Genomic DNA, 72,089 nt, shown 5'->3' on the forward strand with positions numbered 1-72,089 from the left:
ATGTGGGATCTTCCCGGACTGGGGCACGAACCCGTGTCCCCTGCATCGGTAGGCGGACTCTCAACCACTGCACCACCAGGGAAGCCCGAGGTATTCTATTTTTATATAGCCAAATTTACCAGTGATTTTCTCTTTGGCTTCTGGGTGTCTTGTCAAAGGCCTTTCCCACATTAAGATTATTTTAAAAAATTCCCTCCTTGTTTCTTCTAGGCTACTTATTACTTCATTCAAAAATATTTCAATCTTTGATCTTTCTGGAGTTTATTTTGGTATAGGTGTGAGGTATGGAACTAATTTAATATTTTCTCAGTGGCTTCCCAGTTGTCCCAATAACATTACTGAATAGCTCATCTTCTCCTCATTGACTTAAATGCTACCTTTCTCATAGACTAAGTGCTCCCATGTTTTTGAAATTGTTTTTGTGCTTTATATTCTGTTGATGTGTTTGTCTACTAATAAGTCCCACCATACTATTCAAATTACTGCAGTTCTAGGCTATATTCAAATAATGGACAGGGCTGGCCTCCCCTCATTACTCTTCTTTTCAGAATTTTTCTGGCTATTTTGCATGCTTATTTTTCCATATGAACCTCAAAGTCATCTCATTTCATGAAAAATTCCCAGCGGTACTTTCACTGAAACATGTAAATGTTATAGATTAACTAAGGGAAAACCAATATGGTTTTATGATGTCAGTTCTTCCTATCTAAGAACATGGTATGCCTTTTTATTTGTTCAAGTCATCTTTTGGGTCCCTCAGTAGCATTTTAGGGTTTTCTTTATAAATGTTTTCTTCATACTCCTAGGCACTTTATCTTTTTCATTGTAATTGTAAATATCATATATTCTCCCATTATATGCCCCAACTGGCTGACATTTTAAATTATGAACCCATTGATATTTGCACATTAATTTTGTAGCTAGCCACATTATTGAATTTCTTTACTATTGGTAATAGCTTTTCAGTTGATTCTCTTTGTTGTACCAGGTATACATGCCTATCTTCTGCAAATAATGATAATTTTACCTACGCTGTTCAATTTTCATATAGTTAAGTGATTTTTCTTTTTTTTCTTTTTTTTTTTTTTTTTTTGTGGTACGCGGGCCTCTCACTGTTGTGGCCTCTCCCGTTGCGGAGCACAGGCTCCGGACGCGCAGGCTCAGCCGCCATGGCTCACGGACCCAGCTGCTCCGTGGCATGTGGGGTCTTCCCGGACCGGGACACGAACCTGTGTCCCCTGCATCGGCAGGCGGACTCTCAACCACTGCGCCACCAGGGAAGCCCGATTTTTCTTAGTTAATTGCATTAGGTGGTATTTACAGAACAAAGTCAGTCATAGTGAAAATATGATGTCCTGGATGTCCTAGTCTCGTTCCTGAATTTAATGAGAATGCTTTTAGAATTTCCTCATCTGGGGTTAAGATGGATAAGAAGAAGCTGTTTGACTTGTGGTTGCCAAGGGGGTGGGGAGGTGGGGAAGGGATGGACTGGGATTAGCAGATGCCAACTATTATGTCTAGAATGGATAAACAACAAGTTCTTACTGCATAGTACAGGGGACTGCATTCAATATTCTGTAATAAACCATAATGAAAGAGAATATGAAAAAGAATATATATATGTATAACTGAATCACTTTGCTCAACAGCAGAAATTAACACAACATTGTACATCAACTATACTTCAACAAGATAAATTTTAAAAAATAAAAGAAAAAAAAGAAGCTGTTCTTATTTCATTAAGAATTTTTAAAATTAAGAATGGCTGCTGATTTATGCAGATAATTTATGCTTAGATTCTCTAATGTGGTAAATTATATTAATAGATGTCCTGACACTAATGACCTAGCATTTATTAAACCCTGCTTGATCATGATATATCGTTCTTTTACCGTGTTGCTGGATTCTGTATGCTACTCTTCTATTTAGATTTGTTTCAGGGAAATTAATGTGAGATTGACCTGTCATTTTTGTGTTCTTCCAGTTGGGTGTTGGTATTATTATTGGTGCTATACTCACTTCATAAAAATCATCTAGAAACTTTCCTTCTTTTTCTATGTCCTGGCACAGTTTAAATAGCACTGGAGAGAACCGTCCCTTAAAGGATTGGTAGAATTCGAGGGGCCAACCTCAACCTGCTGCTGGTGCCTGGGAGGAGGGTCTCAGTGACTCAGATGATTCTGTCACCTCTGCGGTGACAGCAGGACAATTTCGGTGGTGCTGACGGTAAGCCTCAGAGACGCAGACTCCCAGGTCCTTGGGGTGGGACTCTCCTTCCCACCATCCTGGATCGTCTCGCTGGGCGAGCCTGTAAGAATTCCACATGGAAAGGTCACAGCAGAGCTGGTGGACAGACACGACCCAGCGTGAAAACAGCTGGATTTGGAGGGGAGAATTTCTTCAGGCTGGGCTCAGTGATATGGTGGCTGTGAGGTCAGACTACCCATTCCCTCTCCTCCATCTCTCTCAGAGCCCGCCAGAGAGGAGGTTCACACATCTGGGTGTGTGTCTCTGTGTGTCTGGGTAGCTGGGCCTCCCCAACCACCCCCCCGCCCCGCCCCGTCCTCCATTGCAGTTCTCTGCTGTTCTGTCTGTGGGTGTCCAGGTGGTGCTTCTGCCGATCTCTGGTCGCCCTCTGCTGTAGCACCTTGTGTCCAGCGACCAGCAGCAGATGGGCAGGCTCCAGTTGTTTCTGTGTGTCTGCCAAGGACGCATCTTCCCAACACTTCATAAACACTGCTTTATAAGCTGCGGGGACTTCTCCCACCTCCGCCCCCTCCTCCTGCCTGCTTCCACCTCTTCAGGCCTGTTGGCACAGTTTAATTTCCATCCCTGGTATTTCTCCCCAGCCCGTGACCTCAGGTGGAAGCAATTTCACCGTCTTGTAACTCACTGGGTCATTATAATTAGTATTCCCGACACCTGGGGCGAGGGCGGAAGGAAGGAAAGAAAGACTTGATACAGCCGGGCGAAGAGCAGCCTCTGGGGGCTGGGGCGGCCCTTCCTTCTGCTTTAGCTCGAAACTCAGATTTTCTCAGGGCTCTAATTCCATCACACCCCCTCCCCTCTGTGTGTGCAGGGTGGGAGGCAGGTGAGGAATCAGGCACTGCTGGGATGGGCCCTGGCTTTGCACAGCGGGGGTCTCTGGCCTGAGTGAGGGTCCCAACGTCTGAGGCTGGGGGTAGTGTGGCCCCTGGAGGGAGAGGAGGTCAGTACCTTCCACATCCCCCTGTCTTAAGGACCTGGTATCCCAGCAAGTCATCCCTCCCTGCCTTTGGGTCCCTGCAGCCCCAGAGCCAGAGCCCATCAAGAGCTGGTGATGGTGGCCACGGGCAGAGCTGGGTCCAGTCCCAGGCACAGCCAGGAGTGCGTATGACTCTGAGAGAAGCAGCCAGGTCGGGGGACAGGACACGTCAGAGAGCAAAATTTCCCATCAGGTTGGTCAAGGCTTTTTGGTTGCAAGCAGCAGAAATACACTCACGCAAGAGAGGGAATTTATGGTTAGGGTGTTGGGCTACCTCAAAGTTAACAGGTAACAAGAGGAGAACCAGCAGCTTTGGGAAGTCAGGACCAAGGCCGCCCCAAGGATCCTGGAAGTCGGAAGAGGTGAGTCTTCTCTCCAGGGAGCAGTTTATGTGCTCAGTAGCTCATGCAGCCAATGCGACTCAGTTCCATAGCCCCCAGTCTCTGTTTCCCAGTTAAAAATTCCAAATTCCTCATGGAGGCTCATTCATTCATTCATTTGTTGGTTGGCTCATTCGTTCCATAAATATTTATCGAGCCTCTCCTGTGAGGTAGGCAGAATTCAGGCAGGCACTGAAGAGACAGCAGTGATCAAATAAAACAAAAGTACTTGTCTAGCCTCTTACATTGTGGGGGGCAGAATCTGATGGCTCAGTTTGGGTTGGGTGTCCACCCGAAGCCAATCAGCTGTGGCCAGTGGATTTCGTGAGCCCGGAGGCCACCCCAAATGGGTTCTACTGCAATGGTCAAATTGCTCTTCAAGGCATACCTCAGCTCTCGACTGACATTGTAGAAAGCAGGTGGTGGGCTTAAAAAAAGCAAGACTTTGTGGAGCTTATTCTTACATCTAGGCAGCAAGATTTTGCTCTGGGCAGACTGGGGGTTCTCAAGGAGGATACTGGCTATGGTGCATGCCCAGGCTCTTTGCATCATCCACTCCCAGGTGGGAGGGGGCAGGGGGCTGGAGAAGGGCCATCCATACCTGCAGCTTTCTCTGTGCACCACACCTGATGCAGCAGCGGCTGTGGGTGAGGATTGGACACCTGCCTTCCTCACCCCACCTTCTCCTCTCCTCTGTCCCTGTCCTGGCTGGAGCTTCCATGGACAGAGAGCAAGCTTGCGGGGCTCAGGGCAGTCTTGGGGTGCCCCATCTTTGAGCACTCCACATCCCCTGAGGACCGAGTCTGTCCTGTTGATTGCCGCTCCCTCCATTCCACACTCAGTTCAGAAGAAAAGCTCATCAGGCCCCCCACTTCCCCACCTTTTCACCCACACCCCCGCCGACTTTTCGGCCTTAGCCCTGGGAGACGTGGCTTAGCTGTGCCGGCTCTCAGCAGACAGTGCCCTGGGCGGACTCCCCAGGAAATTCCCAAATCAATCCCTCAGGGCTTCCCACTTTTGACCCAATTCGTAAGGTCCTGGGTGACCACCCCTCCCGGGCTGGAGCCTTGTAAGGGGACTGCTTATAATAATACCATTATTCTCCTTAGCCGGGGGCAGTCTGAGCCCTCAGTGAAGCGGGCCTGCCATTAGAACCCTGCAGAAACAGAGTAATAGCCTACGCAGGAAGCCATTTGTAATGTTGCTGTAATTCCCATGATTCATTAAACAGGAATGGAAAGTGATAACATTTCCCCTAGAAAAAAAGACTCTTCCTGGAGTCACACGCTGAGTTCACTTGGCTCAACTATTTTATTGACTAAGCATCTTGTGCTGATGTGAAGAGCACGCAGGCCCAGTGCCACTTAGTTTTACATCAGCTGAAATGAAAGTGGGGGAGGGGGTCCTGCTGGGCTTGGGCCTTGAGCGTGGAAATGGAGCCTCTGTCCCCACTTGGTTGCCCAGTCTGGTGTCTCCTGAAGGCCTGGGGTCCTCTGGGGCTGAGGGTCCGTTTGACTGAGGCCTGTCCTGCATCCACCCTTGGTGGAGGGCTGGGGGACAGAGTGGAAAGGCCTGTCTGCGTGTGCCTGAGCCTGCAGCTGGCATTACTCAGCCCCATGCGATGCCCACCTTAGGGTCCTTCCCTGACCCTCATCACACATATGGTCTGTGGCCCCCCGATGGCTGCCCATCCCCCACCCCTTTCCTTTATATGGTCTCAGATCACTCACCACTTAGTGCCCCAATTAGGAACCTGGATGTTGTCCCTGATGCCCTACTTCCGTTACTCGCCAGCTGACTACTCGCAGAGAGGCCTCCTCTCCCTCCACTGCCACTGCTCAAGTTCAGGCCTCACCATCTCCTGCCCACCCAGCCATGCCATTGCCAGCTGCCCATTGGAATCCCTGTCTCCAGCCTCTCCCTCCGCAATGAAGCCTTTACAGTGTGGCCGGGGTGATTGTTCTAAGCGGTGACTCTGACCGTCTTTCCTCTCTTTCTTAGAACCTCTGCAGGTTCCTGAGGGATCAGTCCGGAATGCCAAGCTGGCCTCAGTCTACCTTTCCAGCTCCACCTCCAGCTACCCTCACCCTCACCCCACCATACATTTCAGGTTTTAGCAACCCTCAGGATCACTCGGTGTCTTCAGACCATACTGTGTGTATTCAAGTTTTTTCTGTGCTGTTTCCTCAGCCTGAAAAGCCCTTGCCATTCTTCCTTCCTTGGAAATCCCTACTTCCTCCTACAAGCTGCTCCTGCGGCCCTCCCCAGCACAGGAAATGGTGCCCCGCCCTTCAGGCTGTGCAACACCAAACTTTGAAGTCATCTTTTTCTTTCTCTCTCTCATACCCTGTATCCCTGAATCCATCTGTCACCAAATCCTATTGCCTCTAATTTCAAAGTATAGCAACAATCTGACCATTCCCACCACCCCCGTCCCTGGGGGCCTCATCACGGGGCTCCCAGCCTTTGTCCTTCCTCTCCCCATTCCCATTCTGTCATCCACATGTCTGAGTACCCTGTTCCTTTGATGAAAGCCCCTTCACTGGCTTCCCATTTCACTCAGAGAAGGCTGCTGCCCTCACCACGGCCTTGAAGATCTTATATACTCTGCCCCCCACGGCCCCCCTGACCTCACCTCCTACTGTTTACCCCATGCTTACTCTGTTTTAGCTGCACTGGCTTCCTCGCCTTTTCTTTTCTGTTTTTTTTTTTTTAAGATTTATTTATTATTTATTTATTTAATTTATTTATTTTTGGCTGTGTCGGGTCTTAGTTGCAGCACGCAGGATCTTCGTTGAGGCGTACGGGATCTTTCACTGTGGCGCGTGGGCTCTTCGTTGTGGCGTGCGGGCTTCTCTCTAGTTGTGGCGTGCAGGTTTTCTCTTTTCTAGTTGTGGCGTGCAGGCTTCAGGGTGTGTGGGCTCTGTAGTTGTGGCACGTGGACTTAGCTGTCCCGCGGCATGTGGGATCTTAGTTCCCTGATGAGGGATTGAACCTGTGTCCCCTGCATTGTAAGGCACCTTTTCTACCACTGGACCACCAGGAAAGTCCCTTCCTTGCTTTTTCTTGACCACACCAAGCAGACCCCTGCCTCAGGACCTTTGCACTTGCTCTTGCCTCTGTCCTGCACCACCCCCAGTTCTCTGCAATGCCACATTCTCAGGGACAACTTTCATGACCTTCTTTTTATTATATATATATATTTTTTTCTGTACGTGGGCCTCCGTTGCGGAGCACAGGCTCCGGAAGCGCAGGCTCAGCGGCCATGGCTCACGGGCCCAGCCGCTCTGCGGCATGTGGGATCTTCCCAGACCGGGGCACGAACCCGCATCCCCTGCATCGGCAGGCGGACTCTCAACCACTGTGCCACCAGGGAAGCCCTCATGACCTTCTTCTTTAAACTGGGCAACTTCTTCTTCCTCTGGCACTTCCTACTTTCTTCTTTCCATTTTATCTTTCTCCATAGCATGTGTCACAAACACACTGTATATTTTATTTTATTATTTTAGTTTTAATTTTTTAGCTTGTTTCCCTCCACCAGACTATAAACTCCATGAGGGCAGGGACTTTGGAGAGGTTCTTTTTTGTTTATTTCTGTATGCCTAAAGTAGTGTTTGGGGCTTCCCTGGTGGCGCAGTGGTTAAGAGTCCTCCTGCCAATGGAGGGGACACGGGTTTGAGCCCCGGTCCAGGAAGATCTCACATGCCACGGAGCAACTAATTCTGTGTGCCACAGCTACTGAGCCTGCGCTCTAGAACCTGCGAGCCACAACTACTGAAGCCTGTGCACCTAGAGCCCGTGCTCTGCAACAAGAGAAGTCACGACAATGAGAAGCCCATGCACTGCAATGAAGAGTAGCCCTTGCTGGCTGCAACTAGAGAAAGCCCGCATGCAGCAACGAAGACCCAACGCAGCCAAAAATAAAATAAAATAAATTAATTAAAATAAAATAAAATTAAACAGTGTTTATATGCAGGAGACAAGAAAAAAACATCTGTTGAATGCACGAGTCATGCCAACTTCCTACTCACTTAACTTTCCCTGACCCCTCCTGGCCTGTCCAGACTGAAGAGATCACCTACTTCTCTGTGTTCCCCTAACACCTCATTCAGGCCTCTGTTAGAGCAAAGGGCTGTTTGTTGCGTTTATTTTGGGCTTGATTCCTGCCAGTGGGGGAGACCCCATGATGACCAGGCTTTGTCTTATTTATGTCTGGGTTCGAGTCTCCAGCACAGGTTTGGCCTATGGCGGGGGGGGGGGGGTTCTCAATATACACTAGGGAATTTATTTTCCTTGCGTTGTCCCTTTTCACCAGTCCTCCTAGCCTAGCAGAGCCAAGCCTGTCCCCACGAAGAACCTGAAGCCTGGAGCAGAGGAAGCTTGCTCAGTGTCAGTGGCAGAGCCAGAAGGGAGCCCTTGGTCTCTCAGGTGATGGGAACAGGACCCGTGGGGACAGGGCCTGGCCCCTCTCTGCCGAGTGTGGTACAGAGCACCATGGGCCTCCAGCAGAGCCTGGAGGAGGCCGGGAGCATCTGAGCTGGTTATGTTCATTGATCAGACCAGTGTGGCCCCAGCCCCCTAGGCCATGATGTTCCCAACAATCTCCTGACTCAGAAACTGCTCTGAAACTTTCACAACCCACTCTGATGAGTGATCTTCCCAGAAATGGGACTGAACAGAAGCTCTTGAGGGATAAGTCTGACTCAGAGTCGCCTCTTCATGCCACCTCTAATGAGGGCCGAGGTCTGCTTGCCTGGTGTGGGGAGCAGTGGGGACCCCAGGCCTTGCGGGCCACAGGGAGCAGAGACTGTGGACAGACCCCTCCTCTACTGTCGCCACCCAACATTTCTTGTGCTGGACTCTGTCTTAGCGTGACCCAGAGAATGACCGTGAGCCAGCATCCTGACCCCTGTCCCAGCTATGAGCCACGGACATGGGTGCAGGGACCATGTTCTCCTCAGCAGAGCCAAGCACCCCCTGACTAGGTGCTTGGACAATGTCTGATGAATTTGCAAGAATAAAAGCTGGTTTCCACCCAATACTGAAGTGAGCCTTACTTGTGATCTTCCAAGGAAAGTTGTTAGGCTGCTCCTTGCATACTTCCTGTGAGGGGGAGGTCACTACCTAATCAAATTTCAGATCTTAGTTTGGGTTTTCTAGAAGCAGACCCTGAGACAAGGATTCAAGCACAGCTAGCTTACTGGGGAGGTGACCCGGGGAAACAGTGGTAGGGGAGAGGGAAGTGAGACAGAAGGGAAGGAAGCCGGTGCAGAATGTGATGTGAACAAGTTGCCATTATGGACAGCTGGAGTGTAGTTCTGCTGCAGATAGCATAGAACGTCTTGAAGTTATCCCAAACAAGGATGAAGAAACAGGGGTGTTTATTCACCAACTCCCATTGGTCGTTGGCTGCCACCAACTTCGGGCACTTCCAGCCTGCCCTGTGTGGTCTGAGCATGCTCGCTCAACCAGGAAGAGAGTCGCCGGTGTTAGCAGTAAGCTGGGGGAATATGGGTGGGACTCTATTGCACCATAGGTGCCTTCTGACTTTTGCATTTCTTCTTAGCACACTGGTACCCTGAGCTGTGCATCACCCATTCTCTCCCTCACCCCGCATATCCTTGGTTCTACCCCCATAGCTCTTTTCCCTCTGGCCTTCTGCCCCACCCTGGTCCAGGTTGCCGTCATCTCTCACCTAGATCCAGCTCCCCAGCAGTTTTCTTCTTTCCTGTCTCAGCTCACCCCAGTCTGTCTCTTTCCCTTCACAGCTGCCAGTGTGAACTTTCTAAACTCCCCTGTCACTGCTCTTTTCAAATGGCACAGTATTTGACATTGCCTACTTCTGCCTTCGTGAAATCTAGCTTCTCCTTCAGAGTCCAGATATCACCTCCTCCATGAAGTCTTCAGGGATTTTCCCAGCTGGAAGGACTCTTTGTCTACTCTGTGCTGTCATAAACTTTGGAGCTTCTAGTAACATTTGTGTTCCTATGAAAAAAATTGAGCACTTACCAGGCGCTATGCCAGGGGCCAGCTACATACTTTATCTCATTTAATGTATATTTTAAAAATTTAATATTTTGTTATTGTTGCTGAGCAATATAACATACACACAGAAAAGTACGTAAAGTATAAATGTACAATATAACAAGTAATTATAAAGCATCCAGCCATGTAAACACCACTCAGGTCAAGAAATAGAATTTATTTCATTGATGAGGCAACATGGGCCCAGAGAGGTTAAATGATTATTCCTTGGTGGGAGAATTGGAATTTGAGCTTGAGATCATCTGACCCCACACAACTGCCTTACCTATGACTAGGGTTGTCCGATTTAGCAAATAAAAGTAAAGGATGCCTAATTTATTGTGAATTTTGGATAAATAATGAATAACTTGAGTATGGATGTGTCCCAAATATTGTGTGGGACATACTTACACTAAAAAGTTATTTGTTATTTGTCTGAAATTTGAATTTAACTGGGCCTCCTGTATTTTACCTGGCAATGTTGTGGCCCTCATCTCTTGTTTTTTCTCATGTGATGGTCATTTGAGTCTGTGTCTCGCCTCTCTCTGGGGGATGCTCTCACATACAGGGCAGACCTTTGCCTTCTTGCTTACATACATCCCACACCAGGCTCAGAAGTTGCTCGGTAAATGCTGCTTGTATGGGGTGGACACAAATTGTTATCCCCAGGAAAGACTCTGGGCAGTTTCTGCTGAACTTGGTCCTGGCTCCTTCCTGACTGGAACCTGGATGCTTTGGAGAAAGGATATGAAGAGCAGTTGGGCTCCCCTCTCTTCCACCCTGATCCCCACTCCCGCTCTGGCTGCCTACTCCTGAGACTCAGGCCCACCCTGGGAGGACCAGCTGGGGCAGCAGAACCCAGACTCCCTGAGCTGAATGTGGCTCTTCCACCTCAACCTCAGGGTCTGTGAAGGAAAGTGTACTGTTCCCATTTTACAGATGAGGAAACTGAGGTTCAGTGGGCTAAGTGACTTGCCAGAGGCCACACAGTTGGTTTGCTTGTGTTTATTTATATTCTAAAGTGATTTTCACAGCTTGGTGGAAGTGGGGTTTAGATCATGTCTTTCTGACTCCAGTTCTATCCAGTTCCCTCCTCCGGCCTCAGGACTGTGGATTCCAGCTTACAGAGCCCTTCTGGTGAGAGGGCTGAGTCTTGGGCAGGTGGAGGGTGGGGGAGGGGGGAAAGATGGAGGCCCATCTCACAGACATAGGTGGGGAGGGTCTGGGTATCCTAGGCTGACATCTCGGTCACAGACACTCTAGGGACCGTCCTGTCCCTCCCCCTGCTTCAGGGAAGACCACATCTGCCAGGATAGGCAAGGGGCTGTTTGGAAGGTTGGCACTCTTTTTTTTGTTTTTTTTTTTTTGGACTTTAAATTTTAAAAATTTTATTATGGTAAGAACACTTAACATGAGACCTAGTCTTTTAAATTTTGAAGCAATTTTTAAGTCGGCCATACTGTTTGTTTGTTTTTTTAATATCTTTATTGGAGTATAATTGCTTTACAATGGTGTGTTAGTTTCTGCTGTATAACAAAGTGAATCAGCTATACATAAACATATATCCCCGTATCTCCTCCTCTTGTGTCTCCCTTCCACCCTCCCTATCCCACCCCTTTAGGTATGGTTGGCACTCTTGCTGTCAATGTTTCAGGGCAGACCCCAGGCTCAGGCTGTCATAGCTTCACTCCTATTTCACTCATCAGCCAAAAAAGCAAGTCATCCATCAGCCACTGCTTAATGTAGAACTGGACCAACTGCAACCAAGTCCTTGTCTCATGACTTTCCAGCTCTGCTGAAGACCCTCAGGAGCTTATGTCTGCTCCCCGGGACAGGATCAGGGATCCAGCCACCCACCAGCCCCAGCACCATTGTCAACCTCAGTCCCAGCTCCAGTGTCAACAGGTCAGCTCCCTCCCCAGCGCCAACGTCAGCTCCTTCCTGGCTCCATCCTGTCCTAGCCCAGCCCTAGCCCCATCCCTCTCCAGGCTCTAGGGTCCTAATTCACCAGGAAAGCATCCTAAGGGCTCCGATTTTGCTTTCTCTGGGTTCAACTGAGTACTGGCTCCACCCCTCAGCTCCACCAGCACAACAGCCATGCCTGCAAACAGGGGCCTCCTGGGTCATCCCTGGAAGGGCAGGTCTGGGAACACTGAGACGGTGTCCAGCCAGCTCTACCAGGGGCTCTCAGAGTCATGACCTCCTCTGGGGACCAAGGGCCTGGAGCTGGTCCAAGCATCCTCCTGTTGTGAGGGCCAGCCTTCCTTTACAGAAGTCTGCCCTTTGATATTGCTCTGAGGACCAGGGTAGCACGTGTGCCTTGGAGTGTGTGTACATGTAGATGAACATAAATGTGTGCACGTACACATATAACCACCCAGTGTTTTCATGTGTGTCTCTGCACCTCTACTGCTCAGAGCACACCCGGGGTTATGTCTACTCCTGAGCCCTGGCCATAGGAAGGACGTGCACAGCCTGGAGTGTGCCCAGAGGAGGGGAGCCTCGGGATTCCCCTTGTACACTTGAGGAAGGGGTTGAGGGGAGATGCTCAGAACCGTGAACTGCAGGCCCAGGGGTCACTAGCTCTGGGTACAGAGAGTAGTGCTCTACCTAGCACAGGGTCAGGGTTCAGGAAGGGGGTGGTGTCTTGGGCAGAGACGACTGCAGCGCCCCCTCCCGCCCCAGCCCCCCCCCCCGTGTCCCCGCTTCCTGAGCTTTTCCCTGGTGATCAGAGGCCGTGAAATGAGGTGTCTCAGTCTCCTGAGCCAGAAATGGGCAAACCACAGGGAGAGCAATTTGCGTTTCAGATATAGCTGCTCCGGCTAGAGGCTTTATACCTGAGTGGCCACTTCTCCTGTCCTCCCTGCAAAGCTGGCTGGCCCGATCCATGGAGGCCTGGGCAGGGCTGGGGTCACAGCCCCCTGATCATCCTTAACCCCCAGGAAAAGACAGGATGGGAACACCACCCCACCCCGCTAGTTCCCACGAACCTGAGGACTCAGTGGCCTCCTGGGGCTGCCTGTGTCCTGTAGCTCCTGCCCCATGGCACTGACACCTCGCTTTGACTCACTCAGGCAACAAGCATTTATTAAGCATTTCCTTTGATTCAGGTGTTCTTCTAGGAGCTGGGGAACATAACATAAAAATCCTTGCACTCCTGGAACCGTCATTCTTGAGACAGGGGAGATGGACTACAAACGTTAATGAGTAAAACAGAGAGTATGTTCAATGTGGTGAGTTTCATGAGAAAAACGAAGCTGGGGCGAAGGATAGGGAACGTTACGTGTTGTGATTTTAATTAGCTTGGTCCAGCAAGGAGATACATGAGCCAAGAACTGAAGGAGGGGAAGGGGTGACTTGTGCGGGGAGGAGAGGGCCAGGTCGGTGCTGGCGGTCTACCGCCAGTTTAAGGACACATGGTGAGGGGGGACCCCTCTGTCGGGGACTTGGGTCTGGGGAGGAAGTTATAAAATCCAAGACCTGCAGATTCATCATCTCACTGCCGTTTACTGAGCCCTGTTACTGGCCAAGTTCTGCTCTAAGAGCTTCCACAATGCCATCTCAACAATAAGCATGGGAAGTTGGCACTAGGGTCATTCCCATTGCGTAGATAAGGAAACTGAGGCTCAGAAGTCATGTGACTGTCCGAGGTGACACAGACCATGACAGAGTCCTGACTGGAACCCAGACTGGTCAGACACCGAAGCCCATGCTCTTAAAACTTCAAAGTCTCTCAAAAATGGGAAGGAAACAGCTATTAGTTATTAAGCCCAGCCCTACTTTGGGGAGATTGGGATTCAGTCTCGCAGGGTTTCCTCTGGAGGTAGCCTCTAGGTCAGAGCTTTCTGGGAGGTTTCTTCTTCCTGAATTTTCCCTATCTCTACATTTAAGAGTTCTCAGTTTTCCACAGATTTAGGCGCCTGTGGGCTGCTTGTAGTCTCCATGGGTCTACACCAAGTTCTGTCAACCATCCTGCTTCCTCCAAGAAGTCTTCCCTGATCGAACCCTTGACATCTGGTGGCTGCCTCTCTCTCTGCCCAGTCCTGACACCGAATAACTCCTTAACTCTGTTTCCCTAATTTCCTCCTGTTACAGGCTGGACTGTGTCTCTCCCACACCCCCAGTTCATATGTTGAAGTCCCAAGTCCCTGGTACTGCAGAATGTAACTATATTTGGAGATAGGGCTTTTAAGAAGTGGTTAAGGTAAAATGAGGTCATGTCGGTGGGCCTTAATCCAATATGCCTGGTGTCCTTATAAGAAGAGATTAGGACAGGGACATACACAAAAGGAAGACCATGTGAAGACACAGGGAGAAGATAGTCACCTACAAGCCAAGGACAGTGGCCTCAGAAGAAACCAACCCTGCTGACACCTTGATCTCGGACTTCCAGCTTCCAGAACTGTGACACAATAAATTTCTGTTTTTTAAGTCAGTCTGTGGTACTTTCTTATAGCAGCCCTAGCAAACGAATACACCTCCTTTCCCCCCTTTTAAATCTCCTATCAGGATGGGAAAGCAGAGCCTCACAGGCTACCTCTCGCCTACTAAGAGCACGCCGAGCCCACACCGCCTGGTGTTACGTGGCCTGGGTCCCAGGGAATAGAGGTCAAGGTTGCTAGCTCTCCCCAGCTGCAGGCCTCGCTGACGTTCCCATTCACTGACAGCCCGTCAAAGCAACAATCCCCGCAACTGACACTTCAATATGCAGCCATTCCGCCACGCTGCCCTTCTGACACACAGGCATCCCGCCACCCTGTCATTCTGATCTGTTGGCCGTCTGGCCCGCTTACATTTCGCCCCCACGAAAGTCCATGAAACTGACACTCGAGGCATAGACTGGCCTCAGCCCCGCTACTCCCCGGCCACGTTCTGCCACACTGACAGCTCGCCCTGTGGACATTCACGTGCTCGGATACACTGACCCCTCCATGTGCTGACCTTCCTTCCTGTCAAAATGTCAGGGTCGGTCAGCCTTCTCCGTTCACCAGCTAATGAGAGTTCTGTGCGTTTACCTCTTTCTCTGTGTCACTAACATGGTCCTCCCGCCTGCTCTCCACCCCTTTCTGCTCATCGTCACCTGTAACCCTCAGCATGGACCTTGCCCCACGCAGCCTCCCCCCGATCAGACCCCTGACCCCCACTTCCTCCCTGCTGACGCCCTTTGCTAACTGCTTCTATTTAACCCAGATCAACTAGACACGTTTCAGGCCGCTCACACCACCTCCTGGGGAAGCAATGGTCTCCATCCCCTGCGCTGAGGGCCATGTGAGCCGCCCCTGGATACAAGGGAGGCCTTTCCATTGGTTGGCCATGACCCACTGATCTGTTTTTACTCACAACACCTCTGACAACACATATGCGGGGTCTTCCAACACCAGCAACAAATTCTCTGATTCTCCAACACCAGCTGCGTGTCTAACCATTCAATTCAATTCTGAGACGAAATACCCAGAGTTAGCATCAGACCCCACAAGTTCAAGGGCCCCGTGCCGCCCACCGCCCCCCCCCCTTTCAGATACCACTTGCCAGTTCTGGGCTTCCTGTACTTCTGACTGACTGGCTATAAATCGGGGGTTCCCATAACACCTCCTCAGTGTTGATAGTTTGCTAGAACAGCTCACAGAACTCAGAAAATCACTTTCTTTATAGTTACTGATTTATTATAAAGGATACAACTCAGGAGGAGCCAAATGGAAGAGAGGCATAGGGCAAGATATGGGGAAGGAGCTCGAAGCTTCCATGCCCTCTCTGGGCTCGTCACCCTCCCAGCACCTCGATTCACCAACTCAGAAGCTCTCCAAGCCCAGTCGTTTAGAGATTTTTACCATGGTTTCATTACGTAGGTACCATTGATTAAATCGCGGGCCGCAGGTGACTAACTCGATCTCTAGCCCCTCCCCCTTCCCTGGAGGTGGCAGGGTGGGAGTTTGTGTGGAGGTGGGGCTGAAAATTCCAATCATGCCTCTTTCAGCAGCCAGCCCCTATCCTGCAGCTCTCTAGGGGCTCCCAGCCACCAATCATCTCATTAGCATACAAAAGGCACTCTTAATACTCTGGAGATGCCAATGGTTTTAGGAGCTGTGTGCTGGGCAACCAGGACACAGAGCAAATATTTACTTTTTTATTATATCATACCCATGCACATGTGTAATTTCAACAAATCTCCTTTTCCCTGAAGTAGTGAATGAGTCCGTCTGTTGCCGCTGAAAGATCCCCAAGTGGTCCCTTTTCTTGTGCTGACATCCTTAGCCTTTTCTTATTCCCGCTACCCATCCCTGCAATTCTGGAGCCCTGGGTTCTGAACTCAGATGCTCCACGTACAAATTGTGTGACCTTGGGCAAGCCCCACCCTGTCTCTGAGTCTCAGTTTCCTCATCTACAAAACAGAGCTGGTACTAACAGTACCCACCCCACAGTGATGCTGTAAGGAGCCAACAGGACATGCGTGTAAAGCGCTGACTGAGGGCACGGCGTAGAGTAGGTGTTCAGTAAACAGGGCAGCGGTTCAGGGTCTGGAGTCAGATGCTGGAGCTCAACTCCCTGGGTTTGCATCTGGGTAGCACAACTTACTAGCTGTGTGACCCTGGGAATGTTACTTAACAACTCTGGGTGTTATATGTAAAATGGACATAGCAATAGTATTTACCTCCCAGAATCACTGTGAGAATTAGATGGCTTAACATGAAAAGGGCTTGGATCAGTGTCTGGCATGGAGTAAATTCTATACAAGTTTTAGCTCTGATTGGTCATATTATTAGTAGTTATATTACCATTGGATATATTATTAGTTATGGTTACATGAGTGTTAGCTACTATTACTCACTCAGGCTTCTTCCAGGTGACGCCACGTCAGTGGAATCCTTCTACTCACTCACGGCTCACACATGTTTTGCTCCCCTTTGGAGATCCTAGTACCACAACTGTCCTGCCAGTGTTCCGCCACATCGCCGCTGTCCCCTCCGCCTGGGTGCTCGGCTCAATTTCACTTGGACAATCCTCCACATGCTTCCGGTCTCAGGTCACAAGCTACTGCCTTAGGGAAGCCCCTCTGAGCTCTTGATAAGTCAGTCCCTGTTACATGCACTCGTGAGACCACGTGCCTCTTGTACCTTGCACTGATTATAATCATCATTTTGCCTCTATTTCTGTGATTGTCTGATTCGAATCGGTCTCCTTTCTTGACCGTAAACTTCCTGAGATCACTGATCTGTCTGTCCCTTGCTCATATTTATACTGTCAGTGCTGATACTTCGTAGGCGCCCAATAAATATTTGTTGAATGAAGGAGTGAATAAATGAATGAATGCATGGAGGCCCCGTGCCACCTTCTTCCTCCTTGTATTCCGCGGCCCCTGGGTTGGGCTCCCTCCCTCACCTAGGGGGCTGCATCAGAGCCGGGCTCTCAGTCCATTCTCTGATGCCACAGTTGTGGGGAGGGGCAGAGGAGCAAGCGGGACTCACAGCTGCACACACTGTGAGTCACACTGTGAGGCCGGAAGCAGCACCTCCAGCAAGACCCCAGTGTTGGTGTTTTCAGCCTCGTGTGGGCGGCAGACATTCTCAGCCTGAGGCGGCACCTCATCCTGCCTCTTGTTCCTGGGCTCTCTTCCTACCATCCTCGCCCACCTTCTCCTGCTTAATTTTCTGACTTCAGATACTCTCTAGTAGGGCTATGTCTTCCTAGAAGTGTCTCCCTAGCCTGTCTGGGGGTGGGAGGAGTTCTCTGGAGGTCCTGGTCCACAATCAGTCTTGAATTGGAATTTTGAGCATGGTGTATGGTCCAGGCATCTCCGCTAGCTGTGCTTGGGGAGAAGTTGATTCCAGAGACCCTGCAACCTCACCTGTTTTGCCGGTTAAAGCCCTGATATCAGTGTCCCTCCGGATTGTCTGAGCTTGAGCTCTAGTGTCCTGATCCACACACCTCGTGGGGTTGAATCCCCACACACGGCCTGACATGGTCAGAATTGTGTTTGTGGGACAAGTGGCTTTGCATTCCAGCTCTGCCACCAGCTTTCTGATCTGGGGCAAGTGGTGTCACTTCTCCAAACCACTGTTGTTTCACTTAAACTCATACTTAGCTTATTGTGAGGATCCATCTAGCAGAGAAAGGATGAGGGACATTTGGAGACAGTGAATATTGGAGCCATTTGCCTCCAACCTGACACTTGCCCCAGGCACTCTGACACCTTACTGGCCTCTGGGTCACCATCCACCTTCTCCTCCTTCTCTCTTGGACCTGGTCCAGTCCCCATCTGTGTCCTGGATCCTGCCCCCTCCATCAGTTGAGCCCCCGCCCATCAGTGTAGTTCCAGTCTGTTATTTTATGCACAAACATGTTTATGTTCTTCTACTTACAAAACAACTTCCCCCAACCATAAGGTCCCTTGAACACAGCACCTCCTTCACACACATGGCTTCTCTTCCCTTTCATGGTCAGAGTTCTAGAAGGAATAGTCTAAGCATAGTTAACTCAGATCCTGGCTCTACTTGCAGTTGTATGCCTTGGCCAAGTTCCTTTATTTCTCTGTGCCTCAGTTTCCTCATCTGTGAAGTGGGGATAATAATATTTACCTTACAGGGATGTTAGGAGGATCAAGTGAGATAATCCACGTTGAGCACGAAGCACAGTCTGGCACATAGTAAGAGCTAATTAAATAATTAGTGGCTCTTGGGCTCCCAGGTGAGGTCTCCCGCCCTCTGAGACCAGGGGTTGGAGGCACGCCTGGGGCCCTTCGGTTCTGTTGAGGCTAAGCGCCCCCCCCTCCACAGCCCCCAGGGCCTTTTCCAGCCCTGTGGGTCCTAAGCATAGGCCCTGCCCACTGTCCAAAACTTACCCTTGCTTAGGCCCTGCCCACCACAGCCAAAACCTTTTCCAGCTTTTTTTTTTTTTTTTTCCTCTCTTCCTTCCTCCTCTGTTTTACTATTGTGGTACTGTTGTACCTTCTAGTTGTTGATTCATCTATATTTTTATTTTTATATTCTTTCTAACATATCTGTTAGTTTCCTAGTTTAATTTTATGTTTTACTTTGTTATTGTTCTCTCTCTCTCTCTCTCTTTTTTTTTTTGCCACCCCACACAGCTTGCGGGATCTTGGTTCACGAGCCAGGGGTTGGGCTGAAGCTCCTGCAGTGGGAGCTCTGTGTCGGAACCACTGGACTAACAGAGAACCTCAGACGCCAGGGAATATTCATCAGAGTGAGGTCTCACCTCTGTGAGACCTCACTCCTATGAATATAAGAAATGTTTAACAAAGATCTAGAAGAACTAAAGAACAAACAATAACTGAAATGAAAAATACACTAGAAGGAATCAATAACAGAATAACTGAGGCAGAAGAATGAATAAGTGAGCTGGAAGACAAAATGTTAGAAATAACTGCTGAGGAGTTGAATAAATAAAAAAGAATGAAAAAAATTGAAGACAATCTCAGAGACCGCTGGGGTAACACTAAATGCTCTAACATTCGAATTATAGGGGTCCCAGAGGAAGGGAAATAGGAAGGATCTGAGAAAATATTTGAAGAGATTATAGTCAAAAACGTCCCTAACATAGGAAAGGAACTAGTCACCCAAGTCCAGGAAGCACAGAGAGTCCCATACAGGATAAACCCTAGGAAAAACACACCAAGACACATATTAATAAAACTAACAAAAATTAAATTCTAACAAAAAATATTAAAAGCAGCAAGGGAAAAACAAAAAATAACATACAAAGGAATCCCCATAAGGTTATCAGTTGATTTTTCAGCAGAAACTCTGCAGGCCAGAAGGGAGTGACAGGATATATTTAAAGTGATGAAAGAGAAAAACCTACAACCAAGATTATTCTACCCACTAAGGATCTCATTCAGATTCCATGGAGAAATCAAAAGCTTTTCAGACAAGCAAAAGCTAAGAGAATTCAGCATCACCAAACCAGCTTTACAGCAAATGCTAAAGAAACTGCTCTTATAACTTAAATAGTATAAATAAAAATAAATTTTGAGATTAAAAAAAAAAAGAAACTTCTCTAGGTGGGAAATACAAGAGAAGAAAAAGATGCCACAGATGAAGGAAAAAGGTAAAAACCCAAACAAAAAAAAACCCCAAACAATTAAGAAAATGGTAATAGGAACATATATATCGATAATAACCTTGAATGTAAATGGATTAAATGCCCCAACCAAAAGACACAGACTGGTTGAATGGATACAAAAACAAGACCCATATATATGCTGTCTACAAGAGACCCACTTCAGACCTAGGGACACATACAGACTGAAAGTGAAGGGATGGAAAAATATATTCCATGCTAATGGAAATCAACAGAAAGCTGGAGTAGCTACTCATATCCGATAAAATAGACTTTAAAATAAAGACTGTTATAAGAGATAAGGAGGGACACTACTTAATGATCAAAGGATCAATCCAAGAAGAAGCTATAAGAATTATAAATGTTTATGCACCCAACATAGGAGCATCTCAATACATAATGCAAATGCTAACAACCATGAAAGGCGAAATCGACAGTAACACAATAATAGTAGGAAACTTTAACACACCACTTACACCAGTGGACAGATCATCCAAACGGAAAATAAATAAGGAAACACAAGCTTTAAATGACACAATAGACCAGATAGATTTAATTGATATTTATAGAACATTCCACCCAAAAGTGGCAGATTACACTTTCTTCTCAAGTGCACATGGAACATTCTCCAGGATAGATCACATCTTGGGTCACAAATCAAGCCTTGGAAAATGCAAGAAAATTTAAATCATATCAAGCATCTTTTCTGACCACAACACTGTGAGATTGGAAATCAATTACAGGAAAAAAACTGTAAAAAACATAAATACATGGAAGCTAAACAATGCACTACTAAATAACCAAGAGGTCACTGAAGAAATCAAAGAAGAAATAAAAAAATACATAGAAACAAATGACAATGAAAACACGAAGACCCAAAACCTATGGGATGCAGCAAAAGCAGTTCTAAGAGGGAAGAATCTTACCTCAAGAAACAAGAAAAATCTCAAATAAACAATCTAATCCTACACGTAAACATTTAAAACAACTAGAGAAAGAAGAACAAAGAAAACCCAATGTCATGGGGCTTCCCTGGTAGTGCAGCGGTTGGGAGTCTGCCTGCCGATGCGGGGGACATGGGTTTGTGCCCCAGTCTGGGAAGATCCCACAGGCCGCGGAGCGGCTGGGCCCATGAGCCATGGCTGCTGAGCCTGCGCGTCCAGAGCCTGTGCTCCGCAATGGGAGAGGCCACAGCAGTGAGATGCCCGCATACCGCAAAAAAAAAAAAAAAAAAAAAAGAAAACCCAATGTCAGTAGAAGAAAAGAAATCATAAAAATAAGAGCAGGAATAAATGAAATAGAAACGAAGAAAACCATAGCAAAGATCAACGAAACTAAAAGCTGCTTCTTTGAGGAGATAAACAAAATTGATAAACCATTGGCCAGGCTCATCAAGAAAAAAAGTGAGAGGATGCAAATCAATAAAATTAGAAATGAAAAAGGAGAAATCACAACTGACACCACAGAAATACAAAGGATTATATGAGACTACTACAAACAGCTATATGCCAATAAAATGGACAACCAGGAAGAAATGGACAAATTCTTGGAAAGGTACAATTTTCCAAGACTGAACCAGGAAGAATTAGAAAATATAAACAGACCTTTCACAAGTATTGAAATTGAAACCATAATTAAAAATCTTCCAACAAACAAAAGTCCAGGACCAGATGGCTTCACAGCCGAATTCTATCAAACATTTAGAGAAGAGCTAACACCCATCCTTCTCAAACTCTTCCAAAAAATTGCAGAGGGAGAAACACTCCCAAATTCATTCTATGAAGCCAACATCACCCTGATACCAAAACCAGAAAAAGATATCACAAAAAAAGAAAATAGACCAATATCACTGATGAACACAGATGCAAAAATCCTCAACAAAATACTAGCAAACAGAATCCAACAACACATTAAAAGGATCATACACCATGATTAAGTGGGATTTATCCCAGGGATGCAAGGATTCTTCAATATATGCAAATCAATCAATGTGATACACCACATTAACAAATTAAGGAATAAAAACCATATGACCATCTCAATAGATGCAGAAAAAGCTTTTGACAAAATTCAACACCCATTTGTGATAAAAACTCTCCAGAAAATGGGCTAGAGCGAACCTACCTCAACATAATAAAGGCCATATATGACAAACACACAGCAAGCATCATATTCAATGGTGAAAAACTGAAAGCATTTCCACTAAGATCAGGAACAAGACAAGGATGTCTACTCTCTCCACTCTTCAACAGAGTTTTGGAAGTCTTAGCCATGGCAATCAGAGGAGAAAAAGAAATAAAAGGAATACAAATTGGGAAAGAAGAAGTAAAACTGTCACTGTTTGCAGATGACATGATACTATACATAGAAAATCCTAAAGATGCCACCAGAAAACTACTAGAACTAATCAATGAATTTGGTAAGGTTACAGAATACAAAAGTAACGCACAGAAATCTCTGGCATTCCTATACACCAACAATGAAAAATCAGAAAGAGAAATGAAGGAAACAATCCCATTTACCATTGCAACTAAAAGAATAAAATACCTAGGAATAAACCTGCCTAAGGAGGTGAAAGACTTGTACTCAGAAAACTATAAAACACTGATGAAGTAAATCAAAGATGACTCAAACAGATGGAGAGATATACCATGTTCTTGGATTGGAAGAATCAACATTGTGAAAATGACTCTACTACCCAAAGCAATCTACAGATTCAACGCAATCCCTATCAAATTATCAATGGCATTCTTCACAGAATTAGAACAAAAAATTTTACAATTCATATGGAAACAGAAAAGACCCCGAAAAGCCAAAGCAATCTTAAGAAAGAAAAATGGAGTTGGAGGAATCAGGTTCCCTGACTTCAAACTATACCACAAAGCTATAGTAAACAAGACAGTATGGTACTGGCACAAAAACAGAGATATAGATCAATGGTACAGGATAGAATGCCCAGAGATAAACCCACACACATATGGTCACCTTATCTTTGATAAAGGAGGCAAGAACATACAATGGAGAAAAGACAGCCTCTTCAATAAGTGGCACTGGGAAAACTAGACAACTACATGTAAAAGAATGAAATTAGAACACTCCCTAACACCATACACAAAAATAAACTCCAAATGGATTAAAGACCTAAATGTAAGACGAGACACTATAAAACTCTTAGAGGAAAACATAGGAAAACACTCTTTGACATAAACCACAGAAAGATCTTTTTTGACCCACCTCCTAGAGTAACGGAAATAAAAAGAAAAATAAACAAATGGGACTTAATTAAACTTAAAAGCTTTTGCACAGCAAAGAAAACCATAAACAGAACAAAAAGACAACCTTCAGAATAGGAGAAAATATTTGCAAATGAAACAACAGACAAAGGATTAATCTCCAAATTATACAAACAGCTCATGGAGCTCAATATCAAAAAAAGAAACAATCCAATTAAAAAATGGGCAGAAGACCTAAATAGACATTTCACCAAGGAAGACATACAGATGGCCAAGAGGCACATGAAAAGATGCTCAACATCACTAATTATTGGAGAAATGCAAATCAAAACTACAATGAGGTATCACCTCACGCCAGTCAGAATGGCCATTATCAAAAAATCTAGAAACAACAAATGCTGGAAAGGGTGTGGTGAAAAGGGAACCCTCTTGCACTGTTGGTGGGAATGTAGATTGATACAGCCACTATGGAGAACAGTATGGAGGTTCCTTAAAAAACTAAAAGTAGAACTACCATATGACCCAGCAATCCCACTACTGGGAATATACCCTGAGAAACCCATAATTCAAAAAGAGACATGCACCCCACTGTTCATTGCAGCTCCATTTACAATAGCCAGGACATGGAACCAACCTAAATGTCCATTGACAGATGAATGGATAAAGAAGATGTGGCACATATATACAATGGAATATTATTCAGCCATGAAAAGAAATGAAATTGAGCTATGGGTAGTGAGGTGGATGGACCTAGAGTGTGTCATACAGAGTGAAGTAAGTCAGAAAGAGAAAAACAAATACTGTATGCTAACGCATATATATGGAATCTAAAAAAGAAAAAATGGTACTGATGAACCTAGTTACAGGGCAGGAATAAAGATGTAGACAAAGAGAATGGACTTGAGGACGCGGGGTGGGAGGAGGAAGCTGGGGCAAAGTGAGAGTACTATCGACATATATACTCTACAGAATGTAAAATAGCTAGTGGGAAGCAGCAGCTTAGCACAGGGAGATCAGTTCAGTGCTTTGCAATGACCTAGAGGGTTGGGATAGGGAGGGTGGGAGGGAGGCTCAAGAGGAGGGGATATGGGGACATATGTATGCATATGGCTGATTCACCTTGGTGTACAACAGAAACTAACACAGTACTGTGAAATAATTATACTCCAGTAAAGATCTACTAAAAAAAACAATTAGTGGCTCTTATTATTGTTGTTTTGGTATCCCTATCTCTCATATCAGCCTCAGTCAGCCACAGCTTGACTCCCTCCCACACCTGAACGAAAACCTCTCTGGGTTGAATCAGCAGTGATTTTGCAGTGACCATTCCCCTTCTCCCTTCCCAAGCAGCCTCCCAACTTCTCTGCAGTCTTTGGAATTATCAGGACCACGTGGAAGTCTCCAGAAGTCCTGCAGGGAATGTCAACCTGTGGCCAGTGGGACGTTCACGGGACAGCCCCACAATGAACAGAAGGGCTGCTATGGGGCTTCTCATGTCCTTGGTGCTCAATGTTTATTGAATGACTAGAGGTTCCTGCCAGGAGGGGCTCTGAAAGTGTAAGGGACAGGACTTTCATGAGCTCCAGCGTGTTTGGAAATTGTGCAGGGCTGAGGATCGGTCATATCCACGCTGTTCTAAAGCAATTTGGACTGGCAGCCTTTGAGGATAAGTACCATGTTTTAGGTGACTAGCACAGAGTAGTAGCCACAATTTTCTGTTAAATACACAGGAATGGGGGTGAATGTTCCCATGGAACCAACGCACAGCCAAGTCTGTGCAGTTATGATGAGGAACAGGGGGTTAATGCTTCTGTGGGGTGAGCTCACAGCTCTGCCTCTGCAGTTCTGGGGAGAAATCTTTTTCCTTTTAGCTCAGGCAGCCTGGCTCCTGCATTGCACAGAGGGCTTGGTTTGATCTCTTATTCATTACAGAGAATATTCTCTGTTATGGTGAGTGCAGGGGATGGGGAATTTTAGGAGCCTGAGTTTTCACTGACTTTGCCAGCCAGGCTGTTAGGGACCCTGGCACCTCCAATGGCCCCTCTGGTACTGCATTCCTTCTCTCACTCATTCATTCTTCCATTCATCCAGTGTATTGGAACACCCATCATGGGCCAGGTCCTGAGCCAGGTGGAGGAGAGGCCAGAAGAAGAAACATGAAAACTGTTTATGGTAGGCTAAGTATTGGCCTCCAAAGATAATAGGTCCTAATCCCCAGAACCTGCGAATGTCACCTTATATGGCAAAATGAACTTTGCCGATGTGATCTTAAGCTGGGAGCTTATCCTGGATTGTCCAGGTGAACCCTAAGTGTAATCACAAGTGTCCTTACAGATGCAGGCAGAGGGAGATTTGGCACAGAGGATGATGTGAGCAGAGATTGAAGTGATGCTCTCGCTCTTTGAAGATGGAGGAGTGGGCTACAAGACAAGAAATCCAGTTGGCCAATAGCAGCTAAGGAAGGCAAGGAGATAGATTCTCCCCTCAGAGGCTCCAGAAGGGACCAGCCCTGTCAACATCTTGACTTTAGCCCAGTGAAAATGATTTTGGACTTCTGACCTCCAGAACAGTAAGAGAATACATTTATGTTGTTTAAACCACTAAGTGTGTGGCAACTTGTTACAGTGGTGATAGCAAAGTAATATACTACCCTAAGGTATTCAATACCTAGGGGCAGAAATGGACAGATTTGCACAGGGTTAAGTGCTGTTATAGGGTATAATGGAAGGGGGAGGGGTGTAATAGCGGCTGTGACCCAGGCCTGGGGTGGGGAAGGTAAGCCTGGGAGGGTTTCACCAAGGAGGAACGGCTTTACTGAGCTAGATCTTGAAGAATGGGTAGGGATTCAAAAAATCAACATGAAAAATAGCACATGCACAGGCAAACCTGGAGTGTGAAATAACAAGGCCCATTTGCGGAACTGTGGAAAGTGGGGAGTGGGTGGAAGTTCAGAGCAATAGGAGATGGGGCTGGTGAGGTGGCTGGGTCAGCTCCTGGAGGGTCTCCATGTCAAGGAGTTGGGCTGTGACCCTGCGGGCAGTGGGAAGCTCTTCAGTGAGTTGCATTAATAGCCCCAATTCCTCACTCCTCCTTGTACCCATGCCCCTTGCTAAGTGACTTTGTATATCCATTCATCAAGGACAGAGTGTATTTTCCCACCTCTTGACACAAGTTCAGCTATATATCTTGCTTTGGACAATAGAATAATACAAATTGACCATGTGTCAATTCTGAGCCTTGCACATTTCTGCTGGTCCCAGGAGACGATGTGCCCTGGAAAAGCCAGACTAGAGCAGAGCCCCTAGCTTACCCACAGACCATGACCGACCCCAGCCAAGGTCAACTGATCCCAGCCAGCCCACAGATGCATGAGTTTTAACAAATGACAGTTATTCTAAGCCACTGAAATTTGGGGTGATTTGTTATGCAGCACTAGCTAGTTGATACACCAATGAAGAGTTCAAAGGAAGAGCGTGATCTGGCTAGATTAGAAAAATCTAAAAATGATCATCTTGTAAAAATGATCACTCAGGGTGGTGAGTAGTGGGAAGTAGTGGGAAGCCTCCAGTGAGGAGGCTTGGTTTAATGGTTTAGGAGAGAGATGATGGCACTGAGCAGGGTGGTAGCTGTGTAAGTAGGAAGAAGTGGTCACATTTGGGAATTCTTTGGGTGACGTCAGGACCAGAAGGACTTGACTGTGGATTGGATCTTGTGTGCGCACGCATGCGTGCACAGTGATGGGAATGCCGCATGATTCCCAGGTTTCTGTCTGAGTCAGTGGGAAGGCTGGAGAAGCAGGAACAGGTTTTGTGGAGGGGAAGGTGTGGAATGATTTTGTCTTAGAGATGTTGAGTTTAAAATGCTTGGTAGGAATGCAAATGTCGCTATCAAGGAAGCAGTGGAGAATGTGCCTCTGGTGTTCGGGGGGAGAGGTTTGGGGTGGAGGTACACACTCAGGAGTCATTTGGGAACTCGGAGCCTCTACCTCCATGTGACTGGGTGAGCGTTCCTTGGAGGAGCACGGTGCTGGAGATACTTGCTCAGTGTTGTTGTTTCTATTAGACTCTAAATGCCATGAATGCAGGGCCCTTGTCTGCCTCGTGCATGGCTTGGGGCTGGTGCCTAGGGCAGTGCCTGACATACAGTAGGCAGTCCGTAAATGCTCGTTTGAGGAATGAGATAAATGAGTGCCGTAGGGGTTGGTTAGGTCAAGGAAGGGAGAGGTAAGAGTGTGGCGAGGGACGGCCTGTGCGTGGGAAGTTACCTAGTTACTGTCCAGGAAGAAATGCTCTTGAACATTTTCTGAATTTCCCCACTGCCGTGTCTTTGTACCTGCTGTTTCCTCTACCTGGAATTCCCTGCTGCATGCCCCCTCCCCGCAAGGCCCCAGACCCACATGGGCAAATCCTGCTCCCCCTTCCCTCTGAGTCGTTAGGAATCACCTAAGCAATTCTGCCACCAAGCTCCTTTCTACTGTCTTGTCCACAGGGGGGACAAGAGCCTTCTTCAAGCCCCCAGAGTTTCACTAGGTTGGCGGGTCACTCGACAGTACGGGAAGTGAGGTGAGTCTGGCATGTTTCATTTTGGGGTGACCTGTGCTGGGCCCTGGTGATCACATACCCAACTTGCCTTCCATGTGCACACAAACCGGGTGTCCTAGATCCTGTCCAGGATGAAGGTCAAGTTAGAAAAATCTACCTTTTCATCATTTTGCAAAATGAAGACATTTTGCTCGTTGGGAGTTTTTTCACCCCCTTCTGCTCTCCAGGATTTCTTGGGCTTTCTCATCCTCCTGTATGGGAATTTTTCTGCGGTTTGGAAATGCCTCTTAAGCTCTTTCCTGGCCTGTTTCAGTTCCTTAGCATTTGGCGGCTGTGGCGATTCAGTGCTTTGGCAGCTCCTGTGGGTCTGTGGGGCGCTCAGCCCTGCTCCTCTGCCTTCTGCACAGTCCCTTCATTTTTTATTTATTTATTTTTTTGCGGTACGCGGGGCCTCTCCTTGTTGTGGCCTCTCCCGTTGCGGAGCACAGGCTCCGGACGCACAGGCTCAGCGGCCATGGTTCACGGGCCCAGCCGCTCCGCGGCATGTGGGATCTTCCCGGACCGGAGCACGAGCCCGTGTCCCCTGCATCGGCAGGCGGACTCTCAATCACTGCGCCACCAGGGAAGTCCCTGCACAGTCCCTTTAAATCAGGTTTCCCCGGGGGTACCCTAGACACCCTCAGACCTCCTCACCCTTCTTTACCAGGGTCACTCCAGGTCCCGGTTCACCCTCACATTCCCATCTGCCCCTCTGGAACCATCTTCCCCTTTGAAGACTCAGACGGGAGCTTGCATCTCTCTAAGAGGAAAACGCTTTAAAACCTTCCCTTTCCTAGAGGAGGGGCACTTGTCAGACTAAATTCTGCTTTTTTTCCTCTTTGACCCACGGGGGCTGGTACAACCAAGACCCTTTGTGCCTCTCAATTCCCCAGCCATGATTTATTGGTTAAATTCTGTCCAGAAAAATTCTTTTAAAAAATATTGAAATAGATTTGACATATAACACTTTGTAAGTTTAAGGTGTACAACATGTTGATTTATATTTATACATTTTGTCAGTTCTTTGATCTGAGCCTTCTTCATTTATACAGTGGGAATAATAACACTTACCTGCTAGGGTTGTTTCAAGGATTAAATGAGCCCATATATTTGGATGCTCCGAGCCCAGTTCCTGACACCCACAGGCACCGAGTAGGGATCACCTGGCTCCTCCCTTTCCTGCCTCTTATTCCCTTTCTCCTCTTCCTCTGCCTTCTGGTTATGAAACTTTCAGGAGTCACCTAAGCCCCTACCCCCACCCCACATGCTGCTGGGTAGAAGGTGGAAGGTGGAGGACCTTCTCTCCCCATGGACAGCCCAGCTGGCTCATCTATAGGGGGACCAACCATCCGGGTTTGCCCAGAACCAAGGAGTTTCTGAGGCACGGGACTTTCAGGGCTCACCCTGGAAGCAGGCTCTACCTGAACTGTCTATTCTGACCCCGTCTTGGATGAAGTGTGTAGGGCTGACACCTTTCCAAACCTCATTGTTCCAGGCTTGGCTAGAGGCCCTGGTTCTTACTTTGAGCGCTGGGTTCCTGAGTTGCCCTCTCTCCCGCTACTCCATCAGGGGCCTTCCGTCTCCTTCCCCTTGGGAATGGTTCTGAGCTGCGGGCAAGGAGCCCTGGAGCTATCAGAGGCATCAAGGTTGATTCCTTCATGCCAGGAGTCACTGGCATTCCCAATAGCTTTCCGGGTTGCTGCCCAAAACCACTGTGCATATGCGAGTCAATTACCACGCACCTCCCCGGGAGAGCATCTTCAATCTGGCTCTGCTGTGATGTTATCAAGACTCTTCCAGCGCTTACCTGTCAGTTCTTGGTTGACCCTGAGAAGCAGGCCTCTGAGAAGCAGCTGTCATTTCTGCTGCACCGGCCGGAAGTGGGCCTCTTGGGCCAGGCAGGGGATTCAGACGCTCCCCTGGACACTTCATATCAGCCTCTGGAAGCCAGGCCCATGGCCCAGCAGCCTGGACTGTGCCAGCTGGTGATACATCCCCCTGGGAAAGGGCCCATGTGAACAGATCCCTGGGCTCCCCTGGGCATGGATGACCTGGGGACTCTGAGGCCTTTGACTCAGAAAGGCCTGGTTTTCATTCCCAAGTCTACTGTGCAACCTCAGAGCCATTAACCACCCTCTCTGATCTTTCTCCATTCTTTATCTATAGAGGGGGCATGGTAATACCTTGCACACCAGACCACTGAAGGAAGAGCACTCAGCACAGGGCATGTGTGGTACCCAGCAAGAACCTGGTGAGGTCTGGCCCTTTCTTTCCTTCTTTTCCTTGGGAACACGGTCTGTCTTTTCCTTGCCTCACTGCTGTTACCATCCCTGCCAGTATCAGAGGTAGATGGGATAATAATAAGCAAGAAACAGTCATGATCTGACTTCCTTTTTCACGGGCCTGGAACAAGTTAACCAAATTTGACACAGCCTTTTAAACAAGGATCACTCACACCCAGCTTCACTAGGGTGTTGAGTGCGGCACGAGGACTTTGCTGACTCCGTCTTGGGAGGGAAGAGAGGCTTGTTGCACCCCCTCTCCCCCTCCTCCCTCCTTTGCCTGATTGTTGGGGCAGCAGACTGACCTCGGGGCAAGGCTTGGCCTCAAGATGCTGTCAACAATCTCCCTTTTCTATTGGTGGGCTGGTGTCTTGGGAGAAGCCCCTAGTTTTCCTGAGCTTCCATTTGGTCATTGGTAAATTGGGGATATTAATGTCTACCTAATCAGGGTTTTGGGGGGCTCCAACAAGATAACGGGCACAAATACTCATTGCAGAAACAAAATGCTGAGAGCACGGAGATGTGAACGTGGTTGTTATGTGACTTTTAGGGAGGAGCCAGTTCGGTGTCCTTCCTTTCCTTATAGCTGTTTCAGAGGCCGGGGATGGGACACAGGAGGGGTAAGATTTTTTTTTTTGCGGTACACGGGCCTCTCACTGCTGTGGCCTCTCCCGTTGCGGAGCACAGGCTCCGGACGCGCAGGCTCAGCGGCCATGGCTCACGGGCCCAGCCGCTCCGCGGCACGTGGGATCTTCCCGGACCGGGGCACGAACCCGCGTCCCCTGCATCGGCAGGTGGACCCTCAACCACTGCGCCACCAGGGAAGCCCAGGAGGGGTAAGTTTTGATGGTAGATGGTGGATCAGGGCAGGATGGACCAGTGAGGGCCCTGGGAGTAGGGGCAGAGTGGGTGCTGTAGACAAAAGGCCCATCGTCCAATCGTCTGGGGCCCAGCATGTCTCTCCCTGCCTTGCCCCGCCTGCCTGGCTGCATTGATTTACTTGAAAGTTTTTAATGGGCTATAATTGGAGAAGCCCTGGGTGAGATTTGCATATTGATTTGACATTTAAGTATATGATTAAATAAAAGCTGACTGAGGTCACTTGACTAAATTGGCTTAATGAGTGTTGATTACGCTGTGCATGTTAATTTCATTTACCCTGATTACTCCGTCTATCTCTCTCATTAGCACCTTTGACTCAATTGTACTTGACAGGACAAGAAGCAGGACAAGGATCGGCGGGGGGTGGTCCCTGGTCTGTCTGCCTGTCCATCTGGATGTATGCTGAGTACAGAGGTTCCAAGCCCCTGTAGAATTCAACCTCTCTCTCTTTTTTCTCATTCTCTCTCTCTCTCCCACCTTTTTTCTCCTAATCACAGAATCTGATCACTAACTCCTTCTAAACAGGAGTGTCACCACTCTGCTGCCGGAGAAATCAGGGGCTGCAGGAGGGAGAGGCGTGGGGCAAATTGTGAGACCGAAGAGAAATGTCTCCTCTCCCCCAACTTTACACCCTCCCCTCCTGACACATACAGAAATACACCTGCATTGTCTGAGTCCCCTGAGAGTCTGCTGCTCTTCCATAGGTAGCCTAGCATTTCTGAAGATGGGGATCCTTACAGCTGGGTTCGCTGTCTTCTGTTTGCCCCGCCAGAACCACTCTCTGCCCTTCTCTGCTCTGCTGATCTGTATGGACCCATAAGTGGGTTCCGTTACCCTCTGGCCTCCTGTTGAATTCGGCCAATGGGGACCCTCAGCAGGGGGTGGAGGGGGGAGGAGAGTGAGGTTGGGATATTTCTTTGCCTGGCTCCTCCCTGATCTTGGTCTCTGCCTGCCAGCCTGCTTCAAGGCTACCTCTTTGTCATCCCTCTCCTTGCCCCCGCAGCCCTAGGGTGGTAATGGTACCAGTCTCCCCCCAGACAAGCCTGATGGAACTACCTACTCCTGTGGTTCCCTTATGCCCTGCCCACACCTGTGTAAATAGACCTTTCCTTCATAAACTCTCTTTAAATTACCCAATTTGAGTGTGCCATCTGTTTCCTGCTGAGACCCTAACTGATACAGCAGGCAACATATTTTCCCACTCGAAAATCAGGACACACAGGCTGACAAGTCGAAGCGTGACTGTAGAACGCAGGACTCAGAGCACATCAACCCAGCGTCACTGCTCTGCCCTGCATCCTGGGTCCCGGCACTGGCGGAGGGTTCGCCCCCTCAGGACCTCCACCGTCACAGCCCTTCTGCCTCCTCCCAGCAGCCCCTTCTCCTCACTGGCTACACCAACCACTGTGACCCTCCCAGAGCTCCTGGTCCCCACTGGCACTCTCACTCTCAGCAGACACACTCACTTCCAGCTTCATTAGAAAAAGAGGCCATTATTTGGGAATGCTCCTTAACAGTATACCCCTTCTCACCAGCCAACTTATTTGGGGAGAATCATATTTTCTGAATCCTTTTGTCCAAGATCAATATCCTCCCATTTGCCCAGTATCCTTTTCCATCCACTTTCCCTAGGGGACCCACTGTGGTAACTTCCCCTCTATTGTCTCTTTCTCTTCAGCCCAAAGACAGGTACAGATTTCTCCCTCCTCCCCTCCGTCCTCTTCTCCTTTGTAGGCTAATTTCTTGATGAGCCCTCTGTACTCACTTTCTCTTATTCTTCAACCTTTCTGTCCCCACCCCTGCACAGGAGGCTGCTCTTGCCAGCCCACCGATGACCTCCATGATGACAGCCCCAAATGATGCATCTCAGATGGGTTCACCAAAAGCAAACCACCTCTCTCCTTTCCTGGACCAGCGTGGAGGTTGTCTCCCCAAATTGCCCAGCATAAGGGCCTTTGGACCTTGGAAGCTGGGAAGGTGAGCTGAGATGTGATGTCGCCTGGACATACCTGTCTGGGTCAGTCAAAATCACTGGACCAGTCAGCAGACATCTCCGCCTGGGGCCCACCCTTCATCCCACCAGGCTTCTGGACATGATGCCACCAGCTCCTCTCTGTTGTGTAGACTTCTCTTCCCTCCCGTTAGAGCATGTATTCCTCCAAAGTTTAACAGGACATACACTTGATTGAATCAGTCCCTTCCTCTCCATCCCAGACAACACACCTTGGTTCTGGCTCTTACCTGGCCTGTTACACCTCCCCTTGCTTCCCAACACTCCTGCCAATTCACCCTCTGCCTACAGCAGCCAGAGAGATTGTTCCAAAGTGCAAATCTGATTCTGTTATTACCCCTCTGTTTGAAATCCTTAGTGGGTCCCTATCACCTACCAGTGCAAGGCCAAACGTTTTTAGTAGGGAAAAATATGTTCCCAGGGAACTCCTATTTATACGTCAAGGCCCATTCAATGGTCTCTTTGGTAGAGCTGTCTTGACCCCCTTTCCCGGTAGAGTTCCCATTCTTTCCGCTGAGCCCCACATTACCTCACTCTTTTCTCTGCCAGAGCACACAGGACAAGATACCATTACGATCTGTTTCTATACATCAACCTTTCCCACTGTCTGGGAGCCTGAGACTATGTCTAATGTTCTTTGTAGTCCAAGGGCCCAGCAATAGCCCTGGCAGAGAGAGTCATTCATTCATTAAAAAATATTTATTTGGGTTCCCTATATGCAAATCATTGTTCTAGGATAAGGCACTGGGGCAGTGAACAAAAACAGACAAAAATCTCTGCCCTGATATGGGGACATATGTATATGTATAACTGGTTCACTTTGTTATCAAGCAGAAACTAACACACCATTGTAAAGCAATTACACTCCAATAAAGATGTTAAAAAAAAAAAATCTCTTCCCTCCTGAGCTTACATCCTAGCATGGGGTAGAGGGAGACAGATAATGAACAAACAAAAAAGATGATAGTAAAGAGAGGCAAGTGCTATGTGACTTTTTCTAGTTCCCAGCAAATGAACAGAAAAAGTGGAACTTGAACTCAGTTCTTTGATTCAAGTCTATTGCTCATTTTCCCTCCCCCCAGGTGGTTAGTCGACCCTGATTGCCCACTTCTCTGGGGTATGTGACTTTGGGGCACCTCCCCTAGCCTCTGGTTGTCCATTAGTAAAGGAGGGGAAGTCACATTTGCTTGCTTCCCTTGGGGGTTGGAGTTAGTGGCTGTATTAGTGTTCTAGGGCTGCCGTAACGAATGACCACAAACTGGGTGACTTAAAGAAACAGGCCTTGGGGGATACAATTCAACCTACTATAGTTGGTGTGAGGAGAAGGGAAAACAGACAGGAAAATGCTTGGACCTGAAAACAGGGAGGGAACACTAGACCCGCCTGGGACTGGGGCCAGACACGATCTGGCTTCTTCTTCTGAGGCCTTGAATCTGGGGAGGGGACTAAGGCTTCTGGCTCAGAGCCTGGGGAGGGGTGTGTGACAGGGCTTGCAGCTCAACCCCACGTAGCTGGGCTGTAGGTGGAGTGACTCAGAGATGGGGCTGTCAAGCTTGAGGGTGTCCTAGAAATGCAATGCTGTGCTTCTGGCATATTTCCCTCACCTTATGGGGCCGAGAAATAACATTTTTGGAAACTTGGAAAGCTTGAGTTAAAAGAAATTAACCAAAACCTTTTATTTTTCTTTATGGGGAAAAATAGAAATTTTGGGAAAATTTGAAACATATGCAATTCTTATTTTTGTAGCACCCTTTTCATATCTAAAGTCACTCTCTTAATTTAGGAGTGCAAATGCAACCTTATGTAATTTGGTTTGCTCAATAAAATTATCATGTTTGACAAATTCAATCAAAGGCTTGCTCAGGCAATAATGACAAATTTGCTAATTGAATCAAGTTTTCAGTGTTTCAGACTTTGTGACAAATGGAACTCTGTGCAGCTGAGCTACAAGCATGAGCTTTTCTGAGATGAGCAGAAAAAAAATCAGTATGATAGAAAGAAGAACTAAAACATGACAACACAACACATATATATGTTCTATATAATACAAATGTGATATATAATATGATATCAATAATACTAATATTAAGCTGTGTTCAGTATTCTGTAATAACCTATATGGGAAAAGAATCTGAAAAAGAATTGATACATGTGTATAACTGATTCACTTTGCCGTACACCTGAAACTAACACAGCATTGTAAATCAACTATACGCCAATCAAAATTTTGAAAAACATGAAGAAAACAACAACAGCAATAACAACAACTGTGACCTCCTAAGTGTAAGCTATACGCTCTCATTTCACTTAATCCAGTGAGACAGGTCTCTCCCCATTTTATAGATGAGGAAACTGGGGTTCAGAGAGGTTAAGCCACTTGCACAAGGTTCTACAACCCGAAACTTGTTGTGGTTTCAGATGCATTAGGAGCTGAGCCTCAATTCACTTACCAGTAAAGACCCTCTCTGTCGACACCATAAAGTCATCTGCACTGGCCAGGCCACAGCAGTTTCTGTTTCTTGGATCGGTATGTCTCTCTTGTGTGAGTCACATATGGATGGCTTCTGCATTAGGAAGTAATATGAGAACACGAGGGCACCTTGGGACCCCACAGGAACTAGGACAGGGATAAGGCAAGGATCTTGGGCCCTGCAGGCCAGTTTGAGGACGGAAGACAAGAGAAGCCAGGCTCAGGTGATGGGCAGGGTGCTGAGGGCAGGTACCCATGGGAAAGGCAGCTGGAAGAGAGTGACCCAGGAGGGCTGGCATCCCTGGGCCTGGGGCTGCCTGTGTTGGTCTATACAAGGCCAAAGATGATGCTGGAACATGCCCCAGAGGCGAGCTGGACAGGAGTTATTCCTGAAAGTCCACTCCAAGCTTAGGAGATGCTCAGGTTCTTGCTAGAGATAGAGCCGCGCACAGGAGAAGGCAGATGGGGAGAACCCCAAGGAAGCCAGACACAAAAATTAGACAAGAAGTGGAGGCAAAACAGACCAAAGTCCTGAGCACACCTTGGCCCTGGACACACTGTCTAAATCAGTCTCATTTCTGACCCGCCATTGTCTGCACTTCCTTTATTATATATTTTATAGCACCTCCAGTGGCTTCTGAGGAGGGTGGGTCCTCAGGGTCCTTGCCTTCTCTTCACCTAGGTTTCCTACCCTCTCACCTGGCATGACGGGCACAGCCGACTTTCTTCTGGGCTGTCTGCACCTGCCCCAGCCCCATGACTCCCCTCCCGTGTCCTCTCCACCCCAACCACCCAGTTTCTGGGCCCTGGGCGGCTCCTCCTACAGGAGGAGGGAGCTGGTTTCCTGGGCGACAAAATGGGGGAGGAGGCTGGTATTCCTACTGGTGTGGGCTCAGTGGAAGCATATGCCATCCCGGCTGCCCTGTGAATTATTCAGCGGCTGTGAGAACTGACTCAACCCCCAACCTGCAGTCTTCTCCTGAAAGCTTCCTGCTCTTTCCTCTTCTGCAAGCCCACCACTGCCTCTGTCTTGGGGGCTTAAACCCCTGTCCTAGGCTTCTATCCTCAGGACGCTTGTCTCTGGGTATCTGTGAATCTCTCCCTGCGTATTTCTTATTATTTATTCTTTCTCTCTCTTTGAGCCACTGTTTGGTTGTTTCCTCTATACCAACCATTGTGCTAAGTATACAGATGTGGAAACTGATGCTCAGGTAGGTGAAATAATGCAGTTACGAAGTGACAAGAGTCAGAATTTAACTGACTCTGGATTTGACCCCAGAGCCTTGTTCTTGGGTCTTGAAACGGCCCTTGGAGCCATGGAGAGGATTCTCTTCAGAGTCTGCCCTGAGGCTGTTCTGAGAGGGTAATGGATAGAGGGGAGACCCGTGCAGAGATCGTCCATGTTGGCTATGGGCTGTCCTACCTAAACCCAGAGTGGCCCACCCTCCGCCCAGGCACCTGGGTCCAGGGCCCCCGGAGCTGACTGCAGGTCTGGCCAGAGCAGAGGTTCTTAGGGGGCTTCTGGCTTAGCCACCTCATCTTGCAGAGGAGCAGATGGGCCTACATGTCTCACCGGGAGCCTGCAGGCCTCTCTCCCCTGCACCCTGGCAGTTCTGAGTGGGAACCCCAGCACTGGGGTAAAGGTTGCTCAAGGAGAGAACAGCGACGCTTCATGGGGCCTCAGGGTAGACCTGGAAGAGGTCAAAAGAGCTGTGATCCGAGGCGGCCGCAGCTGTGGTGGGCCTGAGGTCGGGCCTGGGAAGTGGCAGCAGTGCTTCAGCGACCCAAGTGTGAACCTGAGGGGCCTCGCTTCCTGTGAGGAATCCAGCGTTCTGAGGGGAGGCAGAAGCTGCCCTTTCCCTGGCTCACTCAGTTCAACCCAAACACATGGTGGCATTTTCTCCTGTAACCAGGGATACCTCCCTGCGCGGTTATGTGCTGGGATTTCTGGTGGGACCAGGCTCTGGGGTTTATTACCCCCGCCCTGTTCCAAGTTCCTCACATGGTTGGCGCTTATCATCTCACCTCCCATTAGGCTCCCCTGCTGCTTGTGACCCATCCAAAGTTGCCAACGGTGTTGCTTTTCTGCTTTGGATGCAGTTTGGGGGTCAAGAGAGGACATCGTCACTGAAGTTCAACAAATGAGTCACCGTGTGAGAATGAGGCTTGGGCTGGTTAGTAACATCCATCCAGGAAGACCTTTCCAGGTACCCCCGAAATGTTGCCCTTTGCCGGGGTTCACCTGCTGGGCGAGGCTGGTGGGAGGCTGGGTGCTTGGAACAGAAAGCTAGCTTGCTCAGCTGTGTTACCTGTGCTCTTCTGATGGCCGTGGGGCTTGCGCATTTGCCTGGGTGCCAAGCCTGGGCCTGTGTTTTTTTTTTTTTTTTTTTTTTTGCGGTACGCAGGCCTCTCACTGTTGTGGCCTCTCCCGTTGCGGAGCACAGGCTCCGGACGCGCAGGCTCAGTGGCCATGGCTCACGGGCCCAGCCGCTCCGCGGTATGTGGGATCTTCCCGGACCGCGGCACGAACCCGTGTCCCCTGCATCGGCAGGCGGACTCTCAACCACTTCGCCACCAGGGAAGCCCCTGGGCCTGTGTTTTGAATGATTGAGGTCAGTAGGAAGTTGCTTTCGTCCACCTTCCACCTCCCCCTTGCCTTGCTTAAACCATTTTCCTGCCCTTCCTGGGGAGAGCTCCTTGTCTCTCTCCTTCCCTGAGCTCCTCAGCAGTCCTCCTGGAGATATAATTCCCTTACGCTGGACCTTGGGTCTAACGGCTGCCTTCTTCCTTCCTTTACCTGGGAAGGGGGACTGATCTTGGCTTCTGGGTCACTTCTTTGCCTCTGATCTCTTTCCATCACTGGGACCTCCCTGGCCTCCAAGACACCCGCCCGCTCCCCCGCCCAAACACCAACCACAAAGCAATCATCCCTGCTGATTACCTTATGTCACCACCCCATAGCACACTTATCCCCTGCCTTCCCCTTTTCCTGTCGCTAAGTACACATGCCCCATCTGAAGCTTTTCAGGCGTTCTGGGTAGTGTGCTGCAATTCGGATAGCTGCCGCTAGGTGGACTGTGGGGTCTGGGCTAGAGTCACCTTGAACAGAAATCCTCTCCCTGGTTTTGGATCATTGCAGACATTTAATGTTTTCCCAAACCTACACATCGCAATATCAAGACAAAAGAAAACAAAAACTGAAACTGTGTGTGCAGTCAAATTTATTAAATAACACAGCATAACAGCTAACTAATCTCTAATGCTCATATACCAGAAGTGACAGCTAGTCGAGAGCAAGATGTAGAAATAGCCATTTAGGTGAATCAGGCATCCTCATTAGCCCTTAACTGTTAATAATTAAGCTTAATTTTACTTTGATTTTTAATTTCTCTCATGCTCAGGGCAATTTAGTTTTGGCCTCTCTGAGGCTTGTCTGAGCCCCTGAGGCGTCTGGTCAGCCAGACGAGGTGTTAAACCCCTGAGCCTTTGCTTTCTGTGGCTTTAACTGCCCTGGTGAAAGAGCCTTATCTGTGATTGCTTTCTGCAAATCCCTGGAAAGGCCTTGGTCTCCTTTGTCTGTGCTCACAGCCCCTCCGTCTTCTCCCTTTCACAGAGGGAAAGAGAGAGGGGGGAATCACGCTACACGTGTGCTGCACTTTCCCTGGCTGTCTTTTTTCCAATTAAGAAAAGCATTTCCTCACTCTGATCCCTTCCCCTGGTCAAACTTCTCAACCTTTGGAGATGTGTCTTGTCTCAAATCCCAGCCTGCTTCTAATTCTTGAGGTCAACCACTAACCTCATGTTTTTGAAGTGTTTCGGCTCGTGTAACCTCCTCTGTGTGGAACGTGGCTCTCTGTTACCACGGCTTAGAGTTAGGGCAATTCCAAATTATTTCAGACTTAGCTTTTATTGAAACATGATGAAAACCGTGTACTGACATTTAAAAATGAAAATGTATGGTTTGCTCATAGGGAGCTGTGACCATAGGGAATCCCTGATCTGAGAGAGGATGCACTGTAGTCTAGGGGGTCTTGTGAGGACTGAGGGTCCAGGTCGCAGACCCCACTCCTTTCTGCCCCAGGGAAAACCCACATGTGCTGCTCTTATTGCTGTCGGATCCCCACATCCTGGCAACTTTAACGCCCCAGGTCAGGTGGGAAGAAGGGAAGGAGCTAGGAGCAAGAGAGGAGAGAGGGAGGGACAGAGGCCCCAAAGCTCAGTTCAATTCAATTTAGTTTAAAGCACCAACTAAGTGGCAGGTTTTGTGCAAAGTGCTGGACATTTAGGGGTTGATCGCCCATATAATTTGCAGGGTGCAATGCAAAATGAAAAGGTGGAATTCCTTGTTCAAAAATTATTAAAAATTTCATTGCAGCTCTATTTACAATAGCCCGGAGATGGAAACAACCTAAGTGCCCATCATCAGATGCATGGATAAAGAAGATGTGGCACATATGTACAATGAAATATTACTCAGCCATAAAAAGAAATGAAATTGAGCTATTTGTAATGAGGTGGATAGACCTAGAGTCTGTCATACAGAGTGAAGTAAGTCAGAAAGAGAAAGACAAATACCGTATGCTAACACATATATATGGAATTTAAGAAAAAAAATGTCATGAAGAACCTAGGGGTAAGATAGGAATAAAGACACAGACCTACTAGAGAACGGACTTGAGGATATGGGGAGGGGGAAGGGTGAGCTGAGACAAAGTGAGACAGTGGCATGGACATATACACACTACCAAACGTAAAATAGATAGCTAGTGGGAAGCAGCCGCGTAGCACAGGGAGATCAGCTAGGTGGTTTGTGACCACCTAGAGGGGTGGGATAGGGAGGGTGGGAGGGAGGGAGATGCAAGAGGGAAGAGATATGGGAACATATGTATATGTATAACTAATTCACTTTGTTATAAAGCAGAAACTAACACACCATTGTAAAGCAATTATTCTCCAATAAAGATGAAAAAAAAAAGCTAGATCATGAAAAAAATAGATAAGCAACAAGAATATATTGTATAGCACAGGGAATTATAGCAATTATCTTGTAATAACTTTTAATGGAGTACAATCAGAAAAACACTGAATCACTATGCTGTACACCTGAAACTAATATAATATTGGAAGTCCACTATACTTCAATAAAAAAAGGATAAATTAAAAAAAAATTTCAAAATGGTGACAACAGAGCATTAAGGCAAATGCAGGTGAGAGAGGGGCTAGACGCATCGTAAGTTGCCTCGGGGTCCCGAGGAACACAGCTGGAAAAACACTGAAAATGGAGCCTGAGGTAAGGACCTGGGTGCAGGAGGTTATTTGGGGGACGATCCCAGGCAGCAGGAGTGAGAGAGCAGGGAGACAGAGGCAGGGGAGGAGGAGAAGCCAAAGTAAGAGTAAGTTAGCAAGGTTGCTTAGGGGGGCAGTGGGAGCACGACCTCAGCAGCCCCCCCCGAGAGTGCTCCCAAATCCTCTGCCTGGAAGACAGGGAGCTGAGGCATGTCTCCACCGACTCCCAACCTCATTGGCTGAAGCGTGCCCCTGGGGACACTAGCTTTCTTGCATGTCTGAGTTGAGCTTTTCCTACAACCAAGCGAGCCCCCAAGCTCCTGGGATGTTTGAAGAAGTCCTGGGGCAGAGGAAGGAAGATACTGGCAGTATCCCATTGAGGTGGGGCTCTTATGTGCCCGATGGGTCTGGGTTTGCAGGTGTGGATGCCGGCAGAGGTGGCTGAGGGGAAGTGACACTGGGCTGAGAGGCGTCTGCTGCAGACTTTTGAGCAGGGGAGGGCTGGGTCCTTCTGCACGTTGGAGATTTCCCTCTGGCAGTTGGTGAGGACTGGGCCAGAGATCACCCCAGGAAGAGGGGCGGCAGCCACCTTGTTTGAACCCTCAAGCCCCTCGAAGACCATGCCCCTCCCCTCCCTTGCTGTAATCATTAGTTCCAGGCCCTGGTCCTCCCGGGACCTAGTTATTTCCTCTGCTGCCGCAGCGATCAGCGGCCAGGCCTGGGTTCATTACATCTCCCGGGCCAGCGGCTGGGGGGTCAGGTTGTATGAAGTTGCTGCCTAAGCAGCCTAGCGCTTTCCCATTTGTCAGCAGCATTAGCGCTCACGCAGTGATCTACCCGGCGTTCGGGAGAACAGGTCCCGGACGGCCAGTGTGGACTTCCAATTTAGTACTTCCTTCCATTTACAAGGGAATCACCCCTAAAGAACAGCATTTATGGAGCTTACAAAGGCCAAATTAGATTTCAGATTCCACTTCTGTGCGTGGGTGACAGGCCGAGAGCAATGAATTAGTGGGGAGGAAACCGCAAACGCCGCGAATGCGCAAGGATGCGCTGGCTTGTCCTCTCTCCCGCAGCCCCTCTGGGTCTTATTTCTCTGCAACAGCCTCTGCCACTGGTTCAGTGAACTTTCTTTGCCACTGTCTCTTTCTGGGCCTCCCTTGGACTGTAGGTGTCACTCTGCATCTTAGACATCTTCCCTGGGTCCCCTCACCCCTTCTCTTTCCCTCTGCTTCTTGTTGGTGTTTCCTTGTTCCTAACTCCTAGATCTTGTTCTTTGGGTCTCTACCTCGTTCTCCTTTGGTGACTCTCTTATTTAGCTGATGGAGGCCTCTATTCTATGTGATCAGAGGGCTACAGCAGAGATAATGTCACGTGTTCACCAAATCCTATATTATCCCCTCTCCGGGCAAACTGGAAGACGCTTAAAAGGGATAAAGTTAAGTTGAGACTCAAAAGATGAACAAAAGCCAGCTATGTGATGAATGGGAGAGGGTGGGAGAGAGCAGCCCAGGCAGAGGGAACAGCTGAGAAAAAGGCACTAAGGGGACAATAGCTGGACCTGAGGACTGCCAGAGGCCCAGTGACTGGATTTGGTAGACAGAATTATCTGTCCCAACTCCTCACTCCCCTGTATTATTTTATACATCCACACACTTGCCATGGCCTCACGGCAGGAGCATGTTTTCCACTGTTTTAATTTAGGGCTCGATCATGTGACTTGCTTTGGCCAATGGGATATTAGTAGACATGATACAAGTGGAAGCTTGAATTGTACTTGTGTGGTTGGGCTTGTGCTCTGCCATGGCTAAGAAAAGGACATGTACCAGAATACCCCAGAAGAATGAGAAATGTGTATAGGTGACCTGAACTCAATTCATGTCCTGGAGCCAAGCTCAGCCAAACCCAGGCTAGATCAGAACCCATTGACCTACTTGTTGTTGTAGGCCATTGAGTTTTGGGACTGGTTTGTTACGCAGCATTATTGTGGCACTAACTAATACACTGAAGCAGGGTGAATGACGTGGACAGTGGGCTGGGATGAGGCTGGAGAGGTGGGCAGTGTCAGTTGATGCAGCATATGTCAAGACATGGTAGGGACTTTTGATGGGAAGCCTTGCAGGACTTTTCTTTATAGGTATAGGGTTTATTGGTGCCATTGTGTAGATGGGAGAAAATAAAGCCCAGAGAATTTAAGCAAGTTGACCAATATCACAGAGATAGTAAAGTGACAGGGTGGTATCAGACTCCAGATCTGTCTGAGCCACTAAATGGTTGTTTTGATTCCTCCCCCTTGGGTCAATTCTATCTACCTAAGTTTCACAGTGTGACATTCTCTGATCATCTCCAAGCTCTTTGGTGCTGACTGCTTCTCCTTCCCTCCTTCCTTCCCTCCCTTCTCATGACTGTCCATGTGACCACAGGCCAGCCTTCTGCTCTTTTCTGCTGTCACAGTCCCTTGTAGATCACCAGCTCTGCCCCACCTCCCCACTGGCCCAGACCCCTGCATAGCCATTCTTTCTTTATCTCCCCACCTCTCTGGTCTCCTGGCCCTATGACACCACTGGCCAGCACAGTCCTCAGCCCTGAGCAGACTCCACACCTGCTCTCTCCTCTCCCACTCCTGGTTGCCAAGTGGTGCTGAGGATAACGCCAGAGTTTGGTTCACAGGTCAGTAAAAAGAACATGCGCCTTGGCATCTAACTGCCTCAAGTTCAAACCCCAGCTCTGCTGCTCAGCAGCTGTGTCACCTTGGACAAGTTACTCAATCTTTCTGAGCCTCAGTTACTTTTGTCTGTTCATAAGGGATGATGAGGCCTCCCTCATTGGGCTTTCATGAGAATGGAATAATTTACATAGCGACACTCAACAAATGGGAGTTATTGTAGTTATTGTGGGTAATGAGAATGGTTTCCAATGTCATCTGGGCCTCACTGCTCTATGGCCTTCATTACGCCCAGCTCTGTCTGTCTTCCTATAATATGTCCTCAGCTGCTCACAAGCCTTTCCACCCTCTTCCCACCTCCATCCTCCTATCACTGTCAGACTCTGCAGACAACCTCAACTTGACCTTTATTGCATAGGTCAAGGTCATCAGAGATGGGCTCCCTCTATTTCCCTCCATTCCCCCTCAGTGTTCTCACCCCACCCTCTCTCAGAAGGAAGGGGTCCTACTCTGGTCGGGTCCCCCGACCCTCGCCATGAGTGCCTTGGATTAGAGCCCACCAACCAGCTCCAAGACCCTCCTCCATCAGTTAGCTTCTTAAGTCTTCATTTCTTTGTCCACTTGTTCATTTTTTCAACATCTCCTCCTCTTTCTCCAAGTCTGGATTAAACCCTCAGCTGGCACTTTTGCTCAAGCTTTTCCTGACTAAAAAGCCCCATTTCTCACTTCTCTTCACAGCAACACTCTATTGTCCGCATTTCCTGCTTCCTCACCATCCACACTCTCCTCATCTACTCTATTCTGGCTTCTGTCTCCAGCTAAGCAACTCTTGCCAAAGTCACCAGTGACCTACGTACCAAATCCAATGACACATCTCAGCCCTCATCTAACTAGATCTCTCGGCAGCATCTCACAGTCAGCTCCTTTGCTTTCTGCAAATTCTCTATTTCCCTGTTTCAAGACACCTACTTTTTCCAGCGTCTCCCCTCCCCTCTCGTCAGCTCCTTCCTCTGATTCCTACAGGTCTTCTCAGGGATTAGTCCTTGGCCCTCCTTTTTTCCCTCCTTAGGAGTGGCATCTAACTGCACAACATTAACTACTCTATGGCCTTTACGTTGTCTTCTAAATCTATGCCTTCAATCCAGACCTCACTCCTGTGCCCCAGGCTGATCCAGCCAACTGCCTACTGGGTACCTCATAGGTGTCCTGCCTTCTCCAAACCTGTTCTGCCATTTGTGCTCTGTACATATGTTAGTGGTACATTCCACATAATCCTTGGGTCAGAAATATCATCTTTACCTCCAATATGTAATCAGTGGCCAAGTCTTGTCAAGTTGATGTCCCAACCTGGTTGAGACCCTACCTCCCCTCCTATATCTCCTGGGAAACTTCTCTGACCCTCTAGAGAGGCAGAGCCCCTATTGCATGCATTTATAGTTCTGTTCTTCTCCTGTACAGCACTTAGTCATGCTTGCAATTAAATAAATCATCATATGTTTAGCTGTTTAGTGTCTATTTTCCTAGCAGACTAGGAGGGTAAGTGCTGTTTCTGTCTTGGTTGTCTCTGTATCCCCAGTACCTGGTGCCTGGTGTATGTTAGGAGTTCAATAAATACATGTGGAGGGCATGGGCAGCGATGGGGAGGGACTCTAGATTGGGGAGGGGTGGGACAAATGCCCTGGGGTTGGGTGCTTACATAAAAAAGCACAAAGTAGAGCACGGTGCAGACCCCTGAACCCCTTTGCCCATGTCCCCCTCCAAAGCCCCTGGAAACAGTGCTGCTAGCATTTTGTTCTATTGACAGGAGGTGAAGCAGCTACAAGCTCCTTAATCAGCTCTCTACAAACATGGGGAAGCCTCATTAATCCCAGTGAACGGATGATCTATTGTTTCCAGCTCAGGTCTCTGGTGGACTGGCCTTCCTCTGCAGAAGCAGAAACCCCCACAGGCAGGAATGCCCCTGCAGTTGATCCACTAAGCCGTGGGTATAGTATCCCTGGTGGGGCTCTTGACCCAGGTGATACCTGGACTGAGACTAGGACCAATCCTCCGCAGACAGCCACTGCTTACCTATCAGAAGGGCAAAATTGAAAAGTTGGATAATATGCGATGTTGCTGGGGAAATGGGCACTCACACGCACTGTTGGCCATGGGGTGTGTATATGTGTATGTGCGTGCATGTGCAGAGGTGTGCAATTTGGTAGTATGAATGATTAAGTGCGTCAGCTGTGGAGCCAGACTAAGTTAAAATCATGACATTGGCACTTGGCAGCCGTGTGAGCTTGGACAAGTCACTTACCCGTCTCCATGCCTCAGTTTTCTCATTTGTAAAGTAGGGATAATAGCGGTACCTCCTTACAGGGTTATCGTGAGAACAGAAAAGTTAATATCTGTAAAGGCTTGGTTTAGGTCATCTTCTATCTGAGAAACCCTACTCCTTCTCTCCACCCCAAACTAGGGCCCAAAGGGTTGCTATGGAAACCGTGGGGTGGAGAGCAGGGCTCTCATTGATTTCTCTTTGGCTGGTGCTTTTGCGGTCTCCTTAGAAGTGAGACTCAAATCTCGCCAGCTCTGCCCCACTGTGCAGCCGCATCCTGTGCCTTCATGGCTTGGATTAGAGGCCAGGAACTCTGGGTTCTCATACTGGTATTGCTTCTGGCTTGTATGAACCTGACTTGTATGAGTCAGCTTTCCCTCTGGGCCTCAGTTTCTCCATCTGTACAATGAAGAAGTCAGCCTCAAAGGGAAATGCATTTGATTTCATATGCCACTTCAGGTCAGCTGGACCTGTAGACTCGGACTGAGAAGAGTTCTGAAACTGTGTCCAGGTTATGGAGGAAAGAGTATCTGCAATCGATTAGTGATGTCTGTAATGGACAGGGGATGGAGGAGCAGAGTTCTCTGTGCCTTGTGTTTACCATCCCTAAGCTAGATGCTTGATTTCTAAGGGGTCCACCTTCTTGATCTAAAGCTTTCAGTGTTATGAATGTTCAAAATGAGACTCATTAACATCTAGATATAATCTAGGCATTAGTTCTAGGAAGTCCTTGTCACTATGCTTCAATATTATTCAGGTTTGAGGGGGAAAAGGGGTCTTCTAAAGTTCTGTCCCAATTACCCATAAATATAGCTGATGGTCACCATGATGGCTCTAGGGAGTGGAACCCATACAGGGGCTGGGGAAGCATGTGAGGGGGCAATGACTAGCCTGGGAGGGGGTCAGGTGGCAAGCATAATGGAATTCCAGGGAGCAGGCAGGCCTGAGAGAGTTACCTGTGAGTTTTAAGGTCTCGGGCCAGAGGGATAGTAGGCAGTGAGACCAAAGGAGCCAACCTTACAAATGTGCCTGGGACTGATTCTGCTCAAAGCAGGACTGGTGTAGGGCTGGGACATAGGAGACCTTTTGGGGAACTTCTTCCTGTAGACTCCAGCTCCAGGCTGTGGCCATATTTCCCTCCTCTTAACAGAATTCACTCCTGGACAGACGAATTGGTCAGGAAGCAAAAGCCAAGAAGAATTGACTGGGGTTGGGGCTGCAGACTTAAAATAGAAAGCTCTGAGGGTAGACGGGGATTTTCTGGAGCCTGCATGGAAGCCTGAGGTCATTACTGTTGCAAGGTTTGGAGGAGGGGAGAGTCGAAGGGTGTGAGTAAAGGGTTCCGTTCCTGGCAGTGGTGGTTTTGTTGGAGGACATCTGTCATGCTCTCAAATGTTTCCCAGCCTGCAGGCAATTTTCGAATCCATAAAGTTCATAAGCACAGTGCTCATCAACAATTAAGCTCATGTAACCATCTCTCTCTTTATAAATTCATTGAAAGTTGGAAGTATGAATTTCATTGTTCTTTAAATTTATTGTCTGCTAACTCAATCATGTTTCTTTTAGTAACTTAATTGTTTCTGAACTCAGGAACTCCTAACTCAATGAAAGTGTAAGAAAATGAAGTTGATAGCTTAAAAAACTTTATTTTACACCCAGCAACTACCTTTTCACATCTAAGCATTTTCTACACTAAGGCTCTAAACATAAAAGTAAAGGACATAGTCTATACAGTTATATGGCTGCTGTCACAAATAGCTACAATAGTCAGACAGACCTGGGTGTATGGTTGTTCCCCTGCCCTCCACTGCCACATACTGGTTGTGTGATCTCAGGCAAGTAACTTAATCTATCTGTGCCTCAGTTTCCTCATCTGTAAAATGGGTATGATAAAATCTACCTTGGAGGGCTGTTGTATGATTTAGTAAGGTAATTATACATAAACCACACAGCCGAGGACGGCCTCACACACAGAAGGTGCTTAACAAATGGTAGCTATTATTATTTTATTATTGGAGTAAATGCAAATTCACAGTAACATTTAGTTGCAGTAAAGCATGACTTCAATAATAAATGCAGTAACATCTAGATGCAAAAACATAAATACAGTAACACATAGATACAGTAATACAATTAGAGTCCTACACACAATAACAGAAGCAGTTATGTGGATGTAGTAACATATAGGTGTAGTAATATAATTGCAGTAACCCAGCCACAATTATGTATACACATAAAAACTTTTAGCGACACTAAAGTAGATTATTTATACTTTATTTAAGTAACAGAGCTACAATATCAAGATACAACATCACACAACTGCAGCAATATATATGTTACAGTAGTGTACAGATATATTAAATTAGATACAATAAAAATAGATACCTTTAAGTCACAACTAGAGTGACATTCCTTAGAAGGGATAGAAAGCTACAGTAATACATGGATTCTATAATATGGTTGCAATATCTTCTAGGAATTGCAATGTATAAGTATAACAACATGTAGACAGAGTAATACACAGTCACAGACCTGTAGGAACACTGATACAGATGGGCAATGTTGCATCTAGCATTCTTTCTGCCATTGGGATTCTTACCCTTTTTGGGTCAGAGCTTTTCTGAGAATCTGTTGTTCTTAGGGAAGAAAACCCAAACAAACCCAAATTTTCTCAAGTGCACTTATAAGTGGCAAAATTCTGTGCCCATGTAGCCCTAGCTCTAGTCTGGTATTTAATGCTTAGGTGTCCTGGATTCAAATATTTGAGAATCAGAGCAAGGAGAAATAATATCTCAAGAGATCAGACTTCAGTCCACAGTCAGGCATAATCCAGGCTGGTTTCTTAGTCCTTTTCCTGCTTACGGGACTCTGATCTGATTTGGCATTTAGGTGACCCAGACTTCTGACCTACTGGAGGAAACAGACCTATCTCTCTTTCTCTCTGATCATGGTTTTGAAATCCAGCTACTCTTGTTTGATAACCTTATCTCTGCTGAGATCAGCTTTGTCTGAGCAAAAGTCTCTTTTGACCAGTATCTAGCAAAGCCTCAAAGGACATTTCCAAGCAGTCCATGCAAAGGCTGCTTGATTCTTTTGTACGGGGATGTTGGCAGCTCCTGCAGCCCGGCTGGTGCATAGAGCAGCGTTGGAACAGGAGTAACTACTTAGAGGCAAATGTTGTCTGCTGGAGCCAAACTGATAGACTTTTTCCTAGTCATACTTACCTGGCCCATTTTGACAATCCAAGTCCTGAGTTGCTGTATCAGTTAGCTATTGCCACATAACAAAATATCTCAAAGCTTTGTTTAAAGGAATACACATTTATTATTGCTCATGTGTTTGCAGGTCAAGAGGATGGTTCTTCTGATCTGGGCCAGGCCTGGCTGATTTTGGCTGGACATGCTCATCTGTCTTTGTTCAACTGGCTGGTCTAGGATGGCCTTGGCTGGGGAAACTGGTCCAAATGGGGGCTCTTTCAATGTGTCTCTCACATCCTTCCAGCAGGGTTGTTCACATGGCAATGGTAGGATTATGAGAGACAGGGGGAGAGGGGAAGGGGAGGGGGAAGGAGGAAGGGAAAGAAGTAGAGGGAGGGGGAGAGGGAGAGGTGTGCTGTCCCTTCTGCTGCATTCTGTTGGTCACAGCATGTCACAAGGCCAGCCCATATTAAAGGAGTGAGAAAATAGATTCCACTTCTTGAAGGAGGGAGCTGCAAAATCACATGGTAAGGGTATCGACACAGAGAGGAACAGAGGGTGGGAGACATTTTTGTAATGACTCAACAATACTTGCTTTTCAGGGGTGATTGCTGGGACCACTGCAAGCCCTCCTTTGGATCTCTGAGCAGAGCCAAAGCTGCGTTTTGGGAGAGATTTCCAACCCTTTATGCCTGATGCCCAACTCCGTGTGGGTAGCAGGGCACATTATATGGTCCCTAACCCTCAAAAGCTCCTCCTTCCCTTGGCTTATTTGCCCTAGTTACCTGACTTACCTGACTCTGACACAAAGGGCTGTCTCCATTGGCTTCTAGTGACCTGCACCTTACAGGCTTTTCCCCAAACAGTGATCTGGGCCACATTTCCCTACTGGGAATTTGAAATCTGGACTCAGAGGTCTTGGAACTGTCAGTGGTGAGTGGAAGTTCATGATGTAGAACCAGAACTGGGGGAGAGAACAGAACAGACTCTCTTCTCTCTCAGAGGGGAGAGAGCCACATGAACCAGAAAGGAGATGGAGGGAGAAGCAGCCCTGTTCTTTTGCTCTCCTGCTTCCATAAAACTTGAGTGAACTTGGTTTTCTGTCTTTGAATCCAGAAAAACCTCTATTTCCTTATAATACACTCCTCATTTTCACTTGAGAAAGTCTGATGTGAGTTTTATTTTTTTTGCAACTCAACACTGCTGACGATAGGACCCCCTTTGGGAGGGAATGCAGGCCAGACAGCTTCTCTGGCAGAGTGCTCACCTGGAGACCACCCAGCTGGAACTCCCAGCTCATGGGTATCCTTCCATAGATGCCATAGCATTTGCCCTCCTGGGTCCTCACTGAGAACTCAGCCTTGGAAGAACTAGCTCTCTACATCTAGCTCCTGCCTCAAATCAGAGAAACAATTGATATCTGAGAGAGAGTTGAAAAGAGGATCATTTGTACTCATCTCTGAACATACTACAATCTTTACCTTAGGGAGAGAGCCATATAACTCACTAACCACAAAGATGATTTCTCTAAACTAGGTCTGAATGTTCTTCCTTTTACCTTTATATAGGGCTAACGCCTGAAAATAATTTCTACACTTTTTACACTCTCATTGAAAGCATTGTCAGTTAAATATTCTCTATATAAAGTCCTATGTGATCAATTTCTTTAAGAATTCACTGACAGATAAAAGTTTTGAGGAACATTTTATGAGAGACATCCAATCTTTTCTCTTTTTGCCATGGTTGCCAGGAAGCTCACACACCCAAATTTACCACTTGATCACTTGCAGACAGTTCCCGATAGTTTCCAATGTCTGTCTGAAATGTTCTCTGGCTGTGGGAATGTGCTTTGCAACCTTCAATCAATGAAGGATGAGAGTTGATGGATTATATATATATGAAATTACATGTGTATGTATTTCCTATTGCTGTTGTAATACATTACCACAGACTTAATGGTTTAAAACCATATAAATTTATTATTTTACCATTCTGGAGGTACAAAATCTGAACTGGGTCTTAAGGGCTAGTTAAGGTGTTGGCAGAACTGTATTCCTTCTGGAGGCTCTGGGAGAGATTCTGTTTTCTTACTTTTTCTAGCTTCTGTAATCTGCTTTCCTTGACTCATGGCCCCTTCCTCCACCTTCAAAGTCAGCAATATAGTATCTTCCGATTTATCTCTCTGACTCTGACCCTCTTGCCTCTCTCCCTTAAGAACGTCTGTGATTATATTGGGCTCACCAAGATAATCCAGAATAAACTCCCCATCTCAAGATCCTTAACTAATTACATCTCCAAAGTCCCTTTTGCCATATGAGGTAACATATGCACAGGTTCTGGGGATTAGGTTGTGGACCTCATTGTGGGTCCTACCACAATATATATATTCAGCCTACCACTATATGTATATCTCAGCTTCCTTGCCCCATTGATGGGACAATTCTGAGTTGTGTTCTGTAACCTCACAGAGGTTCCCCCCGGATCATTGAACCCAGTTGCTCACAGCAGTAACCCACTCATGGATTAGTTCTCTTGTCCGTGTTCCCACTTCCTTACATGATCCCTGGGATCACCTCTCAAATAACTCCTTGCACCTAAACTTTTGTCTCAGTGTCTGTTTTGGAGGAAACCCAAACTGAAATAGGAAGCATATTCTCCTAGATGTATTGGTATAATTGCCTCACCCTTCTTCTTTGACTTCTTCTGAACTTCTTATTTTTAACTGTTGTATTATCTTTTTAAAAAGCCAGCATAATGTAGAAAAAGAACATGAGCTTTGGAGCTAGAAAGGTATAGGTTCAGATGCTAACTCAATTTCGTATGAAGTGTGTGTTTTAAAATATTACAAGTCGCCAAAGCGTCCTCTGAACCATACAAAATACAATCCCCTCCCCACACCCTGGTTAGTGCGTTATTGGAGCAAAGTGCATTTCATGTTACTCTGATTTCTTTAAAATTGATAATCCACTTATATATACTCTAGTGTGAAGGATATTTGCTTCACCAGAGCATTTATTTAATGATCAATGGGATGCAGGGATTTACCAGGGTGTGTGTTTTGTTTAATGAGAACCCCTAGTTTTGCATTATTAAAGCTCATGTTTCCCCCATATTAAAATTATCAGAGCATCTGTGCATAGGCCTCTGAAATACTTGTCGGGTGGTGATTACATGCTGACTGGGCAGGGGCAGCGAGGATCTGATCTTTATAGAGTGCATCACCTGGCTCTGTAGGACCTGTCCATGGTCCTGATATGGGCTTCAAAGCAACAAACAGCTGTCTCCAAAGTGGGGTTTTCAAGATGATATTTTGGAAGTGGGAATAAAAGATTAGAACTGCAATTTATATTGATTTATCTATTTAAATATAAGAGCCAAGTTCATCTTTACTAATAATTAATATATGGATTGACACTAGTGTCCTGTCATATGTCAGGCAGTCATGGGGCATATGGAGGGGCTGAGGGAGGAGTGGCGCTCCATAAGGCAACAGGGTTAATCGTGGTGCCTGGCTGCATTTGTCACTTCTGGTTATATATTTCCAGTTTATATGTGGCTGGCTAAGGGATCCATGGATTATGTCATCCAGTTCGATTTTAAGTAAACTTTTAATCGAAGTATAATTTATATACAGAAAAAGCGCACAAATTATAAGGGTACAGGTCGGTGGATTTTTACAAAGGGAGCACATTCATATAACCAGCGCCCTGATTAAGAAACATAAAATTGTCAGCACTCCAGAGGCCATTTTTACGCCTCTTTCTAGTCACTACCAGCCTGTTGGTAACCCCGTCCTGATTTTTAACACCACATATGAGTTTTGCATGTTTTTGAACTTTGTATAATTGAAATCATATATACGAATGACTTCTTCCCTTCAGTGTTCCATTTGTGAGGCTCCTTCATGTCACACTGCTATTGCAGTTCATTCATCCTCACTGCTATAGAACATTTCATTGCTTGCATATGTCCATTCTCCTGTTATGGACGTTTTTGGTGCGTCTAGTGTCGGATATAATACGCAGTGCGCTAAGAACGTTTTTCTATGCGTCCTTTCATGAGAGAATTCAATTTTAACTAAAGTAGCCCTCGCAAAATGGTCACGTGGCTTTAAAACTTCTTGCAAGGATACCATGAATTGAAGATAATACGAATGAATGCAAGCACAAGCAAACAGCTAGAAAATGGAAAGCGGATACTTTTACTCTAAATAGAATGTTTGGAGTTAATAATGATGATTTCATCAGATCCAACAAGAAATTAGACAAAAAAGGAGGAAAATTTTAAGAAGACTCTGCTGTGTGGATTTATACACTTAACCATTAATGATAAACGTTGAGATATTTGCTAGTGAGTGTGAAGTGTCTGCAGTTAGCATGGGTGGACGTCATTGGTGCCATGCACCAGATATTTCTGATTCTCTTCCCAAGCATATGATAGAATTGACTTCCTGGTCTGGTTCCGGTTAAATATCACCACGTGACTTATTTTGGCCATTGAAATGTGAGCAGAAGTGACAGATGTCACTTTCAGGCAGAAGCTTTAAGAGCTAGAGTGTGATTCATCACAGTATCTCTCCATTTTGCCACAAGAGCTGGGAATGTTCTGGAAAGAAGCTGCTTGGTCAGTCTGAGTCCCACAGTGAAGACACTGTGACTCAGAGCCACAGCTGATCTGTGATGTACCTTCCACATGCAATAAACCTGTATTGCTTTAATCCACAGATACTGTTATCATAGCATAACCTAGCCTCTCCTTGCTGATACAGTAATAGCCTTAAAAAACAAAGACTCAGAACACAAAGACAAACCTGTAATCTTTTTTTCAATGATGTCTAAAGTTATGTGATGCTCCCTCCGGTTCTTTATATTAGTTCTGATACTTTTTGACAAATATTTAGATGCCTCTTTCAAGACTTTCTCACTTAATAGTGAACGTTAAAAAGCCACATATCAAAAAATATATATAAAATAATATAAAATAAAATAAAATTACTGCTTCAAAAAAAATTAAAAAAAAAAGCCACATACCATCAAGAAAATGCTTGTACTTCTTTCCTCAGGCAAAATGGATGAACGAATCCAACAGAAAACAATTCATGGGCAAACTAAAATGCATTCGTTGGTCAGCGAATATGGTTGGAAGATGCAAAGAGAGTACCGCTGAAGACATGAGGTAACAAGTACTAGAACAAATTTTGCAGCTCCGGAGCTTTACTCTACAATTGGATGAAAGCACAGATGTTTCTAACATGTCTCAGCTTATGGCATGTGCCAGATTCAGGTCTCAGTAATGAAATACACAAAGAATTACTTTTTTATGAGGCGTACTGGAGAAGAGAGAGTTTCAATAACCAATGACTTATTTAATAAAAACAGTTTTATGGAAAAAACTGGATAAATATAACCACCAATAGAGTGGGTGCTTTAACTGCAGTACACTAAGGATTCCAGGTTAAGGTTATAGAGATTACTCCAAACATGAAATTCACTCAAAGAAGAGCTGTTGAAGCCAAGAATTTGAGGCCAGAAGTGTACAAAATGATGCAGGATGTCCTGATGTGGTTTATATTATAAAAATAAGACCTTTAATATATAATAAAATCCTCACAGGATTTTGCAGCAAGCATATAGAGGTTTGATTATTTTGTAATGAGATATACAGGTTTGATGGCTGTCTTGTGGCAAACTATTTTAATGATGTAGGGAACTTAAAGATGAGTTACACATTTTTTTTTACAAAAGAGAAATATTTCAAACTTGCTATTTTTATAATGACAACTGGTTGTCAGTAGTATGCTACAACCAATTTTTAAAAAAATATATGTTTAGTTTTGAAAGAATTTTATGCCTAAAGTAGAGTTTCAAAGATAGTACAGAGAGTTCCTGTGTACTATTTTCTCAGTTTCCCATAATGTAACTTCTTACATAACCAAGGTGCATTTGTCCCAACTAAGGAATTAACACTGGGGCATTACTATTAACAAAACTCCAGAGTATATTCAGATTTTACCACTTTTTCCACTAATGTCCCTTTTTTTCTGTTCTAGACTCCAATTCAGGATACCAGATTGCATTTAGGCAACAGATATTTTGAAAGAAACACACACGCACACACACACACACACACATTTTCTCTGAACCCCCAGGGTATGTTTGATATGTAAGCAATGACTGAAAGATAAATTACTGCCTGAAAGGAGCAAGTGTTATGAAGAGAGGATTTTTTTTTTTTTTGCGGTACGCGGGCCTCTCACTGTTGTGGCCTCTCCTGTTGCGGAGCACAGGCTCTGGACGCGCAGGCTCAGCGGCCATGGCTCACGGGCCCAGCTGCTCCGCGGCATGTGAGATCTTCCCGGACAGGGGCACGAACCCGTGTCCCCTGCATCAGCAGGCGGACTCTCAACCACTGCACCACCAGGGAAGCCCTGAAGAGAGGATTTTTAAAGCAAACATTTGGAAGTGTTTGCATTGTTTTGTGATTTTTGTGATAGAAAATGACGTACCTACATCACCTAAACGACTCCTGTGTATGCAAACTTTAAAAACTTGGAAACAGAATTTTTTAACCTGTTAGAAGAAATCTTTCAAACAAAGTGTTTCAGAACCTGTTTGTTTGCTAAAAATATAAAAGTGTAACAGCTTTTGATTAGTTTGCAAGAACCACTGATTGACATCAGAGAAGATGGAAAGTTGCTTGCTGAATTTCAAGAAAAAACTTTGCAGACTTTGTGGATAGTAATGAAAAATAATGATGAGGATTTAGTAAGCACAGCCAGCATCACTGTTTTCCCACTTGGATCAGTGCATCTTTCCATGATATCTTTTCCTTTCCCCAGCCATAACAGCAATTAAAATCAAGTATCAAAATAATCTGAATTAAGAACCAAACCTTTGAGCCTCTGTATCAAAAAGATTTGCTTTTTAAAAATGAAACATTTTCAATCACATGGCTCTCATTAAAATTTTGGGTGACAGCAAAAATGCTTTGAACCACTATAAATATGATGCAATTAAATGATTTAAAATATTTTATCTTTGTCTTATCATTTTTAACCTTAATAATTTAAATTACATTTTACAATGCATGTAAAATATTAGTGCAGTGCTGAGTGTAGGCATGTGCTCATTTAAAAAGAATTGGTAAGGGTGCCTGGATGAAACAGTCTGGGATGGTGACACCCATGGATGGCGCCTGGTGGACCTTGAGGAGGGGGCAGCTCTGTGGCAGCTTGGAGGGCTGCCTAAGACAGAAGAGGTCAGAGCCACCAGGCTCCTATGGCATGAGCCAGACATCAGACTCTGTACAAAGGAGGTAGCCAGAACTGGCATGAGAGTGGAGGCCCAATTCCATTCCAGGTTCAGAAAACGGAGAAGAGTCTAGAATTAGCCTGCTGCCCTAAACCAGTGTTCAAAGAAATCCCTCAGGCACTCATGTGCCTACCAAGTTGCAGTTCCCCCCACCCTACCTCTCATAACCAGTCTGGTTTGGGGGGAGTCCCTACTGATTTTGGCAACAGCACCCAGTACCTTCTCTGGGGAATCTCAGGCTGCTTGCCTCAGTGTTTTTTTTCTTAACATCTTTATTAGAGTATAATTGCTTTACAATGGTGTGTTAGTTTCTGCTTTATAACAAAGTGAATCGGCTATACATATACATATATCCCCATATCCCCTCCCTCTTGCGTCTCCCTCCCATCTTCCCTATCGCGCCCCTCTAGGTGGTCACAAAGCACCGAGTTGATCTCCCTGTGCTATGCGGCTGCTTCCCACTAGCTATCTATTTTACATTTGGTGGTATATATAAGTCCATGCCACTCTCTCACTTTGTCCCTGCTTCCCCTTCCCCTTCCCCATGTCCTCAAGTCCATTCTCTACGTCTGCGTCTTTATTCCTGTCCTGCCCCTAGGTTCTTCAGAACCATTTTTTTTTCTTTTTAGATTCCATATATATGTGTTAGCATACGGTATTTGTTTTTCTCTTTCTGACTTACTTCACTCTGTATGACAGACTCTAGGTCCCTCCACCTCACCACAAATAACTCAATTTCATTTCTTTTTATGGCTGAGTAATATTCCATTGTATATATGTGCCACATCTTCTTTATCCATTCATCTGTCGATGGACACTTAGGTTGCTTCCATGTCCTGGCTACTGTAAATAGTGTCTCAATGTTGACTCTGCCCAGGCCACTCTCCTCTCTCATCCTGAATCCCATCTCACATGGAAATTGCATGGAGGGTTCTATCCATGTTGAACATTGTCCATGGAGGGCTCTATTGTTTGGGGTTATGTCTTGCTCCCCTTTGCCTGACTACAGTGGGCTGAGTGGGAGCCCCTAAAAAGATATGTCTACATCCTAACCCCAATAACTTGTGAATGTGACCTTATTTGGAAAAAAGGTCTTTGCAGATGTAATTAAGTTAAGGATTTTGAGTTGACATCATACTGCTTTGCCCAGGTAGACCCTACATCCAATGACAGGTATCCTTATAAGAGTCAGAAGAGGAGGAGGCACATACACCCAGAGGAGAGGAGAAGGCCACGTGAAGATGGAGGCAGAGACTGGAACAATGCAGCCACAAGGAGAGTCGACAGCCAGCAGCATCTGAGAAAGGCGAGGAATGGATCGTCTCCCAGAGCCTTCGGAGGGAGAGCAGCTCTGCTGACACCTTGATGTTGGACTTCTGGTCCCCAGAACCGAACGAGGATAAATTTCTGCTGTTGTATGCCACCCAGTTTGTGGTAACTTGTTACAGCAGCCCCAGGAAACTAAGACACCCTCTAACTTTTCAGTCCCAGCTTAGACATCTGGGAAGCCTCCTCTGGCTTCTGGGTCCTTTGGGCTTCTGACCCCTCCCCCTGCCAGCTTTCTCTTGTTAGCACTTATTCCTATGTATTAGAATACATCTTGTCCATCTGATTAGCTGTCACTTTCCTGGGGGCAGAGGCTAATCCTTCTTATTAACCATTGTTCTCTGCTGCCCAGAAAAAAAGCCCAATACACGATGACAATAGTTCATATTTTTTGAGAAGTTGAAAAGTAAAAGGCACAGTTCTAGGAGCATTAAGTACAGTATCTTATTTATTCCTTGCATCACCCCTATGTGGAAGGTAATATTATTAGTTGCATCATATAGATGAGGGTAACTGAGGCTCAGATAGGTGATGTAACCTGCACAGGTTCACAGCACTGGTAAAAAGAGTCAGGATATGAACTCAGGTCTTTGGCTCCAGAGCTTGCATTCTTAGCCTCTACTGTCTCAATTAGTAAGCCAGTAAATATTTGTCAAATAAATAAGCGAATGATTCTTTCTTTAGGTTGGGAGCCTGACTTTCCTCCTCTGGGGTTTAGCATACTTGTAGCAGCGTCTCAATCAGGACTCTTTGCAAAAATCCATTTTGCACACAAAATCTAGTGAATGGGCGATCTGGCTTCACAGCCCAGAACTAAGAAATCTGTCCAAGCTGGGGAGGGCTGCAAAAGGTGTCACTTTGTGACAGCCGGCAGCTTGATGGGCAGTGGCTGGGAGGGGTGATGACTCCAGAAATCAGAGCACCTCTTCCAGCCCCACGGCAATGTTGGGTGGCCCCTCATTTCAGCAATGTGTGTTCATGAGTGAGCACAATATCCCAGCCAGAGTTAATTAATTCTCAGCATCCTCTGAATGTTTGCGTGTGAGTGTGTGTGTGTCTGTGTGTTGGGAGGGTGTAGAGAGAAAAAGGATAGATGGGGGTGTGATACATTTTAGACGACTTTTTAAAATCAAACCCAGTTAAAATCAAAATAATATTTTGGTGTCTAAAAAGGGTAAACTTCAATTATCTTGAAAATTTCCTTCCGAGGAAAAGCTCATTGCTGATAATGATAAATAAATGAGGTGTTACTGTGCTAATATCGTTGATCATGACAAACATTTGCACAATTGTTTTCAGGCAAGGAGACACATTCATTCATTCATTTATTCACTCACTGGTTACTGTATCAGATAGGAATGTTTATAGTTGCAAGATTCTACACACCAAACTAGAAGTGGCTTGAATTTAGTGGACATTAACAAACAATTCCATGGTGGGAGATCCCAGGGTTGATTTGTCAGCTGAGAGGTATTGTCAAGGATCCATGCCCTTCTCTTTTTGTTCTGCCATCCTCAGATAATGGTGACATTGCCACGGGTGGTGGTTAGTTGTCACCTCCAAATACCTTACTCCCCCACAGGGGCCTGGAAATCATGAGGAGGGAGAAAGGTACAGGAGCAGTATGCTCTCCTCACACACCTCCCACCTTTCATCAGGGATGGAAACCTTTCCCAGAATCCCCACCGACTTCCACTTACGTCTCATTGGCTAGAACTGGGTCACATGCCCACCCCTTCACCAATCACCATAAAGGGGAACAGGGTTGCCATGACTTGTTTAGGGGGATCAGGCTCAAGTGTCTGACTTCAGCTGGGGCTCTGTTAGCAAGAAGGAAGGCAGAACTGCCATAATGTTGGCTGTATTTATTCATTCCACAAACATCTTCCCGTGCCCTGTTCTAAGTGTAAGGGATACAGAAATGATTAAGATGGAGTTCTGGTGACTCTCCTATATTATCTCCATCTTATGGATAAGCAAACTGGCTCAGAGAATCAACCTGCCCAAAGGCCCTACCCAATGAATGTGAATTCAGAATTTGACCCCCCACCATTCCAAAGTCCATAATCCTTCCAACCTCGTGGAGCTGTTTCTTTGCACTGACCTTTTTGGAGCAGTCCTGAGTGTGTAGCCTGTGTCCTCCCTGGACTGTGTTTTATGTCTTGATCTCTTGCTGGCAGGTGCTGCCCTGTTCGTCCTGGGATTTATGGAGTCTCAGGAGGCGCCTGTGGGACGCAGATGGAAGATGTCCCATCTCTCACAAGCAGGCAGGCTCCCTGCAGATGGGCCCCAGATGGTGGCATCATCTGAGCAGTGGGATGGAGCCAGGGGAGGGGTGCTGGGAGAGGGTGGAGACCAGGCTTAGTCGACCAAGTGTTCAATGGAGAACAGGGCCCAGGCCAGATGGACGGTGCCGTGTAGCTTCAGAGCTTCTGGCTGGTGACAGGTTCGGCTGAAGTTGGCACCATAGCTGTGATCCTGGCGCTTGATATTTCACGTGGATCAGGGATGAGTGCCTGGCAGGGAGTGGTGTGGACCCTGAGCTTACTGGAGCTTCTAAGAGATGCTGAACCTGGAGTCAGGGCTATGAGGGCTCCAGGCTGGATCTTTACCTTCAAGCTGTTACCCTGTCTGCAGACCTGAGGCCAGGCTCTCGTTTGTGACCCTCATCACCCACCCCTCATGCTGCATGAGACAATACGAGTAGCAACTGAAAATGTGGACTCTGGAGCCTGAAGTTCTGGGCTTGCCTCCCAGCCTCACCACTGATTAGCTGTGTAACTTCAGTAGGTTATTTAACCTCTCTGTTCTCAGGTTTTCTTATCTGTTAAATGAGACTAACGATAGTGCCAACGCCAGAGAACTGTTTTGAGGATTAAATTAATTAATTAATTGCTTATTAATTAATTAATATTAATTAATAAAATGCTTTTCCCAGTCCCTGGCACATAGCGAGTGCTTGATGGGTATCGGCTGCCCTTAGTATTACCACCAACCCCTTCGCACTGTACAAACCTCAAGTTTGTTCAACCCAGGTATCAGCTGGAAGCCTCGCTGTTCTTGCATTTGAGTTAAAAGTGGAAGGGGAGGACTTCCCAATTCCTGTGACTTGGGGAAGTCCAGTGCCTTCCCCAGGATTGCTATGACATCTTGGAGGGCTTGAGGTCTCTGGTCCTCACCACCTCACTTCGAGTCCACTTGGCGGAAGAATTCAAATGTTACTTTGCTGGTTTTCACAACAAATCCGGTCTCACCAGGCGTTTCAGGAGCGATGGTGATGGGGGATGGGGTGTCACGAGGCGCGGTTTGCCACGTGATGCCGGCTCCTATCCCTGTTGCTCATCCTCTTGCCTTTCTAGATTCTCCCAACTGTTTCTCCCTCTGTTCAGCAGAGGGATTTCTCCCTGAATCACGCCAGGAACTGCCATTTACGGAGCACTTGTTAGGGGCCAGGATCTGTTCTAAGCACTTTGCAGAGTCACCTCATTTAAATCTCATGAGATGTGAGTATGTGTTTTTACTATGCCCACTGTGGGGACGAGGATATGGGTGACACATTGGATCCAGGCGGTCTGGTCCTGACTCAGGGTTCCACCATCCACTGCACTGCTTGGCTTTTCTGAAACCATAGCTCCAGGCTCTGGGGCTAAATTGATATCTACCCGAGTTTATAAACAAATCTTTTCCCGGCAAACATGGATCTCTCCTTACAAAGAATCCCTGCGCTAACGTGTCCCTCTTTATTCGTCTCTGTGTACACACAGGGAGGCAGGGGGTTGCGGAAGAAAGAGCCTGGGCCCGGGTGCTGCTCAGACTGGAATTCCGGGCCTGGTCCTTGGGCCAGACACTTCAGTTCTCTGAGGCTCAGTCTTCTCTCCTGTGAAATGGCTTAATAACAGTACACAAGCTGTTGGGAGGGTCAGTGAAGATCAATGTCGGATGGCCACTATTGTCAACATCTCTGTCCACAGCCCCCAGCATGCGGCACTGCTGGTAACCTCAGAGAGGGTTTGCTGGGTTGCATCTCTCTGTCATCAGCGGTGACGTCTGTCTGTATGGCTGGCCTAAGGTGCGGTCTTTCTTCTTTCCATCCCGTTCATGCCTCTGCCTTTGGCTGGGTCTTCACCCACCTGAGCCCTCTCGTCCTGTCTTTGGCATCTCCAGGGGCAGAGGGGCTACTCTTTCCCGTGCTTCCCGATCCCCATAAAGTCAGCTCTAGGACAGAACTAACCCAGGTTTGTGGGGGACAATCCCTGGGTGGATGGGTGTGCTTCCTGCTCAGCCACCCCTGCCGGTGGTGGCAACCTCGCCCAGCCTGGAGAGTGCCTGGCCCGGCCTGCCCCAGGCCGAGAGGAGAGGGCCAGGCTCCGCTCTTCTCAGGATGCAGGGGACCCGGGCTCCTCCTCTGGGAGCTGTGCTGGGCCTGGGCTGTGACACCGAGCAGCCTGGCTGGGCAAACAGGCTTCTCCTTGTGGTGTGAGAGGCAAGGAAAGGCTCCCGTGCCCACAATTCGCCCGGCTCCCACTGTTATCCCCAAGGCTGCTTCCCCGAGTGGAGCTGCAGAGCTAGATGCGGACCAGAGCCAGGAGTCTTGGGCTCCAGTCCCAGCTCCAAGCAGCGTGGCTGGGGGACCCTGGGCAGGTCTCCTCCTGATATGGGCCTCCTTATCCTCTGCACGAGGAGGGCTTGGGGGCAACTACACTGCTACGGTTGCTTCGACTCTGATCGATGTGAAACTGTTGACTTGAAGGGACCCCACGTGCCCTGTGTAGACACACTCATGCCCTAACGGATGGGGGGATCTGGGTTGACCTGCCTTTGTGACTTTTGTGGGGTCTGGGGAAGAAGAAATCCACCTCCCCCGCCACACCATGGACCACCCACCCCCTCGGCCCCTGAAGGGTGTGTGCATGCATTTGTGTCTGTGTGTGTCTATGTTTGCACGTCTCCGTGTGTATGCATGTGTTTGTCTGCGTTTGTACGTGTGTGTGTATATCTGTGTCTATGTGCATCCTTCTGTGTGTATCTGTGCTGCTTGTGTGCTAAGCTGAATGCTTCCTGCTGCTCCCCTCACTTCCCTGGCACTGAGACCCCGTGTGGGCCCAGACCCTCCTCCGGCACTCACTCCAGGCCCCCTTTTCCTGGACTCCCCAGCATAGTGTGAAAAACCCCGAATTTCTGCTCTTAGGTTTCTTCCTTCCTTCCTGCAGTGGCAGGAACGGGCTTCGGCGGGCGTGTGGGAGCTTCCTCTTCCTCTTCAGGTTTGCCTGCTGCCTCTTGGCCCAGCCTTTCCCTTCTCGGTCTTCCCCTCCCCGTCTCACCCCTTCATGGTGGCTCTGAGTCTCTCTCCCAGTCTCTGCCCTGCTTCCCCTCCAGGTCTCCCCTCACTGTCTCTCCCTCACTTGCACCGTGTCTCTCTGTCTCTGTCTCTCCCATCCCTGGGCACCGGAACGCACTGACAGCTGCTCCCCCGGGGAGGCGCGAAGACAGAGTTGGCAGCTGAGGAACTGTGGAGGGTGCAGAGCCAGGAGGCCCGGTGAGGCTGCTCTGCACTCAGGATGGGGGAACGGCAGTGTCTGCGGGGGAGGAGGAGCTGGGGGAGAACCAGGAAGAGCTGTGGGGTTGCGTCATGTCAGTGCCAGGAGGGGACTGAGGTCTGCAGGGAGTTGGAGAGCGGGCGGATGGGGGTGAGGCTCTGAGGACGGCATGTGCGTGTGCAAGTGTGCGTGTGTGCGCTTGTGTCTGGAGGGCAGGGAATGAAGCCTGGAAGCTCTCGGAGAGGAAAAATCTGTTTTCTGGGTCTTGTCCCTGTCCACTTTAGTCCAACAGGGGCCGGGCCACTAACACACAGAGTCATAGCTGATGGCATAGGAGCCCGACTGCTGTGAGCTATGGCGGCAGAGACCGGGAGAGGCCTGCCATTCTGGGAGCAGGAGGTGCCTAGCCTATGTTACCGCACCATCAGTGATGGCAAGGGGCTGGGAGGAAAGCTGGGAGGCAGTAAGCAGGAGTGAGATGCAGGGCTCCCTTTCTGTCCTGTGTCCTGACCATGCTTACGTGTCACTGGGGTGACCTGAAGGTCAGGGACTCAGAGTCACCTTGTACTCTTCCATGCCAGGGAGCTTGCAGTTCAAAGAAGCAGGCTATTCTGTTTCTGGAAACAGGTGTCTCCTAGAAAGAACAAACAAGGTGATAAACTCCTATTCATCCCTCAAAGCCCAGCTCAGAAGTTACTTTCTCATGGGAAACCCTTCATGACTCTTCTCTGGGCCATGTCTCTACCTTGAAGCTGTCCCAGCAGTGAGCCCACAATTTGGTAATAGTTGTGGGTTTGTGTGTCTTCTTCATGAACTTTGGAGCTCCTTGAGGTTGGGGCAGATGCCTGATTTACCTCTGTGTCCCCAGTGTCCAGCTTGGGGTGGAGCCAGAGTGGGTTCTGAGTCACACAGGTACTTGACGGGGCCTGAGGGGTGGGGCTGGGCGGGTAACATGCTCCAAGCCCATGGGCTCCAGGGATTGGATCTTGGTCAGTCAGTTGGTGGGCACTGTGGACTGAGGGTGCCTTCTGTGTACAGCTTGCGTTGGGGCCCTGGGGAGGGGAACCACGTGGAGGTGGGAACCCCACTCTGAAAGAGAGACATGACCGAGAGACCCCTGCTCTGGGGAGGACGAACCTGGCTCACAGAGAGGGTATGTCTCCCCACCCTCCAGACTGACTTATTGCTGCAGTCTGTCTGTCTGGATGACGTCTGTCTGTCTGTCCTGTCTTTCATTCAGTTTTAAAGCTATTCCTCCACCCCCAGTGCTGTGTCTAATGAACCTGACATTCAGGGAAAATGTCTTCGGTAAAGGTCACAAGAGGGAGGTGGCATTCTCGCTGACAGCACCTGTCCTTCCCGCACCAGTACTCTCTGCTTCAAGACAAAGTGCTCCTGTCCCTTGGAGAGCCCCTCCCCCACCAGACACCACCTCCAAGTGGCTTTCCCCCAGCCTTTCAGTCCAAGTAAACCCTCTAGAAAGGCACAGCTCAGGACCTGCCTCATTCACTTGTTCACGCTCCCTACTGGTCACTGAAGACAAGGATAACTCAGATCCCAGCCCTACCTGCCAGGGCCCCTGGGAGGGCATATCCGGGCACTGGTATCCTGAAACCTTGGCTCCAGGGTGTATCTGCAGGGGTGGCAAGAGATGAGGCAGGCAAGGGAAGGGGAAGCTAGGTGGTGAGAATCTCACACTCCGTGCTTGGTCCTGAGGAACGTGGTGAGTTACTGAAGAGTTTAGGGAGAAGCTGGTCATGTTTGTGTCTCAGGAAGATCGCTCTGGCTGCGGCATGAAGGGTGGATGCAGGTGGAGGCAAGAGATGATGGCAGCTGGTCCAGGGCAGTGGCTGGATTTGAGAGTTTACTGGGCCAAGGGAGAGCGAGGAGTGAGGCAGGAGCTGCAGACTTGGCCTTGGAAACTAAGTGGGAGGTGATGCTATTTACCGGGAGGGGGCAGGTGGGGATACATGATGCGTTGGTCTTGAACGTGCTGAGTCTGAGGCATCTGGGAGGTGGAGAGGTCCAGGGGGGCAGCTGGAAAGGGGGTTTGGAGCTCCAGGGGGAAGTCCGTGTGGGGAGAGGAGACGTGGCGGGCAGGTACCTGCAGCTCATGCTGGGAACCGAAACCTTGCGTGTGGATGCGGTTTCCAAAGGGCAGTGTGTAGACTGAGCAGGCAGAGGGCCCAGGACGGCCCCATCAGGGCTGCAGGCCTCAAAAGGCAGGCACGAGTGGGAGGCCGTGCGGGAGTCTGACAAGGGGTCCTCAGAGAGGGGGCTTCAAAGGGGCAGTGGGCACCAGGGCCACCGCCTCATCAACCCTCAGAGGAAGCACTTGGTCTTCCCAGTTGACAGGTGATGGCAGTAAAATGCCTCGTCCAGGGTAGCATGAGATTCAGAGCTGGGTCCGATAGATTCCAGAAGCCATCTTCTCGGCATGCTGCTCTCTTCCTCATGAGGCTAGTCACCTGCAGGCTCCTGCAGCCTCCTGGTGACCCCCTATGACCCTGTCTTCTGCCTCAGTTTCCCTGCTTAGCTATCGAATTCCCAAAGGGATAGGGGTCTACCCTGACAACCAACCTCATAACTGCTAACATTTCCGAGGCACTTCCTACATTCCAGGCTCTCTGTACATTAGTTCGCTTAATTCTCCTTGCAATGTTTAAGATAGATATTATTATCCCCATTTTACAGATGGGGAAACTGAGGCACTGAGAGTTGAAATGCCTTGCCCAAGCTCACAAGTGTCAGAAGTGGGATTCAAACGCAGGCAGTCTGTGCTCTTAACCCCTCTGAGCCTCATCACCACCAGAAGCCTCTCCTCTTAGCCCAGGGCCATCTTTTCTTTAGACGCTATTTCCTTCTGTGGGTGTTCTGATTCCTCAGCACCGCGAGGCTGGGCAGCCCCTGCTGCTTGTGCTCCCACTGGTAATGGGGACGGTTAGGATGACAGGCTGCCGTGTGTCTCTGGAAGTCATGCCTCTGATTCCCCTTCTAGAGTAGCTGCAACATTTAATGGCAGTGGATTTGCCTCCAGCTCTTGGTGTCTCAAAGGAGTTCAAGGGGGCAGTTATAGGGCCTGGAAATTTTTGTCTGACAGCTTGCTTCAAGTCTGTGGGAATTTGGACATGTGGCTTAGATCTATTCATGCTGCTGGCTCCTCACCAGTGAAATGGCCACAAGTGTAGCATCCCGCCCTGCACACACAGGTGGTAGTGAGAGGGACCTAATTGTAAATGTGCAAAGTTTTGTTGATGTGCTTGTCATTATTACAGGTTGTCAACCCACGCGCTACACCAGGCTTTTGGAGACCACACGACATAGCTGTTAAGAATGTGTGTGGTCCCGACAGTTGGGAAGAGTTTGGCCAGGGTAGGTGGAGCAACACACCTTGATGTTTAACAACAGAGCCTGATGGCTGTTTTCAGAGTGAAAATTGCCTGCCCGCCCCCCCCCCCCGGGCATGGACTTGATGGGCTGCGTGCCATGTTGCCCATTCCATTGTAGCGGATGCTGCAGGTGCCCTGCTCACGTGCCCGGCAGTCCTGTGGTCCCTCGACCCTCCAATTGAGGGCTTTCTCTTGCCTTGCCCTCGACCAGTGATGGGTGGAAGTTGGAGGCTTCTTTGACCTTTGGGTGGGCCACCTGTGAGACGTGTCCCACACCACCTCTCAGAGGTCCCCAGCGGGACTGAGCCGCAGGTGCTCAAGGTGGTAACCTACTCATTATCACGCTCTGTATTGGCCTCCTCCACACCCCGCCCCGTTCCCATCTTCCCCATTCCCCTCCCTCCACTTCCTCCCAAATGAACTGCTTGCACCCAAATCCTCATCTCAGCTCTGCTTCTTGGTGAGCCCAGCTCCAGACATCCAAGATGATGGGTGCTTCCCCAGGATATAAGGGAAGAGATGTAAGGAGGGTTTTGAGAGACAGCGAGTCTGAATAACATGGCAAGAACCCATGGGTTTGAAGAGAAACAGTGGCAATGAAACGTTACTGGGGATGGCTGAGTTTCAAGACAGTTAGCTCAGTTCTAAGTCATGTACTGTGCTGTCTAACCATTGTCATTGCCCTCAGACTTTCAGTAAAACTCACTCATGTGGAACCACATTCTGCTCCTGGTTGCTTTGGGGAATCAAAGGAAAGGCTGCAGGGTTCTTGGGGTTATAGCTCGGGGAGGAGAGAAGACTCTAGTGGCGGGAGGCAAGACCCGGCTGAGATGGCGCATTCAGCGAGTGACATTCAGGAAAAATACAAGTCCCTGCAGGCATTGTTGGGGTTGCAGTGTTTCCTACCACATGTGGGGTGTGAGCTGGGGCCATTTTACTTATACGTTAAAAGATGGGTGAAGCCACAAGATTGGACAGGGTGGGGACGTCCAGGTGCCTGGCAACACGAGGTTATGTGTGTGAAGTCCCCACCTGCGGTATTTTCCTTCCTGTCACAGGACCTTTGCACATGCTGTGCCCTCTGCTCAGAATGCCATTCGCCCAACGCTGCCCCTCTTTGCCTAGTTAATTCCTACATATCCTTTGAATCTCAGCCCAAGTATGGCTTTACTAAGGAAAATCCTCCTCAATTCCAGGTTCCTTTCTTACAGTCTGTGTTCTTTCCTTCAAATCTCAACCTATGTTATTAGGTGAATAGTGCCTTGTAGGCCAGTAAGCACCTTGAGGTGGGTGTCCTATTTGATTCCCACCCACTACACCCCCCATTGTACTGCCAGCATCAGTACAGCTGGCCCAGAGAAGGTGCTCACTAGATATTTGCTGAAGAAATAAGTGAAGATTTTTTTTGCCCCAGAGTAAAGGGATAAACGTGGACCCCATCTATGAGACGGTCCCTTAAGAGCCATCTCTCTGCCTTCTGCCTCCACGTGAATTATTTGCCTGCTTAAAATGCAAACAGTCCCATTCCCTGGCTCAGCTTTTCCCATTGTGACCGAGGAGTAGTAATTATGTGAGGACGCCAGAATACTTTACATGGACAAACGGGAATGTGGAACACAAATCTAGAAAGTTGAAAGGTAAGTTTTCTTTGTTTTTTTTTTCTTTCTCTCTTCCTCCCTCCTTTCCACTCTTTCTTCCTTCTTCCCTCCTTCCCTCTCTCTCTCCCTCTATCTCTTCTTTCCTTTCTCCTGTAGGTTTTCTCCAAGCTTTCAAATGCTAACGAACATGGCGCATCTCCAGGAGGAAAGTTCCACTCTGCAGCAGGTCCCAAATGCATTTGATCCCAGAACTTATTGATTCACTGATTGTGCGGAGCAAACTTGGGATTTGTGTTTCACAGGAAATTCTTGAGGAAGTGCTGACTTACAGAGAAAAGTCCAAGTTTCTCAGCTTCATGTTTAAGGTCCTTAAAGACATGGGCCCTGCCCCTCTCAATGCCCCCATACCTCCTCTTTGCTCCAGCCACCCAGTGAAGAGCAGTCTTCCAATCACCACGTACACTCTCTTGCCTCCATTCCCTCTGTCGGGATGTATCAATAGGTAAACCTATTGTCTGCTGACTGAGCTCTTACTCATCTTTCAAGGCCAAGACCAAGTATCACTTCCTCTGTGAAGCTCTTCTTGACCTTTCACCTGTGTTCCCAGAGCTCCTGATACATCTTTTGACCAGGACTTGACCGTGAACTGCTGTCAGGAGCTATTGGTGTGTCTCTTCTCCCTTTAAACTCCCCAGGGTCAAGGTCAAAATCACTTCTTATTCATGGCCATGTCCCCAGTGACTGACACAGGACCTATCACAGAGTAGGAGAGCATAAATATTTATTTGCTGAATAAGGGCATGAATGAGGGTTGAAGTGGAAATGTTTCTAGTCTTAAAAATCATAGTGAGAGAGATAGTCCAGCCTCCCTTGCCGAGATCTGCAGTGAAAATCTTCAGCCCTCCAACCTTGTCTTCTGCTTTCGTGGTTAACCCCATCCTGAGCGGCTGGAAGTGATATATGACATTCTGGAGGGTTTTTATTCTCAAAAATCGACTACCTCCTTGGCTTTCTTTATCTCGCCAATAAAGAGTGCGTGAGAGGATGAGGGATGGGGTGAACATGGGGAATGGGTGAGGCTCAGGGGTGGGTACTGCACATAACATTTGCCCTTATCAAGGTCATGGTCACTTGTGGGTCCTCATCTCACGTGGCCTCTCATGGATGCTGAACAGAGGTGTCCACTCTCTCCTTCTTGAAACACCGTCTCTTCTTGGCCTCCAGGACACCACGTTCCAGCTCACCGGTCCTTCCCCTTTCCTCATTGGATCTCAGCCCTGGGCCTTTTCTCTACAGCTGTTTTCCCCCCAGGAGAGCTCATCTCAGCCACTGGCTTTAAGTTTCGTCTTTACACTGTATCTCCCATCCCACCCTCGCCACTGAGATCTACACATGTTTACCCAGAAGCTCCACCTGGATGGATAATAGGCTTCCAATACTAACGAGGCCACAGCAGGATCCCTGATTCTCCCCGCCCTCCAGTGTGTTGCTTCTCTAATCTCCCGTTTCAGAAAATGGCGCCTTTATTCCCTCGGTTGCTTAAGCTAAAACCCTTCTGCAAGTCAACACGCCAGTAAGTCCTGTTTACCCAATTCCTAAAAATGCCTCCATATACCCCTTTCTGGCCATGCCGCTGTGATCTCTCACCTGGACCATTGCAACAACATCTGAACCGGTGTCTCCCCTTTCTCGCTTGCTGCCTACACGCCTTCCCATTGCCACCAACCAAACTTGTGAGGGTTATTAAAAGGGTAAGGGCTTTGGAGTCAGACAGATGTGGCTTTATATCCTACTACATATTATCTGTGTGACCTTGGAGGAATGACTTAACTTCTCTGAGCCTCAACTTCTTGTCTGTGAAATAGGATTAAAGCAATCAACTTGCTTTGGAGATGAGGTATCCCCAGGGTCTTCTTTCCCATGGTTAAAAGGATGACATGGGGCTATGGGGTAGACCCCTTGGATTTGATTTTACCAGGAAAACAAAATCAGACTAAACATCACGGAAGAATTGCATTTGGAAATACGCATGTGCTAAGTTTTGTGACAGTTATAATTGTATCTACTATGCAGCAATCCCTGCTTTCGGTGGTTTACATACACCCATGTGTGACACTTAAAACAACCCAAGACACACCCATGCAGGAGACTCAGGGTAGTTAAGTAACTTGTCCAAAGGCACATAGCTTGTAAATAGCAGGGCCACATTTTGAACCGTGGTTCCATCCCTTGACCCCAAAGAAGCCTATGCTTCCCCTTTGTGTGACTATATCAGCATAGATATAGCCTCACCCACATGGAAGTGGTCTCGTTCAGCAGAGAGCTCCCTGCCTGGGAGTTGGCCTTGGGTTTGAGTCTAGGGTCTGCTGTTCAGAGAGGTTGCCTCAGTTAAGCCACAAAATCTCTCAGAGTCTCTATTACCTTGTGAGAAAAAACCCCTCAAGACAATAGCAGTTACCACATCCGGGGGTGTGAAATCAAACGCAATATTGTGTGCTAAAGTGATCTGTAAACTGCAAACACATGAATTATTTTTTCCTCCCTCAGTATTTGTGGTCAGGATGGATCCAGTGAGGCTGCTGTGCTCTGGGGGGCTCAATTCTACTTTTTGGGGTGCTCCAGGGTGCCGGGAATCACTGCAGTGCCCCACTGCCTCAGCCTCAGCTCCTAGTGCTTTCTTGGCCCAGTTTCTCCCTCAGGCTCCTCAGACTTCGTCCTTGGCTCTGTCTTTACGTTCCACTCTTCTAGCTTCCTGCCTAAAGGTTCTCACTCAGAAGAAAACATCTGCATATCTAACTCTCAATTTGTATTACTATGTTATTCTCACCCCAGGGAAGGAGGGCGTGTTTTTAGCCCACATGTAATAGTAAGGGCTTTCTTGAGCCCCCACTTAAAAGACATAAGTTTCTTTGGGGGATGGGGCTATGAGAGACTGTCTCTGTTCATACCTGTGCATTCTTCTACTTCCTAATTTGGGTCCCTGTCATGCAGCCCCCAACCCATCCTGGGCCTGACGAGTTGAGCACCTGATGGCCTGTGGCCAGCAGGGGGCAGCAGAGGACAGCAGAGCACGAACTAGACGGGGTGGGCAGAGAGGGCAGGTGGGTGGGCAGCTGCTGGGGGAGGGGCTGTGGGTGGAACGCTCTGGTCACTGGGTCTGCCCTGCTCCGAGTCTCTAGGATGTATCCTCTGGAGTGGTCTGGAGTAGACAGTAAAGATGTGGGAACTGGCTTCAGAAGGCCGGTGGAGAGAGCCTGGTGTCTGCTACAGTATGATAGGATGCTGGTGGCAAGTGACACTCAGTTGGAACCAGTTAAGACAAAAAGGGGACTTTATCGACTTCCAGAACCTGGCTCTCAGGGACGATTGCAACTAGGAACCCAGAAGCCATCAGGACCATCCCCTTCCTCTCTCGATTCTCTTTCTTGTGTGTGTCGACTTTATTCTCTTTTATTTTTCAATTCTCCTGCAGCCTGGTCCTTCTAGGGACTGGAACCATGGCACCAGCAGCTCCTGCCTTACATCTTCCCTGATTCACCATCTTCCTTTGGTTCTTATTGGACAAACCTCGGGGGAAGGTTTTTCATTGTCCTGGCCTGGCTTATGCCCTCCCATGTGGAGGGGAAGGGGTGGGGGAGGGTTGGGGGGTGGAGTCCTCTGACTGGCGGCCAGGACTACACCGTGTGGGGGAAGGAGCTTTCTCCAGATGAAGGACTTTCTCTTAGGGAGGGATAGACTGGAGCTGAGCAGACAGGACACAAGATGTATCTACCACCACCTGCAGTGCTGTGTGTGAGACACTTTCCCCTTGGCACAAAGGCACCAACCAATTTCTCAGATTCATGATCTGACCTTCAGGGTCCAGGTTAGCAGCTCTCACCCCCTTCCCTCCTTCCTAAATGAAAGGATAGCGTCCCAGGAGGACTGCAGCTTGTTTCTCCACCTTAAATTCTCCTCTCCTCTGGCTCCTTGGTGAAGATGGACTCAGGTGGGCGTGACAAAGGGGTCGTCATGAGCTAGTGTCTGAACTGCAGGGCAGAAGAGGACAGGAGGGGTCTGACCACCTCAGTGAGGTCTCAATTAAGGTCAGCAAATAAAGGATCATTTCAAATATTCTGCCCAAGATGCACGGTAAAGAGTGATTCTCCCTGTGCCTGGCGTTTCCTGCTAGCCCCGAAAGCTAAGCAAGGGCTGTCTGGTGCTGTAATAAATGTCACCATTAGAGCATTATTAATGGTGTCTTCTGACCTGCGGGGCCATATGGTGAAACATAGGAGACAGGGG

The sequence above is a fragment of the Pseudorca crassidens genome, chromosome 2, assembly GCF_039906515.1.
Source record: "Pseudorca crassidens isolate mPseCra1 chromosome 2, mPseCra1.hap1, whole genome shotgun sequence".
Classification (NCBI taxonomy): domain Eukaryota; kingdom Metazoa; phylum Chordata; class Mammalia; order Artiodactyla; family Delphinidae; genus Pseudorca; species Pseudorca crassidens.